This window comes from Mytilus edulis, chromosome 12 (genome assembly GCF_963676685.1).
Source record: "Mytilus edulis chromosome 12, xbMytEdul2.2, whole genome shotgun sequence".
Lineage (NCBI taxonomy): Eukaryota > Metazoa > Mollusca > Bivalvia > Mytilida > Mytilidae > Mytilus > Mytilus edulis.
The window spans coordinates 52,067,940-52,140,028 of record NC_092355.1 but is presented as its reverse complement, the minus strand read 5'-3'; the positions used below and the strand labels follow the sequence as shown (position 1 = coordinate 52,140,028).

At 31.1% G+C, this 72,089-nt stretch overlaps 4 protein-coding genes across 7 annotated transcripts in view; all 4 read right to left on the bottom strand.

Annotated features, from left to right (window-relative positions):
* LOC139498768 (acidic phospholipase A2 PA-1G-like) overlaps positions 1 to 3,516 on the bottom strand; it is a 14,846-nt gene extending 11,330 nt beyond the window's left edge. Inside the window, exon 1 of one of the 2 annotated variants that reach the window (XM_071287307.1) lies at positions 3,401 to 3,516. The gene's annotated coding sequence lies outside the window, so the exon portion shown is untranslated. The remainder of the gene's footprint in view (positions 1 to 3,400) is intronic. The other variant, XM_071287308.1, reaches the window with a different exon arrangement.
* Positions 3,517 to 14,085: 10,569 nt separating this feature from the next.
* LOC139498766 (acidic phospholipase A2 PA-1G-like) lies at positions 14,086 to 30,204 on the bottom strand. Of its 3 annotated transcripts, none has more exons than XM_071287305.1 (6): positions 27,751 to 27,875; positions 19,505 to 19,594; positions 18,724 to 18,819; positions 17,979 to 18,117; positions 17,620 to 17,729; positions 14,086 to 14,211 (listed from the first exon to the last, which is right to left on the bottom strand). In XM_071287305.1, the coding sequence occupies exons 2-6, from the start codon at positions 19,548 to 19,550 to the stop codon at positions 14,195 to 14,197; spliced, it is 408 nt and encodes a 135-aa protein (XP_071143406.1). In that variant the 5' UTR covers positions 19,551 to 19,594; positions 27,751 to 27,875; the 3' UTR covers positions 14,086 to 14,194. The 3 variants fall into 3 exon arrangements, with proteins under 3 accessions (XP_071143406.1, XP_071143405.1, XP_071143404.1); XM_071287304.1 differs by lacking the exons at positions 14,086 to 14,211; positions 27,751 to 27,875 and adding exons at positions 16,548 to 16,861; positions 30,180 to 30,204; XM_071287303.1 differs by lacking the exon at positions 14,086 to 14,211 and adding an exon at positions 16,548 to 16,861.
* Positions 30,205 to 43,880: 13,676 nt separating this feature from the next.
* LOC139498765 (uncharacterized) lies at positions 43,881 to 52,466 on the bottom strand. The gene is made up of 3 exons (XM_071287302.1): positions 52,323 to 52,466; positions 51,453 to 51,836; positions 43,881 to 45,450 (listed from the first exon to the last, which is right to left on the bottom strand). The coding sequence occupies exons 1-3, from the start codon at positions 52,378 to 52,380 to the stop codon at positions 45,359 to 45,361; spliced, it is 534 nt and encodes a 177-aa protein (XP_071143403.1). The 5' UTR covers positions 52,381 to 52,466; the 3' UTR covers positions 43,881 to 45,358.
* A 10,356-nt stretch (positions 52,467 to 62,822) lies between these two features.
* On the bottom strand, positions 62,823 to 65,446 carry LOC139497681 (uncharacterized). Its single transcript, XM_071285915.1, has 5 exons — positions 65,356 to 65,446; positions 64,814 to 65,068; positions 63,890 to 64,420; positions 63,396 to 63,589; positions 62,823 to 62,972 (listed from the first exon to the last, which is right to left on the bottom strand). Exons 1-5 carry the CDS (start codon positions 65,444 to 65,446, stop codon positions 62,823 to 62,825), a joined length of 1,221 nt encoding a protein of 406 aa, XP_071142016.1.
* Positions 65,447 to 72,089: the final 6,643 nt, after the last annotated feature.

Genomic DNA, 72,089 nt, shown 5'->3' with positions numbered 1-72,089 from the left:
TTGCAAATAATAATGAAAGGGATTCTCGTTATCTGAACCTGGTGCATAAATGTAACAATATGTTTAGTAAGTATTAATTTTGGCAAAAATTGACAATATATTTCAAAACTGTCGTGTTATAAAACTACTTATTATTGTATTGTATTAGTAGCCTTTCAATAGAACCAAATAAGATTTGTGCACACAAAATGTGTTTGTTTCTGGATTATATTGAGCAGGACAAATACCACACATATAGACAAAAAGTAAAATTATAAAAAAAAAAAAGAACCTGAACTTCGAGGAAAATTCAAAACGAAAAATCCCTTATCAAATGTCAAAATCAAATGATAAAACACATCAAACGAATGGACAACAATTGTCACATTCCTGACTTGGTACATATACTACAAAATCCAGCATTTTCAACATATTACAAATGCCTGTACCAAGTCAGGAATATGACAGTTGTTGTCAAGTATTTTTGTGATTTATACTTTTTTATCACGTCAGCAGCTTTATAACTTACAGAAATCGTTAAGCAAAATAACCAACCATGTGTGAACATGGATGAACCTGTAGTGCTACTAATGAGAGGCAAATATTCAATATTTAAAATTATCAAACAGTAATGCAATACATGGTACAACCTATAGCAGTATTGTTTATTCACCTATGTCGCAGAGTTTGTAGGAGATAGCAAGAATAAGGTAATACAATATTAGAGTTTTAACGGTTGAAAATGCAATCTTTCATGGTATGCAGAGTACCTATACAAATACAGCTCTATCTTGATTTAAAAATCTTTAAAATATATGACGAAAGTGACAAAAGAAAACCCAATTAACAAATCATAAGCAGAAACATGATTTACCTTAGGGTATATTTATGTATGTATGACGAGGATTGTTAACTGTTGGACATAAGTACGGACGAAGAACAGACTATAGGGATTCGTTGTTTTTTAAATGAAAACTTCTTTAAAGTTTGCTTATAAATTCTGTTCGGTTCCCATATTATTTATTTATTTATCCCTTATTATTTTTTGTTGAATCCGCTTTTTTTCTATAATTAATTGATAATATTAATGTCAACAAGAATTAATTGTAACAGGATGCTGTTACAAAGTCTCCAAAACAAAGCTCCCATAACTCAACATTCCTATGGTCCCATATGCATTTGATTTGTTTAATTGTCCTATACAAGAATATATATGGTTTAGGGGTGGGGATCTAGACCGTTTACAAGTTTACAAACAAGAGGGGGTGGTGTGCCCCCTAGGGACTTCCCTTTTGTTTTATTTCTTTTGTTTTATTGTCTGTCCTCTACAGGAATATATATGGTTTAGGGTTGGGGATCTGTACCGTTTACAAGATAAAATCACATTCTCAAATTGAACGGGGTGGGGGTTACCCCTATGAACTCTCCCTATATTTCATTAGATGTGTTTTATTGTCGATATACAAGATTACATATGGTTTAGAGGTGAGAATATGGACCGTTTTCAAGTTTTCAAATAAGAGGGGGCTGGGTGACCCCCTAGGAACCGCTCTTTTATTTCATTTCATTTGTTTTATTGTCCCCTACAAGAATATATATGGTTTAGGGGTGGGGATCAGGACTGTTTACAAAATGATAGCACATTCTCAAATAAAACGGGGTGGGGGACCCCCAGGGACTTCCCTTTTATATCATTTAATTTGTTTTATCTTCCCATTCTAGCATATATATGGTTTAGGGGTGGGGATTTGCGCCGTTTATAAGACAATAGCAAATTTTCAAATTAAAGGGGTTGGAGATGACCCCCAGGGATTCCCCCTTTATTTCATGTGTTTTGTTTTATTGTCTTATGATAATTTCTGAAGACTGTGTGTGTTTCTCACAGTTTTCAAGTTATATTCATTTGAAAATTTTCAAAAATAAAATCCCATAGGGTTCTATAGTAAACCCCTCCCTCCTTTCTGCCCCCCCCCCCCCAATAAAATAAATACCCCTTAATAGACCCCAATGCACAAACGAAAGATTAATGGCTTCCCTAGACATATTAGTCAAACATTTTATGAAACCCTAAGTAAATCTGACAGCGGTTTTGGAGAAACGCTGCGGACAAGTTCATTTTTTAAAGTGGCGGAAGAAGAAGAAGAAGAAGAAGAAGAAGAAGAAGAAGAAGAAGAAGAAGAAGAAGAAGAAGAAGAAGAAGAAGAAGAAGAAGAAGAAGAAGAAGAAGAAGAAGAAGAAGAAGAAGAAGAAGAAGAAGAAGAAGAAGAAGAAGAAGAAGAAGAAGAAGAAGAAGAAAAATAATAACAACTGAGCTTAAGCTACCCTCTTTGCAAGCATATATAATAATTTTTAACAGAATATACACATGATACAGTATAAACCACACATGAAAAAAATCTATCAAAATAAATGGATTTTAAATTGAAATACCTGAGCGATCAAACGAGAAGAACCTAAATGTTTTATATTACAAAAATGTTAAAATTTGTTATTTGATGTAAAAGTTTGTTACTACTGATTTTAAAATGGAAATCGAGAATCAAAAGTGCAAAATTATTGGAAGTTAGTTGGAATCTATTAAATGTGTAAAACATAATAAGAAATTCAGATAATATGCGAACGATTAGAAATAGAACAATGATACACAAGAAAAATAAACTAACAATGACAGAAATATACACAGTGAATACACTGTATGTTAGGAATTATATAATATAATTTATAAATTGATTAAGGGGGAATATATCAAAGATAAATTTGCTTATTATGAATTATGTCAGTACCATTACAATGCATTATGTGCTTATCATACCATAGTGGATAACATTTTCAGTTGTAGCTATATATAAATATATTCAGTGCTAGTAAATGAAATAAATGCTTTACAATTTTTTTTCCTTCAAAACGTCTGCATTTCCCTTTATCAGGCAGGAACTTCCTAACCGAAACGTTTATAAGCCAGTTTGGCTTATTTAACTAGAAGCTGAATATATATCATCAAACAGGGTATAAAAATATGACTTACACGCATTGCAGAAGGTACCTAGTAATGCTAACGAAAATAAAAAGAAAGTAGATAATTTGTATTTTCAAATATTGAATGATGTTTCTAGAAAAAATACAATTACAATTTAAATTGTAAAGCGTTTAATACAAAAACAGAAAAATTCGAAGATATTTAATTTCGGAAAGCAAGAACCTATCAATGACATGCCATGTACAAAATTCATCAAAATTTAGAAGAATAAAATGCAATGAATAATTGATGTAAGAAAATCATTGACAGGTGTAGGCCGATACATAAAAAAATACAGTTTTTCATCAGATTTCCGTGTTCTGATTTTGTGTTTTAATGATAGTACATAAAACTATTTATAAACACTAATAACAAAATATGTAGTACTTAGATAATTTAACTTACCAAGATTTTGGATTCCGTCAAAATATTTTAAGTACATAAACAAGTTTCCCATAATCTATAGGTTATTTTAAAATATGTCATTTGAGCAGCGGAGTGTTTCAAAATATTCATTCTTATCATTAAAAACTTAAGGTAAAGTAGGTGAAATAACGAAATACGCAATGCTGTCTTTCAGAGCGTAAAGATTTATTAAAGGTAAATCAACCATAATATGTTATATATATATGTTATATTTGTTATTCTCGTGGGATTTTGTCTATGTGTGTTACATTTTAGTGTTATGTCGTTGTTCTCCTCTTATATTTAATGCGTGTCCCTCGGTTTTGGTTTGTTACCCCGATTTTGTTTTTTGTCCATGGATTTATGAGTTTTGAACAGCGATATACTACTGTTGCCTTTATTTATTGCAAGGGCAATAAACTCTGTTCTAGCATATTCTCGCTGTAACATTATTCACTGCAAATTTTATCGGTGCATCGTTTGATTGTTGTAACAATATTACAGATTGTTGTATAATTGTGTGCACTTGAAGTGTGGGAAACTATGACAATACCTGTACCAATTATACATCCCACAGAGTAAAAAAGGATGCACTTCTTAAAAATGAAGTTTTGGTGCATTTTTCAAGAATTGGAGTTTATATTGGAAGGCAGACATGGCTGCGAATTTATACATTACAAACAGTAAAAGGATGCATTTCTTTAGAATATGGTTCTCTGTCGGAAGGCAAACGTGGCTGCGTTATCATACATCCTTAATAATAAATAAGGATGCATTTCTTTAGATTGGGTATTCAGTGGGAAGACAATCGTAGTTGCGTATTAATACATCCTACACAGTCAGAAAAGAAGCATTTTATAATAATGGGTTTTTCTACAAAGGCAGACGTGGCGGCATATTTATACATTAACAACAGTAAAAGATGCATTTAATTAGAATGGGTTGTGTTGTCAGGTATCATACGTGGCTGCGTATTTATACATCCCACATAGTGAACAAGGATGCATTTCTTTAGAATGGTGTTTTCTGTCGAAGGGTTGATGTGGGCATATTTATAAAGATGCTTTGCTTTAGAATGAAATATATTTAGTTGAAAAACAGGCGTGGCTTCGTATTAAACATCACAGTTATTTTTTTTAAACTAGACAATGACCTCACGGGCCTGCAATGACTTCTTTTGCATCCTGTTATGTTATGTATGACTACAAAAATTAAAAGTGTTATTTCGAAATCGCAAAAAAATTCTCAAAGGTATTGCTTTTTTCTTGGGGCATTTTATTAGAAAAGAACTTATCCATGGCTTTAATTTGATAACAATAAATTTATGATTTTATAGACATTTTATCGCATTCAGACTTCATTTTCGTTTTGTTATTTTTCAGTAATGAAAAATGAAAAATTTGTTTTTATACAAAGCATGTAAATTTCACACCGGGATATATGTTTATAACCGTAAATTGTCAAGCTATAGATTCTTTTAAAATTTTGATAGTGCATATGGACGAGAGATGTTTACTGCATCGCATGTCATGTGAGTCTGAAAATGTTAATATGTTAGTGTCACGATTTATAAGTTCTTTATTTGAATAAGAGAAAATTTTCAATAAATGTTGTTATTCTTCTTCTACCTACATATGAAATAAAACCCATTGGAATATTAGAAGCCTCGTTATGAATTTTTGTGAATAATCTGAGATCTATGAGATTTAATTTTTAAATGAATTATGAGAAGATAAGTTTTATAATACGCTTTAAGAAAATAAACAGAAAAGAACGGTGTCACCGAACTTGTTTTCTTGTTACATGTACACCAAACAAGTTTCCCCATCATTTTCGAAATAAGAAAATACCTGTACCAATAGTTATCAAAGGTACCAGGATTATAATGTTTTACGCCAGACGCGCGTTTCGTCTACATAAGACTCATCAGTGACGTTCAGATCAAAATAGTTGTAAAGTCAAACAAGTACAAAGTTGAAGAGCATTGAGGACCCAATATTCCAAAATGTTGTGCCAAATACGGTTAAGGTAATCTATTCCTGGGATAAGAAAATCCTTATTTTTTCGATTAATTCAGTTAAGAAAAAGACATATGTTATATATTCGATTGATATGTTTGAGCTTTTTTCGGAGTTCAGTATTTTTGTAATTGTACTTTATACCCTTCCGGAGCACCTGAGATCACCCCTAGTTTTTGGTGGGGTTCGTGTTGTTTATTCTTTAGTTTTCTATGTTGTGTCATGTGTACTATTGTTTTTCTGTTTGTTTTTTTTTTCATTTTTAGCCATGGCGTTGTCAGTTTGTTTTAGATTTATGAGTTTGACTGTCCCTTTGGTATCTGTCGTCCCTCTTTTATACATTGCTGAAATTATTTTAACTCCGAAGGAATACGACTGGTGGTGTCGACACATTTTCATACTCCATCAAAACTTATATCTTACTTTTGTCAATGGAACCTTTATATAATTTATCCATTTTTTCTATTGATTTTATATTGACGGGACAAAAACATTTACTCGACTTAATTGAGTATTCGAATTGACCGAGTTCTACGCATCGGAGGTAATTATTCATTGATCACACCGGAATTTTAACGGGAATTAGAAATAACTTCGACTCATCCGAGTTTTCAACACTATCGAGTTCGACTGTACTTGTTGATTCACAACATCAATTGAGTAATTTAAAGTAGTAGTTTGAAGTTCTTGTTAAAACAATATAAATACTTGTAAATCTACTATCTGATTTTGTTGGTATCAAAACAAGGATGTGTGTTACACAAGTATTAAACACTTGTATTAATATGATTACAAGGAAATCGAAACACAATTTATTTAAGCATAACGCAAAACCTTTCTCCAGTGTTGATTTTTATTACCTACAATATTGGTCATATGATAACATGTCACAAGCATTTTAGGTAGTGGCTGTTCCAGAAATTTACTACCTGGGAAGGGTCCCGCCAAGTCGTTCTTCATTGATTCCCTACATAATCAACCAATTATTTCCTGCAAAAAAGGAGGACAGGCCCTCTTAATCTCGATTTCTATTAGCGATTCTTATCATATTGTATCTGATAAGTTATTTTCGGTTAGCAGTGTTGTATGTGTGACATGCTACGTAATAAGTATTAAAGGCAAAAGTAAACTAACCTAAGACCGATCTACAAACAGATGGATGTAAGTATTTGTCACTCCAAACGTGTCAACTACCTGCAGGACAACAATGTTGAAGCATACTGCTTTCAACGATAACATAACCAATACCTATGTAAATATATACGCTGTTAATTATAATGCCCGATATTATATAAATAACACATAGCTGAGAGGGTGATAAAGCAGATTGGTACCCCGAGAAAACATTGTCAACCGCGTCGAAGCAAAGCTTGACAATGCTATTTAGAGGGGTAACAATCTGCTTTATCACCCTCTCAGCTATGTATTATTTAATTCATTATACTGGATGTCCTATCATTAATGTCTTTACAGATGAAGTTTATTAAAAGTATTTTCTATGACGTCAAGTACATCACAACGTCACAGGTATCCAAAAAATCAACAGAGGTGAAGATAGATGTTTTTTGTTTTTTTACAGTCAAATACTAGTAATAGAATCTGAGCCAAAACGTAGAACGTAAGCATTGTCTTTAATAAGTCGATGTAATTTCAATTCATTGTCCTTTGAATTATAGATTTTTGATTGGTGTAGACGAGAGGGTGACATAAAAAAAATTGTTACCCGCTCAACCATGTGATAGAGTAAATTAACACCCTCGAATTAGCCAATACTAATATGGCATTTAAATGTGAAGTATAATAATACAAAATATGACACAGTTCAAGAGAGAAAGACTCAGACGTGATGTAGACTACACAAATGAATGACAACGTAATTGATCAACGGTTTTTTTCTCTCTATGCATGCATCACACATGATGCTAATCCGCACCTAATCAGAAATTAACAATAGTGAATATGACAAACATGGTACATTTTCAGATCAGACCCTTATTGGTGTATATTATGATTAAATACAATGAATACATATTAGAAGTGAATTAATTAGACACAGATCATATCCATCAACTTTTTTAACTTGAATTAATGGATAATTCGATGTTTGACTTGAATCACCAAACATGGCAGCACATAAACGATCACTTAAGTTGTTTCTTAGTTCCTGTGCGTCGTTATATACAAAGAATATCTCTGTTAAATTAATGTTTAATTTTTTTATTGTTCATCAAATAGAAATTAGTCATGAATTGGACGTATACAAACACTCGTTTACAATTTGACAATGGTAGTGTCGCATGTATTTGACAAACAGACACAGTACTAGCACTTAATTTCATAAAAAAAATTTGGCGGTCATTTTTTAAATTATAAGTAGGATTCACTACATCAAAATTTAACATGTAGGACGTCAAAGATAGGAACATATTTTACAGTATATACATAGTCACATCTGTTAAGCATTTGAAATTGTTTTCTACAAATAGATTATTCATGGATCACAGTCGATAAAATCATATATTTCCGACACTTTCTCATTGGCAATTGAACGGAAAATTAAAAGAAAAGAAAAAAAGAATTTTTTATACAAAAATTATAAACTTATTATTCTGTAAAACATCATTATGTAGGTATATAATCAGTACGATCGAAATTAACAAGCATAGGTTTTACTTGAAAAAATGTACATAAAAGAAAAATGAAACTCAATCTCAGTGATTACGTTTCAAATATAACTGTCTTTGTATCTGTAATACAAACATCAACAGTGTAAATATTTTGTATGGAGTAAGGAATTATAGTCTGTGTTGTATCAAATATTTAATTCCAAAAATTCCTCCTTAGTCATATTGCATCTTATTACAATGTTGAAATGCAACACATATATCCTCTTCTTCTGAGATAAGAACACCTTATCCAGTATGTTTATTTTCTCACATGTAACTTGATCTGATGAAATATTATGTTAAGAATGTTCGCTCCTCTTTTTTTTGAATGTTTGCCAGTAAAGAAAATTCCCCACAAACCCCTACTTTTCTTTTTATAATTTGATAACAAATATTTTAAAAATCTATATTTGAAAATACTTAATTGATTATTATTTTTGAAAGAAAAAGGGTGCCAATTTTATTTGTAAGAAAGTCCGGAAAAATTATTTCTCGCCAAATTTTCAATGGCTTATATTCCAAAAACAAGCACACGGATCTAAATTGGATTCTCTTTGTTTAGGTCCTTTATTTTTATACTACCCATTTCTAACAGATTTTTTTAAAAGGCTTGTTATTTTGAAACAGAGTAGCCAACATCCTTAATATGTACATGTATTTAAACGATTTATGAAAACTTTTACTGCAATGCTATAAACCTTACCTGATGGAGATACAATAACACTCGTTACATCTCTCCACTACACCACTTCACGTTATACTTGATGAATATTTAAATGAAGGAAGATAAAGTTTTGGCAGGAAATTTAGAATTAGTATACTTGTCCTTGAGATATTTTAGTTGGCTTATGATTTAAAAAAGAGTTGAACAGATATGTATGATACATTGATTTTTGCTGTTTCTGTTTCTGTTTTGCGTTTATTATGCTATTCATCAACAATCACATTTCCAGATTGTTGGACAAATAATATGATGGACAGATGATATTTGACAGTTGGTGTGTACATCTTTACCGACTGTGATACTGAAGTAATTTTAAATATTAATCAAACACTCTTCGCATGTTATTTGCAAAAAAATCGCCACGTTGAATATACTATCCGCGGTGTTTCTGTTTTGAAAATCAGTGCTGTTCTTCACAAATCAACATCTGTTCATTATCGAAAACAAGAAAAATAAAGATTCCATATTTTGTTGTAATTACAAGGCGGATTCGGTCTACCAATTTAGCTCTGATAATATTAGTGTCAATATACGTATTTATACTTGTTTACAAATTTGTCCGTATTATGTTAAATCACACAGGTTCTTGTAAACTTTGCCATCATAATTCAAAACATTTGACCTCACAATTTAAAAGTGATTGTTGCTTGACGTCAAACAGGTGATTCGGAGTGGATCTAAGGTCATTCGGAGGCTAAATATCAATAGTTTAAATACGTTCATTATATGACAACTGGTTTTTAATAAACTGTTATTTGTAGTATTTTGGTTTTTATTTTAAGTTTGATTTCGAGATTTGTTTTAATATCCTTTTATTATATTCAGCCTCTTTTTTTGTTACTCGTTAATGAACAAGAAATCACCAACACATTTATTTGTTTAATTTAGTGGTCTGCATCAAAAGCTGATAACACCTTTAATTTCTAAAGATCGTAGAAGCTTAGAGTATATCAAGCATTCATTCCATAAGACGGTAGACATTTCCGAATATGATTGAAAATTTCATTCTTATAAATACAGTTTTATGCTACAAGAGTGAAAATAAATAGTTATAGTTGATTCTTGTTATCTCGAAGTAAGAAGACGACTTTAGTTATATTTAATTATATCTTCTTTCATTTCAATCGTTCAAATCGCACGATAAAATACAAAAGGATTAAACGTTTTTGAGACACCGATTGATACGATATTCCAGTGCTTGCATTTCCTATCATGATTTTCTTGATAGAGGGTTACTGCTCACAATGAAGCTATTAAACTAAGAGTTCCAAATGGTGAAGTTGAAATCATCCCTTCGTAAATTTTACGGACGCCATCACGAGTTGGTTGACCGTTATGGAATAACCGTTTCACAAATGATATCGGATATGTTCCTTACGTCGTAACTACAATCCCCTTCCCTTTCATGAATGTGACCTACCGAATTAGACTATTTAACGGATTTGTAATCACATAAGCAACACGACGGGTGCCACATGTGGAGCAGGATCTGCTTACCCTTCCGGAGAACCTGAGATCACCCCTAGTTTTTTGTTGGGATTCGTGTTGTTTATTCTTTAGTTTTCTATGTTGTGTCGTGTGTGCTGTTGTTTGTTTGTCTTTTTCATTTTTAGCCATGGCGTTGTCAGTTTGTTTTAGATTTATGAATTTGACTGTCCCTTTGGTATCTTTTGTCCCTCTTTAGTTCTATTTAATTATATCTTCTTTCATTTCAATTGTTTAAATCGCACGATAAAATACAAAAGGATTAAACGTTTTTAAGACGCCGATTGTTAATTAATGTATGCCTATGATTATTTGCTTTTCCATAGTCGAGTGTAAACGTTCTGTATATCCACACACGAACCGTGATCAAATAAAAGTAAAGAAACTATAAGAATATTGAGGCAAGCTTCTCGAATATAAAACGACAAAATGAATAAAAAAAACATGCAAACAAAAAGAAGACGAATGTGCATCCACAATTCTTTATTGGTTGTACATCTGTCTTATTATAATAATATGAACATAATAAGTCTATGATTTAATACAAAACTGAGATAGGGGATTAACATAAGCACTTTTAAATATATTTAAATGACAGATGAAATCTTAATTAGTATAAGTGATTTCGAACCCCACTCGTGCAGGTGCACCCGACTATAATTTAATTGACTAGGATTGGTGTTTTTTCCTGGGACTTCCTCCACAAAAAAAAAATTGACCGCCACGAAAAGCACAATAATGTTGAAAGTAGCGGTAAACATCAACCCTTCAATTGACACAGCCACCCTCCTATATTAGTTGTGATGATAGAAAACCTAATATTATTCATACCCGTATGAGACATATGTACAATTCTTTAAATGCAGATCTGAAATGAAACCCTTTCCTGCATTTAGCTTTGACTATCCCGTTATGAATAGTTTTTACATTTGTTAACAACGAATAAGATAATTTTTCTTTATTTTTATATTAGAAAGATTACATGTAGCTTCTTTTGCCAGGTGACGATGAACTTTCCTTTATAAAACAACAACAAAAAGACCTCTTATATCAGAATTACGCAACCATTTAGACAGCTTATTAGAAAGAGGGGCGAAAGATACCAGAGGGACAGTCAAACTCATAGATCGAAATAAACTGACAACGCCATGGCTCAAATAGAAAAAAAACCAGAAAAATAATTGAACTCAACATAGACAACTAAAGACTAAGCAGCACGAACCCTACCAAAACTATGGGTGATCTCAAGGTTCCCCGGAAAGCTAAGCAGATCCTGCTCCACACGTGGCACCCGTCTTGGTGCTCATGTTATACAAACCCTGTAAACAGTTTAATCGGTGAGTCATATTCGGAAAAAGGGAAGGGAATTGTAGTTCCGACATAAGGAGCATATCCGATATCATCTGTGAAACGATTATTCCTTAACAGACAACCAACTCGTGATGGCGTCCGTAAAATTTACGAAGGGATGATTTCAACTTCACCATTTGAAACTCTTGTAACATAGTTACCAAATTTTGAATTATTTAGTGAGAGAACATCATATATATAGCTAAAAGTAAAGTTAAAGGATATTGCAAACTTCTTATCTGTCTTCCTTAGAATTACCTGTATGAGGGTAGCCTCATAATAATAAAGAAACAAATCGGCAAGAAGATGGGCACAGTTGGTTCCCATTGGAATGGTGACAGTCTGTTGAAAAACACGTACACCAAATGTTACAAATAAGCTGTCAATCAAGAAATCAAGCATCTTGATAATGTCAGTTTCAGATAAATTTTTGTTTGAAACAGAGTGATTCTTTACAAAGTAGGATTTATCCCTCCATAAGACAAGGTACTGGTATCTTCGTTGTTCATTCCTCTTTAGAAAGCAAAGCAATTCCCACTTCTTCAATTTTTCAATATTTGTTTAATTTTGTTTGTAGTTTGCATTACATGCATTTACACGATACAATTATAGCCTTTGTAGGAGGTAAACACAAGAATATATTGACACAAAAAACCGACTGAGGATGAAGTCCAAGGTCGATTTACTTCTTTGGGTAGATATATCCTATATCAACCTAACACAAAGGCTGTATCCTGTATAAACCGATAACCTGTATATAACCAAACATGTTCTACAGCACTGTCATACCAAATTGTATACGTTGTAGACCTGATTAACCCGAACATCGGCCAACATGGAACAAAATCTTAACTCCAGAAGAGGTTTCAGTGATATAGATACAATGGATAAGCGTTGATTCTTGAAAAAGAAACCATGAGGCGGAGGGCGAATGGTTTGTTTTTCATGAATCAACGCTTATCCATTGTATCTATAACTTAAACTATTGTGTTTATGTTTTTTAAAAATTAACGCCTATTCTTAATTAGAAGGTATTGTAAGTGAGTTTAAATAACCATGTTATCGTGTCAAACAATTCATTACAATAAATTGAATACCACAATTAAATGGTTAAAACAAAAATAAAAATATATAATAATACAACACGTCTGTCCTTAAAGATCTTCATACTATCAGGCATCTGAATATTGTCTGTTCTTGACAAAATAAAATATATTCGAACTTATTTCTATTAAAATTGAAAATTGAAAATAGTTATCTTCTATCATATGTATATCAGACTTTCAAGGGGTAGACAGCACTTTTGATAGTAATGTTTCAAAGGGAATACCACCCGACAAAGAACATTCTAATTCTAGGAACATCACGATTTTCTAGCAAAGGAATTTACGAATTAACAGTTGTAAAATTGTGTAGTAAAACAGATGAAATCATATTATACAAATTTATAAAACAAAAGTGGAAAAATCATGAGAAAGTAATCAGTTTTGTTTCAAACATGTGGAATAGCCAACAATAATCCAAAAATAAACGACCAAACTCGCTTTTATTACACAAATTATCCACAATAACATACAAAACAAGAACAAAAACATGAAAAGTAGAGAATAGGAACAACAAAGATAATTCAGGGATTTGAACCTAAAAATACAAGTCCGTACCTTAAACTCATTTATCTTAACCATGAAACCTCGTGGCTACCAATTCATACTATTCGTTTGCCTATAATGTATATATAAAGGTAGAAGCCCTGTGTGTCTGTTGTACCGATGTATTTCATACATTCATTTATATATATATAAAATAGACATTTAAATCGTAACCGATTGGTAGCCCAGAGGTTTCGTCGATATGTTGATGGATGTCAGTAACACGTAGCAGAATTAATGGACGGGTTCGAATCCCGCTGAAAGCATATAGAAATCACAATAAATGAAAGGTAAGTTTTTAAAACAATTCCATTAGTGAACAGAAATCAGTTAATTAGTCAATTCAAACTTAATGAAATTAGGCACACAAAGGAAACAAAAGAATCTAATATATTGAGCCCATTTCAGCGCAGATTTAGGAAGCGTTGATTCTAGAAAAAGAATCCACGGTAAATGAATAGGCTGACGTCACCACAATGGTTTAACTGTTGTTCAATTATCATTCATGTTTTTTTGTGTCCACCTTATATATTTGAAGATTTTTTCTTCTTCAAATTATCTTTCATAAATATGTTTATATTTTGATGTAACTGTCACACAAGTGAGAGGTTTAGCGCTTTAAGACTAGGTTTAATCCACCATTTTCTAAGTCAGGAATATGGCAGTGGCTGTTCATTCGTTTGATGTGTTTTATCATTTGGTTTTTTCATTTGATTAGGAACTTTCCGTTTGAATTTTCCTCGGACTTTAGTATTTTTGTGATTTTACTTTTAAATTTTTACAATATCATGACATTCATTTGATGACGTCACAAAGTATCTCGGTTTTTAAATATTCCAAAAATGACTGAGCAATAGCACTTTTGCTATGCGCCATTTTCTATCTTCCTTCGAAAATACCGTCTAACATGTGACAATCCCTGAAAGAATCAAATTGGTTAACATATACAAATTATTAATATTATGCTTTTCGTCACTATCTAGAAAGAGTAATAACATATATAACGAACTCCGAGGAAAATTTAAATGAAAAATCACTCATCACAATCAAAATCAAAAACTCAAATATTAAACGAATGGATAAAAACTGTCATATTTCTGAGTAGGTACAGATATTTTGTATGTGGATGTAGAAATGGTAGATGAAACCTGTTATATAGCTAGCTACACCTCTTACTTGCATGACAGTTACATTCAATTCCAGCATGTTCACAAACGATGCTCTTTAATTGTCTAACAATTGGCCACTTTGTCTTAAAGGTTATTGTCTGGTAAGACATTTAAAGCATATGATAAGATAAGACAAGATAAATTTTATTACCATATGTGTACTAATAATATACCTCTTGTAGATCAAGGGATTTGAAAGTTCGAAGTCCTCTTTTGATAATGGATTTAGATTCTCAATATTAAGTCTAGCACGGTGTAAAATAGATTGGGTTGTAATGTAATTTTCGACTTGATGTCTACTTTAATAGTTCCAATCTTATTCTTATTTTTGATGAGGTTTTCTTAAAATTTTAGATTGATTTGTTCAAAAGGTTTTTTATTAATAAAGGTGAGCGGGTCAATGTCACAATTCTTTGGTCGGCTCTATGCTTGGCTATAAGGAACACAAGGAATTAACCCATAAAGAATATATCAGATTTTATATACTATCAATTTATTACAGTTATTTTAAAAATAAACAGAGTAGCCAACATCCTTCACATAAACATTATGTTCATCTAAACTAATCTGAGTTTGCACTTTATCAGACAAAGGTATCGCAAGTCATGTCAGGGACTCTAAAAGTATTGTAAATAAGTGTTTACGAAAGCAATATAAAAGTTTCAACTTCACTTGTTTTGTTAATGAAGTTAAATAACCGTTAGACATAACTACGAAACGGACATACGCATGTGCCTTTAATGTTTCAATTTTATGAGACGCGTTGAAATAAATGCGATTGTGTGTGTCAAAGATGACCTATTTTTGAGTAAAGCAATTTTGTAATATTTTTATTTTACTGGAGAATAAAATAATAATAAACAGATATCAATTTTATGAGACGCGTTGAAATAAATGCGATTGTGTGTGTCAAAGATGACCTATTTTTGAGTAAAGCAATTTTGTAATATTTTAGATAAGCGCGGAAAATTAAATTTTACTGGAGAATAAAATAATAATAAACAGATGTGTTTAGCACAGTGGCCTAACAGATATAAAGAAATGACAAAAATAAAAACTAAAAAGTAATAAACTAAAAACTAAAAAGTAATAAAAACATAATAAACTGATACAACATTTAAATATGTTATATTGCATTCAGCGTGTATATAAGGCACATTCTGTATTTATAGATAATTGACAAACATCAATGAAGTTTATGTCGATTACCTTTATAAACTTACTAACAGAAATTTCAAATAGTTCTTTTATAATATGTTTTGCAAAATATGAAAATAATGTCTTTAATGTTTACATACACTACTTAAATAAAAACCATATCTACAAAATGAAAAGAATTCAATTAAAATTCAAGTAGAATACTGACAGAAGTGAAATAAACGTTATTATTACTTTTTTTTTAATATTTGTGTATATATGCTTTATAAAAGGTTATCGCTCTTGATGCGAATTCCCAGAAATGTTTACTAAATGACCTTTGGTATTACAGAAGACCAAACAAATCTGACTATAATATCAGAGTACAAAAAATGAACCGAAACACATGTGGCCATTGATTTGTATTAGGAATTATGCTTTTTCATATCTTTTTAACTTAATATAACATATTTTAAAAGTATGCCTCTTTGTACTATAGGTAAAATTATTAATAGTAAACATTTATGTGTAAACGTTGCACATTTCCTCTATTGATTTTACTTCAGTGATGCGCAAGAAAAAAAAAATCCAAAACCCAATACCAACGTTGAAAAGAAGTAAATAAAGTGACAAACCCAAAGTGAGGCCAATTGCGTTAATCATATTTCATTGCTTCGAAAATACAATCATGATTTCATTGACTGTGATGGATAGTCGTTGGCATGAATGCCCTCGAAGTGTTCCACTTATCATTATAAAATTCAACACTCGCCTAGATGATGACATTAATTATTTGCGTTTGGTCACCATACTTTGTCACGCCATTAGCAAAAAAGCAGGTTCGGATATTAGAGTAGGATTCATTCCCATCTATTTGTTATGCCCCTTCAATATCTTCTCGCTTTTAGATATGCAAACCAAAATCTATTCAAAAGAATAAAATTGTAAACACTATAATTGTATATATTTATGAATATAAATGAATCTGTAGCATTCAGAACAAAGACAACAATCGCAACATTCGAAACTCGAAAAAATGAGAATGATTTAAAAAAGAAAGACATATCTGTACCACAGAGCACCAGAGTTAGTAATCATTGTTTTCCATTGTTCGATTGAGTTGTTCGGTAATTTATGTTTTGATACAGTAATCTTTATTTCCTTTCTTCCATCGTTGATTATAAAGAAGTTTCTTATTTGACAAACAGTTTGCTGCCTCGATATCACACGTACAGAATTTTTGTTTGCAATGCTCACTGTCAGCTGAATAATAATGATATAGATGCATATTAATTCAGGTGTCTAAGATAAAAAAAGAGTAACAGTCAAGTGAGATGATATCTAAAGGGATCAACTTTTTACAGATTAAATTGAGATTTGCCATGACGTGTAAATTTTTGTGCGTTGTACTAATATTAATATATGTCTTTTGCTTTTCATTTCGACATATGACGTGACTTTGTACATATATATCCCGTCATTGTGTTATGGTACATTTTTGAATTTTTGTCTTTCATTTTTGTTAAATTAAATGTGCTTTGTCTATGTGATTTTTGTGTTTCGTTACATTTGAAAATGCATGTACCAAGTCAGGAATATGACAGTTGTTGTCCATTCGTTTGATGTGTTTTATCATTTGATTTTGCCTTTTGATAAGGGACTTTCCGTTTTGAATTGTTCTGGTTGTTTTGTTTACACAACTTTGTCAATAAAATGGAATGTGATGCGACTATAATCAAGTGAGGGTGTTTACTACATAAGGTTCTATTTTTGTCTCAGTATAGGACCCGTTTTTTGTTATGTTTTAAAACCACTAATTTATGAAAAGCATCGTAAACATGGATCTTAACATTATTGTCCGGATAAACTGTGGAGACTTGATACGGAATGTAAAATAATTTGTAAACCAACTTATTTTTCATGATACTTAATTTTGCGTTAAAAATTTCTAGTCCACTTCGCGGCTTTGTTGCCTAATATGCATTAAGATTATATAACAAGATGTAAATATTTGTACTTACTACATTTAAATATTAAGCCAAAGCACTGCTCATAGGAGTAGTATCTAGATGATAATGGACAACCTTTTGATAATATCTCTTTAAGGCACATCTGGTGCTCTAAACAGCATCTACAGATAAAAAGCTGCATTTTAAGGAATCACTTCAATGTTAAAGTCTGATAAAGTTTTGATTTTGCCATTTGATACCTTTGATAACTATTTCGTCGTTATTTGCTTAAATTATCCTGCTATTGCACCATAACGTTATTGGTTATAATTTGTTAAGGGTTTTCTGAGCCCAGAATAAAACGTCGATGAAATTCACGATGGGAAGATGTAGTTCCAATAGTATCGAATATAAAAAGATAAAATAAGTACCTGTCTAATTCGTCAACAGGATAGCTAGTTCCGTTTTGTGCACACCAACATCCATACTTGTTTAAATCATCGGCAAAATAAACATTATCCGACTTAGTTTTGAGTATAAAGTGAATTCGATAAATACTTTTGAGATCATCTACAAAATGAATAGATTATATAATCGTTCAACATAAGCTTACTGTAGAATAAGTGGCAAAATGCATACATAGTTTTTTGTTGTATTCTACATAACACATTGAACAGACTGATTTCCGTTTATATTGAAATTAGTACTTTGAAAAGGCATATATGTTTTATTTAGTATGCAATCCACCATTTTCTACATTTAAAAATGTCTTTACAAAGTCAGGAATATGACAGTTGTTGTCCATTTGTTTGATGTGTTTTATCATTTGATTTTGCCATTTTATTAAGGACTTTCCGTTTTGAATTGTCCTCGGAATTCACTATTTTTGTAATTTTACTTTTCACTACAGTGTAAAATGACGTGAAAGTTAATCATTTAAGGTTACTGTACGAGGTTCAACGATAAACTTCATTCACTCCGCATAATCAGCTATTACAGTACCCGACATTACAAAATGCGGAATAATTGAAAACATCTTGCTCATTGTATAATACGTTTCAAGACTTATCTGATGTTTTTTTTTACTTAAGTAAAATGTAATAACATGTTTGTTTAAATGTACGTAAATTAGAGTAAATATTTCTCTCTTTACTGAATTGCACAAAATGGTATTACCTGGTAAACGCAAATCTTGATTTGTATCCATTGCATTTTCCCCATCAGACGTCCATAACAATGTATTTGGATTTCCTATGGCTGCTACGCATACAACTAAAGGCAGAAAAAAATGTTTTGTAGTTAAATGAAGCACATTTATAGTCGTCTTTAAAGATGATTGATAATCTATTACACATAGAAAGCTATTTTATATCTCAACATTCCAAAATGTAGGACGATACGAACAAGAAAACCAACATCCTGATTAAAGTGTAAAACAACAAACAAAATACATCCCCTTGATTTAAGGTAAGCACATTCAGAATGTGGCACACGTTTGTTTATTTAACCCATGCAATCACCGCATACCTGTGGATACCTTAGCTAAACTTCCATAATATAGAACACGTTTTGACTCTACTTTTGTAGTTTTAAGTTGGTGTGGGTCCATCCAGAAGTTTGGTTACCTTTGCTCGTTTTTTTTTCTAAAGTGCTTTGTAATTTTACTTCATACTTGTGTTGTGTCAAAATGGGTTTATCTGCTCCTAAATTAGATTAAACCCCCATTTCACGAACTCCGTTAAACGAACAAAACGTTTCAATGAAGATAATGAATTCAATACATATCGCTCATGAAGACAAAGATATGTGCATTCTTCTAGTAATCTGCAATATTATGACATCCATCATCATTGAATAAATTAATAACTTGGATAAAAAATAGCACACATAATACATAATACTGTTATATCCTGGACAAATGCTGGAACAGGACAGAAAGCCCATCCATCCAACTTACCTGCCAAAATCCATAAGACCATCAGAAGTACCAGATCTATACCCATTTTCTGGTCTGTCTTTTAAATGTTGGATAAATATTTCAAATCATCTAAAATGCAATATAATTAAGTTTAATATATAAATTATCATGATAGTTTAGTACATGATATTGCCCCGATTTTTGGTTTTATCAATAAGAGTATCTTGCACTATGAAACCTCCTTTGCGAAATGAATAAGAATATGATTGGTAACAAAGCAACCTTGTGATTACCATGTTTTTTTACATATGGGGTTGGTAGACATTGATGGAAACTAGGATTACACTTAGACTTACAATTACATATAACGAAAAATAAGGGGTCTTCCCAAAATGAAAATATAAATCCAATTATGATACATAGTTAAATAAAATAATCACGTAAATAAGTCTTCCGACTTCACACAAAGGCAGAAAATCTTTGTTCACAGATGTGAATCGTCAAACAGTCCTCTTAAATTCGTGTTTTCTTTTCATTTTCCGATGGCATGGTCAACCTTTACTCTGATTAGGGGCTTTCCGTTTTTGAATTTTCCTCGGAGTTCAGTATTTTTGTGATATTATTTTTTCTAATAGTGTATAATATGTCTACTAGTATTTGATTTTCTACATTCCCTGGTCTGCATATTTCTGTGGTTTGTCTCATGTTAGGTCTCAGTAATGGATTTTTGTTCAGATATCTTTTGTTGCCAAGAATTAAAGCTCATGCAGGAAAGGAAATTGTTGACATACTTCTGATCAACACATATTGCTGTCTGTATGCAAAGAAATCCGTACTTAACATAATGTTTGCTGTCTTCGATTAATTTAACAACGCAATTGTGAATAAAGTGACGATGTCTGTGTCCAGCAAAAGACTGTTCTAGGGGTCCGTTATCGGTCAACTACTTTCTGTCGATAAACTTACATCAAACGAAAGTTTTGGCCATCCCTTGTCAATTCTGCATGCCCATCATAAAAAAAGGCCAATAAATAAGACAGTTATCTGTGTTTTTTAAATTAGGTATACGTCTATGTGTTTATTCTTTGATAATCTTTGATAATCGAAACATTTACAGCATATATGTCAGAATTCATATGATAATACGGATACGATTGTAACCATAATACAAAAGAAGAATTGTGTTTCCCTTGGAGAGCTAATTATCCCGACAGGTTCTCTGTCTGAAGAGACAATTTACTACACTTTGTGGTAACGTTGCCGCAGTTTCATCTTTCAAAGGATTGTCGTTTGCTTAGAAACCTAGTGACAACATCTCACCTATTCCAAAAGTGTAACCATTGCTTATAAATTCCTTGTAAGTAAAATATAGTTTTTGGATTGTTAATCTAGGCCTGCCAGGTTAAGAATCAGAAGACGAAGGATAAGTGTGTTATTACATCATGGACTTCTCAGAGGCGAATTCAGGAAGCAGGTCCCATCCCTCAGGAGGGAGACCTGTTGTTGATTATTTAGGGAACTAACGGTGTTGGTTCCCTCTTAGGTAGTCAGTGCCTCCCCCCTTTTTATGAAATTTATGTATCCGCCACTGCATTTCGTGGCGTACCACTTACTTTAAAAACACGGGTTGTATACAGTAATATGGAGGAGTTCATTTTTATACGATAACATTTTTTGTTTCCGCAACTCCTCCCTATCCGACTAAAATAGTGTTCAATTTTGCTTAAATTTAAAAATATAAAAATCTTGCCAAATAATGTAAACGGCTATCAATTATACTTTTTTCCCAGTGAAATAAAAACCGATAATTTCACATGTGAAATAAACGTGGTTATTTCACTCCTCTGACGTTATGCAACAATAGGCATTTTCATGACGTCGGATAAAAACAAAGTGTGAAGGCTTAGATTTTGGGGCCCTTTATAGCTTGTTGTTCGGTGTGAGCCACGGCTCCGTGTTGAAGAATTCAAATATCGAAAAATATTCAACTCCTGACCGAACAACATTTATAGTTATCTCATGCGCTATAAGCAGTATGAATTAATGTGTTGTTTGGTCACTCGTGGATTAATAATAAATTTATTATTATTATTATTATTATTATTATTATTATTATTATTATTATTATTATTATTATTATTTGTATTATTATTATTATTATTATTATTATCATCATCATCATCATCATCATCATCATTATTATTATTATTATTATTATTATTATTATTATTATTATTATTATTATTATTATTATTATTATTATTATTATTATTATTATTATTATTATTATTATTATTATTATTATTTTATTGTTTATTATTATTTAAATTATCTATAAAGCGCATTATCTATTTAAAATTACCCTAAGCGCTTAACATAAAACAATCAATGTAGTTTAAAGGGGTGTTAAATATTAAAACAATAAATGCAATAAGAATGAAATAAAATTTTGAATACATAATAAAAAAAAGGAACAAAGATAAAAAAATAAATAGAGAATTATACAAAAGCTTTCAATATTTGATATAAATTTTCTGTTTTCTCATTGTCTAGGAACATAAAAATTATATCAATAGCGGCAAATTAAACAGATGAAAGATTGGGAACAGACGACATGTACTGAAATAGAGATATTCCGAGTCATGCTGATTCCCGTTTTTTCTTTTCTTTTTCCCAGTCCTATTGTCTGTGTATGTTTTTTCTTTTTCTTGTTATCGGTGCTTTTTTTTTTAGTAAATTTTAGTGAATTATTTAATATATTTTCTAAATAATAAAATAATCATCTTTTGAATAATTTTAATAAATCTTTTGACATGCATTTAATTAAAAAGTTGGTTCACAGACAACCTGATTGATACTTTTATGTGAAAACATATGTATACTTTATTTTTGAAGAATTGAAAAACAATCGTCGTTTTAAAGAAATCATTTCACTTGCAGTAAATCTAAAATTGGGCACACCGACATCCGTGTACTTTTTGTACCTAAGAGACAACCAGATTATCTTCTGAATTTATAAATAGAATAAATTTTGTGAATGCATCATAAGTTTCTTCGTTTGAAAATGATAAATCAAGGTAACGTATGATGCATTCATGATTTCCATGCATGGTAAATTGAAGGGAACATTAAAAGTCTTATTTCAAAAATTTGTTTATATATTCTGAAAGAAATCAGGTACATTTAGAAACCGTGAGTTTAAAAAAGACGCCACCGTGTTGAGGATGAAGTTTCTATAACAGCAAAATTTGACAAGAAGTACCGAAGTACTGGCTACCGGGCTTGTGATACCCATAAATTAAAATAACCAAATCGAAACAAACTTAACTTACCTATGTGGAAATGATTTTAAAAATACTTAGATTAATCTACGACTAATAAATACTTTTATTACCATGTAGAGAACAATAAATCTATTCTCTGTTTGTTTCATATGCATTAACAATACTATAATAAAAATTTCAATATTTACAACATCCTCATTACGATAGATACACTTTGTACTTTTATAATCTGGCGAATACACAGGTACAGGTGTATATGCTAATATATAAATATATATAGAAATTGACACACTACTATACAACCTTATTTAAAATCTTTTGATAGATCAACAAAATAAATAATGCTTGCATACTTTCCTTAAACCATTAAAAAGGTGCAATAAAACTTTTTCATATTTGTATCCCCCTCCCAAAAAACACCACAACCTAAAAAAAACCAAAACAATCCTCCAAAATATGATTGTCTTTTGGTAAACAACCAATGAAATAATGAAATATGTATTATGTATGCAGACTGCGTCAGTGTCCTTATTTGAGAGGAAATTGCAGTTACTATTTTCAAGATTATTGATATGAATATTTCTAAATATCCCTATCACATAGAGTTGTCTATGGTATAGAATATGGTCATCATTAACACAAATAACCAAAAGGGATTAAAATCTAAATCAAATTGATTTGAGACTGCAACACCAGAAAAGTGGATATTTGCCTATCGATGAGATGTTTCTGTGTGTGTTACATTTTAACGTTGTGTTTCCGTTGTGTCGTTTGTTTTCTTTTATATTTAGGTGTGAAATCACATTACTATAAGACGTGTCACGGTACTTTTCTATCCCAAATTCGTGTAATTGGTTTTGATGTTATATTGTTATTCTCATCGGATTTTGTCTAATGCTAAGTCCGTTTCTGTGTGTGTTACATTTTAATGTTGAGTTGTTGCACCTAAGAGACAGCCAGACTACCTTCTAAATTTATAAATAGAATAATATTTTGAATGCATTATCTGTTTCTTCGTTTGAAAAGGACAAATAAAGGTAACTTATGATGCATTCAAAATTTACATTCATTGTAAATGGTAGGGAACATTAAAAGTCTTATTTGAAAAATTCGTTTATATATTCTGAAAGTAATCAGGTGCATTTAGAACCCGTGAGTTGAAAAAAGACTCAACCATTCTCCTCTTATATTTAATAAGTTACCCTTGGTTTTGGTTTGTGACCGAATTTGTTTTTTTCAATCGATTTATGAGTTTTGAACATCGGTATACTACTGTTGCCTTTATCTATTACGCAACATATTTGTTAATTAAATAGCGCTAAGAGCCCACCATTTATATAAAAAAAAATTGCAAATAATAATTCAAGGGATTTTCTATATCTGAACCTGGTGCATAAAGGTAACAGTATGTTTGATTAGTGATGTGATGTCATTATTAACTATTTCAAATCAAAGCAAGGTTAAGTATTAATTTTTGCAAAAATTGACAATATATTTCAAAACTATCGTGTTATAAAACTACTTATTATTGTATTATATTAGTAGCCTTTCAATTGAACCAAATAAGATTTGTGCGCACAAAGTGTGTTTGTTTCTTGATTATATTGAGCAGGACAAGTACCACACATATGAACAAAAAGTAAACTCTGAGGAAAATTCAGAACGGAAAATCCCTTATCAAATGTCAAAATCAAATGATAAAACACATCAAACAAATGGACAACAATTGTCATATTCCTGACTTGGTACAGATACTACAAATTCCAGCATTTGCAACATATAAAAACAGTTGTTGTCAAGTATTTTTGTGATTTAACTTTTTTATCACGTCAGCAGCTTTATAACTTACAGAAATCGATAAGCAAAAGCCAGAAACTTTTAATATCAACTGTAACTAATGAAAAAAAATAAAAAGATTATATACATAGGAATCTGATTTTTATATGACAGTTTATAATTGAGGACATAAATGAAGGCTTTTTATTATTTTTGTGCTCACTAGGTACGCACAAGATAGAGATAAAGCAATACAAACCCCTAACCTCAACATAAAAAACACAAAAATAATAAAAATAACGAAAAAAAAATAACAACCATGTGTGAGCATGGATGAACTTGTAGTGCTACTAATGAGAGGCAAATATCCAATATTTATAATTATCAAACAGTGATGCCATACAAGGTACAACCTATAGCAGTATTGTTTATTTACCTATGTCGTAGAGTTTGTAGGAGATAGCAAGAATAAGGTATTACAATATTAGAGTTTTAACAGTTGAAAATGCAATCTTTCATGTTATACAGAGTATCTAAACAAATACAGCTCTATCTTGGTATAAAATCTTTAAAATATATGACGAAAGTGACAAAAGAAAACCCAATTAACAAACCATAAGCAGAAACATGATTTACCTTAGGGTACATTTATGTATGTATGACGAGGATTGTTAACTGTTGGACACAAGTACGGAAGAAGAACAGACTATAGAGATCTAGATTCGTTGCTTTTTAAATGAAAACTTATTTAAAGTTTGCTTATAAATTCTGTTTGGTTCCCATATTATTTATTTATTTATTTATCCCTTACTATTTTCTGTTGAATCTGCTGTTTTCTTTCTATAACAGTATAATAAATTGACCGAAAAAATAATACTTTTTTAAATTAATATTGATGTCAATTTTAAATCATTTAAAAACAAATTATGACTGACCTGTCTATGTCCGAATCCTATTGTGTGATTATAATTTTCAACGAGCGATTAAATATTTCCGTTTTGAACCATAGGCGGGAAATTACACTCAATGTCAAGCAGTAATTCAATGTAGATAAACGGACACTATATCCTTTAACTAATTCATTGTTATTTATTACAAATATTTCAGTTTATATTTGAACAAATTACTATTTTCAATGATCAGTATAAAACTCTTTTCATTAAGGGTGTACTTAGGTGAGGTTTTTGAATTTCTGTCAAATGTTCGGACTCCTTGGTGTTTTTCCATACAATACAATGTAAAATATTTTGCCCCATGACACCCATTTATTTTTTCATATACTCATCATAGATACCAGGACTAAATTTAGTATATACGCCAGACGCGCGTTTCGTATCCAAAAGACACATGAAAGGTCATTCACCTAAATTTTAGATGATTCTTAATTTTCTTTCTTTTGTTTTGAGACCCAATAATACCAATACAAATATAAGATGAAAGTCCGAGTCAGTCTTTTCCCGCACTATTTTAATTCTCAAATATCTCGAAAAGGAGGTCCATGATCTATCAATATTTTTAGCTTATGTTTATCCTTAATTGATGCTCTACCAGCTTATAGTATCAATTTTAACTTCTTAATTTATTAATTTTCACCTTACCTCAACTTAGAAGTTCCTTAAACTGCATATATTAAGTATATAAATAAACTCATTATAGATATCAGGATTGAAATATTAGATTTGCGCCAGACGCGCGTTTCGTCTACACAAGACTCATCAGTGACCCTCGAATAAAAAAAATGTTAAAAAGGCCAAATAAAACAAAGAGTTGATTATGAACACATCTATATCAACTCAAAGGCTATATTTGTATACTATAGTGTAGTTCGTATTATAGCTACATGTTTATACAGATTAACAGAATATAGAAATTACAAATATAAAAAAGGATGTAGAGAACCAATGTGTTCTTTAGAAAACAAGATGCTATTTGGGAAAATCAGATTTTTTTTTCTGCAATTGAGAATATTAATTTGTTTTAAAAAAAGGACGAATTTAACACAAAATTCACGTTTGTATACTTCTCATCCACTTTATACATATAACTTTAAATATTTGAATTTATTCGAAAAAATAGTAACCAATATGCATCGGTTTTGAAAACTAGTTGGTGATACTGTAAAATTTCCTCAAAGAAAAATGACGACAGTATTTCACTATGCATTCCAAACAAACAAGAAAGATCGGTATAAAGTCAGAAAAGGCATAGTTTATATTGGAAAGGCAAATTATGATTCTGCAACTCACATTTAGTATATGATATGAAATTAGGAAAAGGGGTATGATTGTTATCATAGGAATTTAATTTTAGTGGATATTGAGCATAACTCTTCATCAAAATAAAATAAAGAAATAAATATTTAGTTATGTTTAATTTATCAAAAACAAATTTAAAAAATACATGATTCTTTTTCTTACCGAAAATGAATGTATTCAAACATTTTTCTACCATGATATTCAATGCATCAGTGACTGAGCAGGAATTTTGATGCAAGGAATTGGTTGGGGGATGGGGTTGTTATATCAAAGAACATTTCTCGTTGTGAAATATTCAATATCAACTTCACAAATAATACATGATGGTCTTAAGAATAGATTTTCGGCACTGACGTTGTTTATCATCTCAAATACGTGTTTAAAAAGTGGTCCAAAATCTTTCGTCAGATGAAACTGAAATTTGAGGCCAAAATGAGTCCTTACCGGACCTACTCCTTTATAGTACTGCAGGGTTTATGAATTTTTATTAAAGCATTCTCTCTGTCAATGGCAATCGTACTGTATATCGCAATGCATTCAATCAACGACGGAGGTATAACAAGTTGTATTTTGATGACTCTGATTAATAAAGATGCATAGTTATTAGTTTTAACTTTTTTCTCTATAGTAAACTAGTACTGCACGATAGATATTAATTATTCTTACATTTGTACTCAATAGTAAACTAGTTATGTAAGAAAGATAGCTAATTATCATAACCTTTTTCTCTTCTATATCAGAAAGATGGCTAATTATTATAACATGATTATCGCCATAGTAAACTAGTAATGCAATATAGATAGCTAATTATTCATACCCTTTTACTCCATAGTAAAGTAGTAATGTAAGATAGATAGCTAATTATCTCATTTTTTCTCTCTTTTATATAAGATTGATGGCTTATTATTCTTAGATGTTTTTGTGCCAATAGTAAACTAATAATGCAAGGTAGATAGCTAATTATTCTTACCTTTCTTACTCTTTAGTAAACTAGTAATGCACTTTTTGTCGCTTTCCAAATCATTTTGTTTATCAACCGTTCATGTTAAACACCAGTAATGTACATGAATGATTAAGAAAACTTAATGAAATCGTGCAGCAAATTGTATTTTTGTATTTTAATTTTTTAAAGCTCACGATCATATTTACCTCCATTCTAAAAATAAACCTTGCAATATTATATTCCTTTCAAGATAATTATGACCACTTAAAGGGTCAATACTATTTATATTCACACAGTAAGGTTCAATATAAAGGATAGCATTAGTCGTGATTTAAACGTATACTACTTCATGTATTTCAAATTGATATTGAATGTAATCATGATAATATCAAGGTTAAAAGATCAGTAATTTTGATGAATGAACCAATAATTAAAGGTCATTGTTCAAATTGTTTTTTGTTTGTATTGTTTCTAAACTCACGAATTTAGTCACATGTCATTCTAAATATTAACCCTGCAATATCAGATTTCTTTAAAGAAAAAGAACATGACGGCTTTGATATTTAAAGTAAGTGTCTGCGTCTTTTCTGTTTGCATTAAACAGTTTACTTACTATATTGGATATCTTATGTGAATCATTAATCGTGATTTAAACATATATTCGGTCATGTATTTGTTAACACTATTAGTTATATAAATAGTGTTCCAGTGACCTAATACGACATATTTGTGGTCAGTAAATTCCTTATGGGGATTCGAGGGATCATAATGTGGAATGAATGTATCTTATGCACTATCTTAAAATGAAGTATTTAGACCACTGGTCTATCAAAATGATCAAGTTTTTAATAATAAAAACATACTTCAATTGGACAATACAAAAAGGCCAACACTAACAACTTGTTAACTTTTTAAATGTTTAATCATCAATTATCAATTTTGTCGGCTGTAAAAATAAATCAGATTTGTTTTTACAAAGGGTCGCAACACCACTACTAACTGTGTATTGACATCAACCGCGACTACGAAATCCATAAACAGTCTCCTAGCGATTGATTTTCATCAATCATATTCCTAGACATATATAATATGTCAGAAAGTCATAAAGGGATAATATGTCGACTACGAAATACCTACACTGTAAAATAATAGTACGTTTATCCGTAGATTCTAATATATGTCAATAAAATAGGAAACAAAGACAAGGAAAATCTTTTATATTTGTATTTGGTTCTGCTCAACATATTTATGAGAATATAATGTCATCAAGGGATATACGACCGACTGCGAAATAAGTTCAAGGTAAACTTATATATAACTGTACCACGTCAGGAGTATGCCAGTTATTATGCATTCGCTTGGTGTATATGAACTTTCGGTTTGATTACAGAATGTTGGTTTTGAAATTTCCTCGGAGTTCGGTTTTTTTTTGTATTATACTTTTTATACTTTTTATAGATTTTGTGGTATTTTGAATATTTCCTCTGAAGGTCCCTATCCGAATCTCAACAAATTAAACATATTTGTCAATGTACAGAAAAAGACAGAAACATCTTCTTGATTTGTTTTCACGATATAAGTTATTTCAGGTGATTCGGACAGATAAACAGATACTGCTCCACTAGTGGTACCCGTCATTTTGCTTATGTAATTGCAAACCTGATGATAAGTCGAACTTCGCAAACGTGTGCGAGAATTGGTGTGGGTTGTTGGTAAAATTTTAGAATCGAGAATTTCAACTTAACCAGTTGGAATTGGTGGTTTGATAGCTTCCTTATAAGCAGAAACCCCTATCTAGAAAATCGTTATAGGAAATGTATGGAGAGCTGTGATGTAGTGGATATCGCATCGGACTACTAATACAAAGGTTGCTAGTTTGAGACCCGCTCCGGGAAGAAAATTTCAGTAACTTAATTTTCGGCTCTTTCTTGATGTCATTTGCAAGTATTTGAAACGATGATAGTCCATCGGAAGGGAACGATAAATGACTGACCCGTGTTATGAAAGAGCCATATTTCTTGCATGCAAAAGACACTCATGCAGATTTCCAAAAAGGTCATACTGATGCCGCTATACAAGGCAGTACTCGCATCTGCAAAGTGGAAAGGGATTAATATAAGTTGCAATAGCTTGTTTCTCTATCCACTATAAATACATATTTTAAAACTAAATGTAAATATCGTATGAACTTGGACATATGTTATCTGTATGAAGGCGCTACTGACAGGTTGCGTCGTAGAAATTGAAAAGACACAACTGTAAAACTGAACTATTTCATTTGTCTTAAACAGTTATTCTCAATTCATCTTTTAAATCAATAGCATGTCAGTAATGATATAAGAATTGACTGTATCTGCTGTATTCTTTGTCTTAATTTCAAATACGAATAAAATAATATTTTTTCCCGTAAAAACATAGAGTAGATTAATAATTAATAATATAAATTTACGACTGACCTGTGTCTGTTCGAATCCTATTGTTTGACAAATAAATTTCAATACGGAAGCAATACATCCGTTATTTACAATTGGTGGAAGGTGACGTTCAATTTCGGATATAAATTCAATGGAGATAAAATTATATTACTTTCTATAACATATTCAATTGTTTTTGTAACAAATATTTTAAGTATTGACGAGAAATTAATTTTGATAAAGAATTATTTTTGATAATCAACAATATAACTTGATTTAATTACAGTATGCAATTGAAAATAGAAATGCTGAATGTGTCAAAGAGACAACAACCCGACCATAGAACAGACAACAGCAGAAGGTCACTAACAGGTCTTCAATGCAGCGAGAAATTCCCGCACCTGGAGGCGTCCTTCAACTGGCCCCTAAACAAATATATATACTAGTTCAGTGATAATGAACGCCATACTAAACTCCAAATTGTACACAAGGCTCCTGACGGGCGCAAAAATGTCTTATGGTTAAACATGTTTATGAGATTATATAGGGTATACACATGTGTTTTCTTATGCTGTGGTCACTCAAGTATAGCTTTTTTCGGCTCGGCTCATATTTTTATTTTATTTTGCAATATATGTAGACTGGTGTATCTTGTATAACACAAATAATATTTTATAAACAAAGTTATACTGTTGGTGAATATGAAATCATTATTGTATGTATGTAGAAGGGTGTACTTCGGTGAGGTTTTAGAATTTGTGTTAAATATTCGGACTCCTTGGTGTTTTTCCATTCAATACAATGTAAAATATTTTGCACCATAACACCTATTTATTTTTTCATATAGGACTAAATAGCTCATAAAAGGCCATTTACCAAAATTTAAGAAGATTCTTGATTTTCTTTTTTTTTGTTTTGAAACCCAAATAATACCAATGTAAATATAAAGTAAAAGTCCGAGTCAGCCTTTTCCCGCTAAATTTTTAATCTCAAATATCTCGAAAAGGAGGTCTATGACTTATCAATATTTTTAGCTTATTTTTATCCTTAATGGATGCTCTACCAGCTTTAACTATCAATTTTCTTAACTTATTCATTTTTAACTAACCTCACCTAAGTACATCCTTAAAATTATTTTGAATTATCAACTTAAATTATCTTAATGTTACGATTTAATCAATACATTGCTGTGTGTAACAGAACGTTGGGCATATTTTGGTGTAAATGTGGTCTTTTTCGTTTGTTTATTTTCTTGAACGTTTTTGTAAGGTCTCGAATGTTAATATTTTTTTGGTATCGGGCTACAGTGCAAGGCATTATATATAAAAATTAACATATAATGTTATAAAGTTTAAAAAGGATGGCCAATAAAAAGTGAACATGTAGAAATTCCCGTTTTAAATTATGATGAAATACTTTAAGATTTGATTTTGTAGTCATTCATTACACTCTAATTCACATAGCCGTTGTAATACTCGAGTCCTGTGTTTGAAGAATATCATACGCTTTAATTAGGTATATTTGTTAGATTAATTGCTGTACTCTTAGTTCAATTGTTGATAATTTACGGGCTTTGTATATCTAAAATAATAGGTAGGTAGGGAAATAGGAAACACACTTTTTTTTATTTGGCCTTAAGGAAGAAAAAACCACACATGTTAGAACTTGTACTGATATCAATTAAACGCCATGCTACTATGTCTTCAAAAGAGAACCCTATTTATTATTTTATTTTAATGGAACATATTTTTTTCTTTGTAATGGGTTCCTTTTACATTAAATTTGCTTATTACTGTTGCAATAGTTTACAAATATTTTCAGTCCAAACTCAATTCATTGAAATATATCCACCCTTTTTTCTTCAGATTTGTTTTGTTTTGGGGGGAGGGGTTGTGGGATGGAGGTTTAGTTAAATACGGTGCAGAAATATTTTGCCCCAAGACCAATGGTCAACACTGTCTCTTTTTAATCTTCCGTGTGGATGTAGCTTCACCCAGAACCGGTTCTGGTTTCACTTGCATATAGCTTATAGAGGGTTGCTGCTCACGATGAAGCTATTAAACCAAGAGTTCCAAATGGTGAAGTTGAAATCATCCCTTCGTAAATTTTACGGACGCCGTCACGAGTTGGTTGACCGTTATGGAATAACCGTTTCACAAATGATATTGGATATGTTCCTTACGTCGTAACTACAATCCCCTTCCCTTTCATGAATATAACCTACCGAATTAAACTATTTACCGGATTGTTATTTCATAAGCAACACGACGGGTGACACATGTGGATCATGATCTGCTTACCCTTCTGGAGCACCTGAGATCACCCCTAGTTTTTGGTGGGGTTCGTGCTGTTTATTCTTTAGTTTTCTATGTTGTGTCATGTGTACTATTGTTTGTTTGTAATTTTCTTTTTTAGCCGTGGCGTTGTCAGTTTATTTTCGATTAATGAGTTTGACTGTCCCTCTGGTATCTTTCGTCCCTCTTTTATATATAGGTATAATGCATATGTATAGCCAGAATCTTCACTGTGACACACATTTCCCTTTTTTTAGGCAAAATAAATGAACGTTTATAATTGTCAATTAAGATGCTAATGATGCGTACTACCTTTGAATTATAAAACTACCAAATTATTCGGGTTTTTTAGTTGTTTTTTTGTTTGTTTTGAAACTTTCAGGCGGCCATTTTACGACGAATATATAACTTGAAATTAGCAAACCGTTTATCAAATTCAGAACGGTTTATTATCAAAATAACTAAATGTACTTTGTTTTCTTTCGTTACACCATACCTTTAACCTATTACAGGACAAAACATTATCCCTATGAATTGGTTACATTTTCTTTAAATCACATTTTTCTATCAAGTGCTGGAAACACTTGTATCTTAATAAAAATTTATATAACACAAACAAAAAATTGAACCAAATGAAAATTCAAATCAGAAAGAAAAATTAAAATCCATTCACTTAAAACAAATGGAAAACAAAGGGACAGCCACATTCATAGATAGAATATAAACTAACAACGCCAAGGCTAAAAACGAAAAAGACAAAGAGACAAATATTAGTACACAAGACACAACATAGAAAAATAAGGACTAAACAACACGAACCCAAACAAACCCTGGGAAATCTATCTTATTTCAATCGGACAACACACAACACATCAATGAACATTAAACATCTAGCAAGGCAACATATCTATCTTATTTCAGTCGGACAACACATCCTTGAACATTCAACATCTAGCAAGACAATAAATCTATCTCATTTCGTTCGGGCAACACATCCTTGAACATTGAACATCTATCAAGACAATATATCTATCTTATTTCAATCGGACAACACATCCTTGGGCATTCAACATCTAGCAAGACAATATATCTATCTCATTTCAATCGGACAACACATCCTTAAGCATTCAACATCTAGCAAGACAATATATCTATCTTATTTCAGCCGGACAACACATCCTTGAGCATTCAACATCTAGCAAGTCAATATATCTATCTTATTTCAATCGGACAACACATCCTTGAACATTCAACATCTAGCAAGACAATACATCTATCTTATTTCAATCGGACAACACATCCTTAAGCATTCAACATCTAGCAAGACAATATATCTATCTTATTTCAGTCGGACAACACATCCTTGATCATTCAACATCTAGCAAGACAATATATCTATCTTATTGCAGTCGGACAACACATCCTTGAACACTCAACATCTAGCAAGACAATAAATCTATCTTATTTCAGTCGGACAACACATCCTTGAGCATTCAACATCTAGCAAGACAATATATATATCTTATTTCAATCGGACAAGACATAAATGAACATTCAACATCTAGCAAGACAATATATATATCTTAGTTCAGTCGGACAACACATCCTTGAACATTCAACATCTAGCAAGACAATATATCTATCTCATTCCAGTTGGACAACACATCCTTGAACATTCAACATCTAACAAGACAATATATCTATCTCGTTTCAATCGGACAACACATCATTGAGCATTCATCATCTAGCAAGACAATATATCTATCTTATTTCAGTCGGACAACACATCCTATGCATTCAACATCTAGCAAGTCAATATATCTATCTTATTTCAATCGGACAACACATCCTTGAACATTCAACATCTAGTAAGACAATATATCTATCTCATTTCAGTCGGACAACACATCCTTGAGCATTCAATATCTAGCAAGACAATATATCTATCTTATTTCAGTCGGACAACACATCCTTAAGCATTCAACATCTAGCAAGAAAATATATCTATCTGATTTCAGTCGGACAACACATCCTTGAGCATTCAACATCTAGCAAGACAATATATATATCTTATTTCAGTCGGACAACACATCATTGAGCATTCAACATCTAGCAAGACAATAAAACTATCTCATTTCAGTCGGACAATCCTATACAGCGCTTTAATTTTGTTGATTTTTCTAATCAGTTTGTGTAATTGAAGCAAAAAAAATCACACCTACTGGTTTAACATCTCTCTTTTCAAAAATATCCATGAATGTGACATACTCCATACTTTGCATTTCAAAAATAGTATTAATGCTCGATTATATTAATCTTTTAATTTCCCTTCAGCGTGTAGCACACATATTATTAATTTCAGGATAAAACATCATAATAATGAATAAATGTGAGAAGACAGCTTCTTTTAACCATATACAGTATACAGCTGTAGCTGTTTATCCTCAACTATTGTATTAGAGGTCGGTCATTTAAAAACGTACCAACCGTATCATATTCGTTGACCTATACGCATCTGCAGATATACCAACAGATATTATGTGATCCCGAGCTTAAAACTATTATACGTTTTCCCTCTGTCCCTTTTGTATCTTTCGTCCCTCTGCAATAATTAATTCAGCTTAACAATTGAATACTAGCATTAGTAATAAATCAGTTGTCCATCTGCATTATTGAAAGTATATACAATTAAAGTTACACATAATGTTTATTGGTAAATCTGCAGATGCGTATACGTCAACGTATATGATACGGTGTAAACGTCTTTGAATGACCGACTTCTATTTGTAACTATACTGTAATTGTTCTTACTCCGCAAACTTGTAGTTGTTTGTTAAAAAATAAAGTATCTATTTTATGATATCTCTTCAATAAAATAGAATACACAGTTATTGTGTTTTCCTGTTCAATTATACCACTTCTTTTTTCTTGTGGACATTTTGAATATACTGACTTCAGGTTAAACGATCAACATATCATAGTACATTTATTTTTGGTGATTTGATATCAAAATAGTTATCAAAGGTATCAGGATTATAATTTAATACGCCATACGCGCGTTTCGTCTACATAAGACTCATCAGTGACGCTCATATCAAAACAGTTGAAAAACCAAACAAGTATAAAGTTGATGAGCATTGAGAACCCAAACGAATGTATGTCTTTTACCGTTATACTAGTTCTGCATTACAAGGGTAATGCATTGAAAATCTAAACGCCATAAGAAATTGAAAAGGAAAGGGTTTTCTGAAGTGATTTCTTGGACCTTACAATTGTATTTTTATTACCAGTGATTTGGTTTCTTGAAAACAAATCACACATAGTGAAAAACTGTTACCCAGTCTTTTTTTTATTTTGTTCTGTTTAGATCATGATTTTTGTTAGTTAACTAATGTCCAGTTGCAATAAAAAAATGGCAGTTACCAACCTTAAGCTAAGAATTTCCAGCTTTTATCTTATAGTTTATAATTCCTAATTTTGATAATTTCGAGATTCATGTTAGAAGTTCTAAGATTAAAGTTCATAATTATAAGATTTAAAAAAAAGATGGCCATTATACGCTTTCATAGGTATGATTGTCAATGAAACAAACAATGTTTCTGAACGCAGAAATTATGAACCTAAAATATTTATTTTAAATTCATAGCAAAAAGAATAAAATTATACATTTAAATAAATAATGTAAATGGAGGGTATGTACAAAAAAAATCCTACCTGTGCTTACGTGCATTGATATATATATATATATATATATATATATATATATATATATATATATATAACACATCATCTATATAAACATTTATGTCTTATAAAGAAATCAATCAGAGTATATTACTGTATCAAATATGTCATAGTGAACTACTTATTGATCTGTTTTGTATATAACAGTGCTGATATTGAAGTGTCAAATTTCTCTGTAAAAGCAAGAAACACCTGGAATGTCATTAAAGAGGATCTAAATGGGGTCATTCATTACTGTATATATTTATATACCATATTTTTCTCTTTTCTCTATTTGTTTTGCCTTTTACACATTATTCATTTTTTGTTAGAATTTAATAGTTATCTTTACTTTATTTAATTTGTCTGGATCACAATATTCTCTATTCGTTATAATTCATCATTCATTCACTTATTTTTTTATTGCCTTTGACGCATTATTTTGTTTGCGTCAGTCTTGAAACGTAAAAAATAATTAAAGAAACGAAATTGATTTTAGTTAATGTACCTTGAACACACATATTAATTTTGGTCACCTCTGGTAACTTAACTCAGAATGTGACCTCTGTTTTCTCTGGTCACCTTACACAGATGTTCACTTAGGTGCCCTCTGTTCTCTGGACACATATGTTCATATTGTTGACACTGATAATAACTTTGGTGAGCTTTCGTCAACTTACAGAGTTGTAAACTGTGGATACCTCTGGTCAGCTTAAAGAAATCTTGACTATGGTTACCTAAGGTCTAATTACAGAGGTATTTACTATGGTAACATTTAGTAAACCTACAGGGATATTGACTATGGTAACCTTCAGTCAACTTACAGGGATATTGACTGTGGTACCCTCTAGCCAACTTAAAAAGATATTGAATATGGTAACCTCTAGTCAACTTACAAGGATATTCACTATGGTAGCCTCTTGTCAACTTACAAATATATTGACTATGGTAAACTGTAGTCAACTTACAAAGATATTGACTATGGTAACCTCTTGTCAACCTACAAATATATTGACTATGGTAATCTCTAGTCAACTTAACAAGATATTAACTATAGTAATATCTAGTTAACTTACAAAGATATTGGCTATGGTAACCTCTAGTCAACGTACAGGAATATTGACTATAGTAACATCTTATCAACTTACCGGAATATTGACTATGGTAACCTCTTGTCAACTTACAAAGATATTGACTTTGGTAACCTCTTGTCAACTAACAAATATATTGACAATGGTAATCTCTTGTCAACTTACACAGATAGTATCTATTGTAATATCTAGTTAACTTACAAAGATATTGACTATGGTAACTTCTAGTCAATTTAATCAGAAATTGTCTATGGTAATATCTAATCAACTTACCGGGATATTGACTATGGTAACTTCTTGTCAACTTACAATGATATTGACTATGGTAACCTCTAGTCAACTTACATGAATTGACTATGGTAACGTCTAGTCAACCTACCGGGATATTGACTATGGTAACCTCTTGTCAACTTACCGGGATATTGACCTTGGTAACCTCTAGTCAACTTACAGGGATATTGACTATGGTAACCTCTAGTCAACTTACAAATATATTGACTATGGTAACATCTAATTAACTTACAATGATATTGACTATGGTAACCTCTAGTCAACGTACCGGAATATTGACTATGGTTATAATTACCTCTAGTAAACTTACACAGATATTGACTATGGTAACCTTTAGTCAACTTACAAAGATATTGACTTTCGTTACTTCTAGTCAATTTACAAAGATATTGACTATAGTAACCTCTAGTCAACTTACAAAGATATTGATTATGGTAACTAACCTCTAGTCAATTTACAAAGATATTGACTATAGTAACCTCTAGTCAACTTACAAAGATATTGACTATGGTAAACTCTATTCAGCTTACAAAGATATTGACAATGGTAACCTCTAATCAACTTACAGGGATATTGACTATGGTAACCTCTAGCCAACTTACAAAGATATCGACTATGGTAACCTCTAGTAAACTTAAAAACATATTGACTATGGTAACCTCTATTCAACTTACAAAGGTATTGACTATAGTAAACTCACAAATAAATTGACTATGGTAAATAAAGGGAACAGTAGTATATATACCGCTGTTCGAAATTCATAAATCGATAGAGAAAAAACAAATCCGTGTTACAAACTAAAACTGAGGGAAACGCATCAAATATAAGAGAACTACGACACAACAGAAACACAACATTAAAGTGTAACACCCACAGAAACGAACTATAATATAAAAATTGCCATTTCCCTGACTTGGTACAGGACATTTAAAATAAAAATGGTGGGTTGAACTTGGCTTTGTTGCATGCCAAACCTCCCGCTTTAATGGCAATGTTAATAATAGTCAACTAACAGGGATATAGACTATGGTAACCTCTGTTGTCTTGATCATACATTCATAATTTTGTTATCTCTGGTCACCTTACACTTTCTCTCAAATCTATATATTGACAACGATGGTCGGTTGGAAAACAAAACCTACGACAAAGGAGATGATTTAAGCTTTTCGATTGTGATCTTGCCGTTTATACGTAGCAACAGTCCAGCAGCGCCTGCATACGAAGTAAATATCTCCCAATTGTTACGATATTCCCGGGTCTGATTTTCCTATGATGATTTCCTTGATAGAGGGTTGCTGCTCACAAGGAAGCTTTTAAGTCAAGATTTACAAATGGAGGAGTTGAATTATCGATTCCTTTGTAAATCTTACGAGTTGGTTGACCGTTATTGATTAACCGATGATAGCAAATATGTTCCCTTATGTTGTAGCTACAATCCAGTGCCCTTTTCATTAATGTGACCTTCCAAATTAGACTTTTTACCGGGATTGTAATAACATGAACACCACAATAGGTGCCACATGTTGAGTAGGATCTGCTTACCCCTCCGGATCACATATATTATCTTTGGTTCCCTAATGTTTTCTTATTTAAATTGATGTTGATTTTCATGACCTCTAGTTTCTAACAAAGAAGTAGACTTTAGTTACAATTTGTCACCCGGCACATATATTAACGTTAGTTACATCTGGTTACCTGAAACATATATCAACTGTGGCTATCTCTGCCCACCTTACACAGATAACTTTGTTATCTCTTCTCGTCGTCACCATATATTTGTTACATCTGATCAACTTTCACTTATTTTCACTTCCGTTCATTCTGGAAACTGAAACCATATGTCTCGGATTGAATGTTTAGATATTCATGCGAAATCATACATTTATATTTGCATGATTTGGTATCAGTTACTTTAGTATGGTGTTTGAGCTATACAAACAGATTAATTTTTCTTATCAATTTAAGAAAACAACAACACGTATATTTAGACATGAATTTCTAAATCGACAAATAAAATATTTTAATTGGTAATTCATTTCAATTTTAGTTGACGTCCATCGACAAACATTTCATGCATGTTCATAACGAATGACATGAGCGATTAAGTCTTTTGATATGGTAATTCCTTTCTTAATATTGATTAATTTGTGTAACGTCCAGTGGTAATTATCAAGCATATTCAATTCGCCAAAAAAAAAATATCGAATCAATAATTTGGTTGATAAGTCAATTCAATTCCTCTCATGGGTCGACCAATTGATGGGTTTAAATTTAACTTAAACTTAACATTGAGGTATGCAATTTGCTTTCGGTTTACATTTGCTTATAAATTAAAGGCTCATTTTATGTTCATTTATTTTTAAGATTCTTTCACATGCGACCTGTACAACTATTCAGCAAACACATACATACAATCAAGCTGCTGTCATATTTTAATATGTATAGCCGTTCCCCAAAGTTAAATTTGTTTTGTACCAGTGACCAATATTTGAACTTTTATGGTATGTGTATTACTGAGTGTTGGAGGCCGAACTGTGACCCATAGTTGTTGACTTCGACGGTGGAGTGTTGTCTTAACGGCATTCATACCACAGATCTTATTTTCATATTTAACAGATTTGTAAGTGATATTTAGTAATACAATATTGTAATTTGCCCTCTGCACATGTAATATTAATCAGTTGTGTTTAATATACACCATAAAACAAAATGTTTTTTTATGAATACATCATAAACTTGTATTCGCATAGTATTGAAATGCAATACGCATTTCAATTAACTAAAAACTAGCTAGTAGTCTTTGATATTTAAATTAGCTTTTTTGAATTAGATAAAATGAAGGAATAAACAATCTGGGACCAAGAGACTGTATTTTTCATGATAGTCTCAGATGCTACAAATTGATATTAAATACATTATTTAAGACAAACATAAATAAATAAACTGTTAACTGTTTACTGGTTATTTTTATTGAAAAGTATGATATGCTGTTTTGTTAAGGTTAATATTTATATAGTATACTAAGATCCGAATAATAGGACATAGAAATAATGATCCGATGTTTAATCATGCAATGTCATCAATTGATTTCCCAACACAGAACTTTGGATTTAAGGCATTTGAATATTTAAAAAAAAAATTCACAGTGTATTTTCAATGTAGAAGTCCGAACCGAAAGCCTTCCTTTGCAAGAAAAAAACTATACAAACAACTAAATGGACGCCCCACTTTAGCAAGCGTTTTACTGTCGGTCGGAAGAAGACCAAGTGACCATATTCCTACTCCTCAGTCACCGTGTGTGTGTTTGTGTGTGTGTGTGTGGGGGTTAATGATCTGGAGTCTGTCGGTATTTCAGAAAGACCATAAGATTAATAAATTAATTTTACGCTTTTCCCTATAATATTATGCAATATTTTAAAACATTTTGTTTATAAACTGTCCAATTTAAAACCGGTAATATTGATGAATGAATCAAAATAAGAAGAAAATATGCAGATGTTTTGTTTATGTATTGTTTTATAATTCTTATATCATTTGCATATCTATAAAAACTTGAATTGGATTGGTAAAAATAATGATATTACGATTATAGTAGCCTTTTATTCTTGATATGAACCCTGCAATATCGGATTTCTTTTAAAACAGGTGATGTCTATGAAAGATTTAAAAATTGCTCAAGATCTGAGTCACCTGTCACTCTAAAAAAGAAATCTAATATAAGATGTTTGTATAAAAGACGTCTTTGTTTTTTAAAATGTCTATTTTATTTCTGTTCACACCGTGAAGTTCAATGTATAGGGTTGATCATGACTTAAAGATATATTCATTCATGTATCTTCAGTTAATACATTTGTATTGAATGCACTGATATTAATCACCAAAGTTAATGTCATAAGCCACAGAAGGGACTGATACCGTTTAAGACATCTGTACAATGCAAACACATTGCAATTGTCGTATTTTGAATATTTCTCCTTTTGATCCTCATATGGATATGTATATCAACAAACTAGAATTAAACATATTTGTCAGTTGACCAAATTAGAAAAAAAGGAGCGGACATGATGTAAATTTGTTTTCAATGTAATGCTGCCCTATATATAACCAAGAGGGTCAGAGTGACTGCATAGAAAACTTTGAGTTGGTAATGTAATGTAAACCTTGTATTCAGTAACTGTTGTAATTGTAAAATAAAATAAAAAAAAGTTATCAAAGATACCAGGATTATAATTAATTCAATACGCGCGTTTCGTCTACATAAGACTCATCAGTGACGCTCTGATCAAAATAGTTATAAAACCAAACAAGTACAAAGTTGAAGAGCATTGAGGACCCAAATTCATAAAGTTGTGCCAAAATCTGAGACATAAAAAAACAACAACAGATCAACACACGACTGTGGACATGAAAGCTTGGGTCGCACAGACAGTAGATTTACACGAAACTGTTGACTGATTTATTACAAAAGTCGACAGGTCTACTCTAGTTAGTTGACATAACCGATACAACATAACAAAGATTACAATATTCATGACGTCAGAATCATTCGTTATAAACATATATGTCAAAGATCTAGGACATGACTGTGCACGTCACCCGAGAATTATTACAATTCACAAAAGAAAACTTTGGTCAGAAACACACTATAATTTTGAAGAAAAAGCTTATTCAAAATGATCTCTAGCTTTTAATTAATATAAACTTATCTATCTTTTAATTGATTACTATGCATTTATATTTTGGTAGAATTTTGATACAATATGATATTTCATTCTATTACATAATGAGTTATTCCATTTACTTTCTTTTTCATGTTCACTTATAACATTATATAAGAACAATGCGGTCATTTCTTAATAAGAAAATCATAGTTTTAATATACAAAAGTACAATATATAAGCTTTCCCTAGTTTCAAACAATCAATGAAATAGAGTTATCTCTCTTTTATCATCACATATGCGCTTTTGTTTACGGATATTGATAAGGACATACATATACCGTTTCGTAATGAAGAGGATATTGATGATAAATATGAAAAACACAGTAGTTTGTACATGATCAGAGCCACTAATGATGATTGAGGTATAGAATATTTAGTGTAAAAACTAAAAAACATAAAGGTATCTAACTTGTTCAAAACAATCTGATCGTTTCAGATCAAACACCATTTTGATTCAAAAGTTATACTTCGTAAATAATTCTAAGCAAATGAGAAATTAAACTGAAAGTAAAACGAACTTCGACAACATGGTCTAATAAATAACGACGGACCTGGCACACTACATATGGATAATACAGCCAAGCATATTTCCGTCTATATTAGTTCTGAAACAATTAAGTCATTCTAGATATTGCTTCTTCAGTGTGCATGTTCATCTCTAATGTACATAATATTAAGTTACATATGTGTGGATATTATTTTTCTCGGTATTGTAAGCCAATAACACTAATAAGTGAACAGGTCAAACTATCTTTTTTTGCAATCATAGTTAAAACTTTTACCATCAAGTTTGGCGTATTTGTTTTGAACAATAGAGTGAGCTAAATTAAACATATCAGACGTCTATTAAATCTTTGCTGAAATGGAATAAAGCTTTTTCATGATCATCTATTGAAAATCGGTTATTATTCATTCGTTTCTAACACGCAATAACACGAGTCTTCTCATTAAGCGCGGTATTGATCTGTCTACAACAATTCATTTGAAGGTCACCTCTGTCTCTCTCCCATAATTCAGAAAAATATTTGAAGGTCACCAGTTAACTAATTGATTGAAGGATAAATTATTTGATGATAAAGGTTTTTCCCGTCAAGTGTTTGGACACTAATTGCTATGAATTGTCATCCAATTGTAAGATAGATTTGCTTTTTCTTCGGATATCTCGATTTATGATGTGACCAATGAAAACCAAGAATTATACACATTGTAAATATACAATAGAATAACGAAACAACCCAACTGACAGTTGTTATTGAACTTATCCAACTAAAACATATATACTATTTAAGATTTCGAAAGTACCAATAGAATTTAACACACATACACCCTTTCCATTTGACATGACCGTGCTGTTTACCCGTAAAATACAAATTTCAACCTCAAAACCGTAGGCAACGGCATTTCCGTTGCTATTGGAATTTTCCTCTCTCTTTTTTTTTTTGTGATAATTTGTTGGCTCCTTCGTTTGGAACAAATGTTATCCAATATAGTTTGGCAATATTGTTTTTATACACAATCAAAGCCTTAAATATTTAATTTTGGACCAATAAAACTGTAAATATAGTTACTTTACTATAACCAACGTCTGATGAACTCTAATAAAGACAATCATCTCACATTTACTTTATTTTTTATTATCAAAGAAGGAAACACGATCTCTTGTGACAACATAGGGTGTAATTGGTTTTCTTTATTTGTCACGGCGGAGGCAGTGTGGCTTCATACACATTCATCTATTAACCATTTATATTTAAAGTAGGATATAATTGATTGCTGATGTAACAATTGTCTACCAGATTTGAAATGACGAAGATATAAACAATTAAAGTTACCATATGACGTTCATCAATAAGACATCATATAAGCTATGAAAAAAGGCCACGGCATGAGAAATGAGAACAATTGAAGCAAGAAAATGAAAGGCCTTATTCAAATCAATATAATTACGATAAACATTATGACATGTTGGAGTTAAATCAAAACGTAGAATAACAATGACTTCAAGGAATATTCAAACCTGAACAAATATCAAAATCAATAGTTCAACCACTTCAAACGACTGGAAAATAACTTTCAAATTCATGTATTATTTTCATCTTTATTTCATATCTTAGTTTTGTCCACAACTAACCTTTTAATTACGTTGATATTTTAGACATTCTCGAAAGAAGTGTCAGAAATTACAATTACCCGACAAGAACATACAGGACTTTGAGTGTATCTAATAGTTGATCATAAATATTCTTTTCTACGGTGTTATTAAATTCTAATTAAAACTCAAACAAGGAAATAACAAATGGCTGAAATAGTGTTGTTACCCGTAGTGTACACATAGTCATGCCGTAACAACAATCCCGTTCCCTTAAGACGATTCTGACCCACAGAATTAGACTTATTACCGGTTTGTACAAACATGAGCAACACGACGGGTGTCACACGAGGAGAAGGATCTATTAACCCTACCGGAGCATATGAGATCACCCCAAGTTTTTGGTGGGGTTCGTTTTGCTTAATCTTAATTTTTTCTTTGATGTATTTTGTATACTATTGTTTGTCCAACGTTTTCGTTATTGGCATTGCATTGTCAGTTGGTTTTCGATTGATGAGTTTGACTGTCCCTCTGGTATCTATTGCCTCTAGTTTACTTATTATAAATGTATATAGAATATTCTACAGTTAAAGATAAATTAAAAAAATAAAAATCACTTTATTTTCAGACATCTGATTTCCTTATTTAACTATAAATGTACAAAATTTAATAAAGAAAACAATAGTCGACAAAAACATTTTCAATAGAAAATGTACAATGTAAATCGTTAAAATATAAAACAAATATCACAGTCGTTTTGATAAATAACTATATATAAATAGATTGAGAAAAAAATAATTAAATGCTTGAACAGATGCAATGGCACACTTCTATTCCGCTGTAATAATTATTACTGTGCCAGATATGCTAAATGAATGAAAGATATCTAATGTTTACAAAGCAACTTACAAAATGATTACACAAACGGTAGTCACATAGCAACTGACTGTCCAAATGTAACAAATTTAACATTTTGCATTATCTTTGAAACTGTCGGGTTTTTTTTATCATGCTAATACCAATTACTTTTCGCCAGCAAAAAAGCAGTGAGGTACAGTAATACTGATTCCGAATGTCTGATAGAGGAGGAGTTGTCATTGCCTTCTGCAAAAGAAAAATAAAAGATTTAGAATGATTTTTAATTAATCCATTCAGGATGAGTTCCTTGCAATGTTTAACACATATACCCACGCAAATGTTGATACACTAAAAGAACCGTGAAATCGAAAATTGAAAAGCACACATACTATCCATTTCTGCGGAAGCGTATAAGGGCAATTTCTTTTTAAATTTTTTTGTTTATATTTTCGATTTTAATTTTGGAAGTATTAACTAATCTTGGAATTTCCAATTTTAATCTTTGAATTAAACCTTAATTTTTGTATTATCCACTTTAATCTTGGCAGTTTTACCGTGATCTTGGAATTATCAACTTTAATCTTGGCAGTTTTACTGTAATCTTGGAATTATCAACTTTAACCTTGGAATTATCAACTTTAATCGTGGCAGTTTTATTGTAATCTTGGAATAATCAACTTTAATCTTGGATTTATCAACTTTAATCTTGGCAGTTTTACTGTAATCTTGGAATTATCAACTTTAATCTTGGCAGTTTAACTGTAAACTCGGAATTATCAACTTTAATCTTGGAATTATCAACTTTGATTTAGGAATTATCAATTTAAATCTTGGCAGTTTTACTGTAATCTTGGAATTATCAACTTAAATCTTGGAATTATCAACTTTAATCCTGGAATTATCAGCTTTAATCTTGGAATTATATACTTTAATCTTGAAATTATCAGCTTTAATCTTGGAATTATCAACTTTAATCTTGGAAATCATTGATTTTCTAACATGACGTCCTTCAAATGCTTTGAGTACACACCCGTGGTAAAATATGAATATATTGTTTGGGCTGTTCCGATCGTACACCCACGTCATATGCTTTTTTATGAATGAGCTACCCGACGTCCTAGAACGTTGACGTCAGAATAAATAAGCATTTTACGGGAAAATACTTGCTTGTGAAACCGAAAATCATCACAACAAGGAAATGTAAACAAACAATGTTAAAATGTGATATATAAGCCATTTTTGTAAACATATAACACAGTAAAGTAAAATTAGCATTTAAATTCATCCAAACCTATCTAAATATGTTACTTTAAATACACGGGTGTCATTCGGTTCATCAAGAGAAATGATCGTGAAAGAATATCTAACGGCGGTCAAGTATGGAGAGACGATCGTGAAAGTTCTGGTAACGGCTCGTGAAAGACATTAATCGAGAAGACATATGAAAGGTCAGTAAATATTCTTGTTTAATTAATTACACAGACACATTTACGACAAAATATAACTGTCTGTCAAAATGGTTCAACATATGATCAGTATGTCAGAATATCCAGTTTCAAAAGTACATAGTTATTACAAAGCGACAAAAGGCAGATTGCTTCTCGACATTTCAATGACATAAACAATGTAAACAAACATGATTTTTTCACAAATTCGACTAGATAAACTACTTTTATCAGAATATGGGCATTGTATTTGAATTAGTTAAACGGTTCTTATATTTATTTTGTATAAATATAGTCTGAAACTTGGTAAATAAAGAACTATTTACACAAAATTGATTTTTTGGATCGTGAAAGATCACGTACCGCATTTTTGAAGATCGTGAAAAGGATCGTGAAAGATCTGATGCTACGAAGACGTTCAAATTATTCTTCAATTATATGACAATTGATATTTGTTATTGGTATTGAGAAAGGCTAGATAGGTCAACATCCTCAATAGGTATAAGCATTTCAAACTATTAATATTTTCAGAAAATAAAAAGAAAAAGAAATAACAACTACGGCAATAAGAAAAGACAATGGGTGACAAAACGCCAAAAAAATATAATCCAGTGAAGTTGAGCCAATGGACGTTTAACAAATATACTATCATAAGTAAAGCAAACAAGACATTACAGCATTTGCGCTTTGGTATTCTATAGTATTTACTATATAGTTAAATCAATCCTTATCTGAGATGTTTATAAAGAACTTAAAAAGTTCTGTTGCACAAAATGTTGGTTATCGTTCAATCCCAAATTACACATGAAATGTGCTGTTTTTGCTATGATTTTTTGTTCGATGGATAACATTTTGGTTTAAACGTTGCATATCCATATTATTGGCTAACTAAAGTCGGTCTGCCTGATGAAGTGCACTAGACCGATTCACAAAGCTGAATCTTTCTCACTTATTTAGACACGTTATTAGTTGTTGTTTTTTTCAAACTTTCGAGGTAAAGTGTTGAATAGAAAACAAGATAATAGCTTTATTGTTCATCCTTATCAAAATAGTTACAGGCTTCAACCACTTGCAGATTTATTAAATGGTAAAATAAATACTGACTTTTGATTACTAGTATTAAGTCTGGTCACGCATTTTCTTTCACGATCGAACTAATACGTTGCCTGATATTTCACGATCAAGTTTGATGGAAATTCAACAAATTCAAGGTTTTCATAAACAAATTAACGCTACATACTTTAATTTTACTGTACTATCAGATACACCAAAGATTTAATTTCAAATATATCATGATATTCTGAAATATGACCATTAGAGGTACAAAAAGCGTGTTATTTGTAATTAATTTCATAGACACGCATTGCGCCTTTTGTGTTTTTTTTTTTAAATGTACTTCATATTTTCTTTATCTTCTTTCACAGTTATGTTGATGAAGTTAAACCATTTTGACAGACATATTTTTTGGTTCGGATTTGTTCCGCGTTTTGAAAATTAAGCGATTCATTCAAAGATTCTGAACTAGAATGTACATTAAATGTCTTTCACGATCCGTTACCAGAACTTTCACGATCGTCTCTCAATACTTGACAGCCGTTAGATATTCTTTCACGATCATTTTTCTCGATAAACCGAATGACACCCGTGAAATAGTTTAAGCATGTCACTTATTCTGTTTGATCCGTTAATTTACGTCAATTTAGTAGTGCGTTAATTTATGGGCACGGCAAATAATGCCTTCACCTAGAGCGCTTCGATCCAAAAAAAAAATGCCGTATTTGTCCTATCAGAATCGAAATAATTCATGGGGCCTTGCATATATCGTGATCTTACCACGGGTTGTCCCTTTATGCCGATATTTTACCCCTTGCTATGGCTCAGGATAAAATATTTTTCACGAAGGGCAAACCCGTGGTAAAATCACGATATATTCAAGCCCCATGAATTATTTCTTAATTTTACTTCTAGCTCATACTTTATTGTATTTCTCGATATATACTCAATGTACTCTTAAAATGCGTCTACATATTTTGTAAAATGTTAAAGAAAAGTAGACTTGTATCTTAAGTCTTGTATAGCTTCCGGTAAAATAATATTCATGAATGGTGTAACTTCTTGGTAATGGGTATACGTATATATACCAAAACAAAATATTGGTTATTATGTTACTACGAGATTCTATATATATGGCAATACTTTTTTAATTGTTAATAACATTCTTTATTCAATATTGATATGCAGAATGCTTTTATATAATGTACTATTGATTTGGGTACAGCAAGTATTATGTCATAAGATATAGTATATCCTCAGTTCTCTTCAACTGCTTACTTCATTTGACCTTTAAACGTTTTGATTCGAGTGTTACTGATTTGTTATACTCATATGCGGTAAAGCTTAGCGAAAGGTATTGCGACGTAATCAGTCAAACAAACTTTATTAGATTAACTCTTTAAGGAACGACCGTTTTCATTGGTCAATTCAAACCTTCGACCTCACACCTGCGAAAATAGAACACACGTACTATAACGTTGAATGGACTGATCAATGTTCACGTAGCTGGTCAAGGTCGTTTAAAGCTTCCATCGTCGTATTTGCGTAAATGATTGTGTTCTTGATTAAGCAATCACAATTCTAGCTTTTATAAATGTGCATGTGAAATTCATTGGTTTTATAATTTTCTACAATTGATAGTAAAATTTTAAACTTTAAAATCTTAACAGTTTTCACATCGAAATATTTAATTCAACTTTGTCCTCTGGATCAAGGGACGACATCAAAAGTTCAATAAAAAACTAAAAAAAAACTCAATCCACATATTTTTTGTATTGACTCCACCCCCCCCCTCCCCACACAAGTTGCTCATCCTGCCTTTTCTTCACTCAATAGACTCGATGAATTAGCGCTGTACTTGAAAAATGAAACCGTACTTTTCTACAAACACTTTTCATATTCATTGACAAGTTTTAGGTATTCGACACAGGATAGTGATTTCTTTTCAGATTCCGTTTACTTGAGAAACAAAATTCCGAAATTGTAAGTAAATTCATAATATGTAACCAACCATGCTTTGTTAAAAAAAATGCAGATGGCAAACCATGGCAGAGGGGAATTAAATGTAGTTTATAAACTCCAACGATATACTTCATGAGGTTTTGCTATTCTCGGTTGAAAAACGAACGTAAATTAAAATTGAGAATGGAAATGGGGAATGTGCCAAAGAGACAACAACCCGACCATAGAAAAAAAACAACAGCAGAAGGTCACCAACAGGTCTTCAATGAGAAATGAGAAATTCCCGCACCCGGAGGCGTCCTTCAGCTGGCTGAATGTAAATTGTATATAATAATTGCAAATATGTACATGTAAATAGAAACAATCAGTTTTTAAAAAAAAAGTGTTTATTCATAAAATGTTTTGATAAAAAGGTGAGTTTCTTCTTGTACATGCATTTAGTCATCCTTTATTTCTTGATATTTTGTTAATCAGTTTATCATACATGTTTCGTTTTGCATTTCATTTTAAATACGAATACATACTACATGCACTTTAGCGAATAGTTCAACAATGGTATGCAGCTCTATTCTTACAGTATAAAATTAAAAAATAAATGTTCATCCATTTAAAATCGAAAACAGTACATTTATATTTAAAAAAGAAGATGTGGTATGAATGCCCTTCTGACCCCTTCTGTCCGGTGGGCGTCCGTTTTTTACGGATGTATTCTTTAAAAAGTGGACCAATCTTAACTGCGGGATAATACCTTATATACTATAAATACATATAGGATTAAATTTTTAAAAAATAGGCAGGACAGGAATTTTGAGTAAAAAAAAGGGCAGGATGAGACACTTGCAAAAAAAAAGTCAGGATGACAATTTAGGTAAAAATAAGTCAGGATAAAGTAAAAAAAAAGGCGGGACCGAATAGAGTGAAAAATAAAAAGGCAGGACAGAGATTACAACTAAAAAAAAAATGCAGGACAACCTTTTTCATCCTAGCCCCCCCCCCCCCTTCCATAAAAATCAAATGGTAGCTCCCTAAAGTATATGTGACAGGTAAACAACATATAACACTAGACGGTTTTCTATTGACCTCATATAATTTTTCGTAGAAATTTTAAAATAAAAAAATTTTAAGAGTAAGACAGCGTTTTGATTACCCTTACTTTTAAAGGTGTGCGAAAAATACCACAGGAACATTCAAACTAATTTAACAAAAATAAATAAACAACGCTATGACTAAAAAGAAAAAAAAAAACCCAAAATACACACCATAGTAACATGAAACACAACATAGAAATCTAAAGACTGAGTAACACTAAGTCAGGAAGATGGCCATTGTTATATTATAGTTCGTTTCTGTATGTGTTACATTTTAACGTTGGGTCGTTTGTTTTCTGTTATTTTTGAGTGTAAATTCACATTGCGATAAGACGTGTCACGGTACTTGTCTATCCCAAATTCATGTATTTGGTTTTGATGTTATATTTGTTATTCTCGTGGGATTTTGTCTGTTGCTTGGTCCGTTTCTGTGTGTGTAACATTGTAGTGTTGTGTCGTTTAACTCCTCTTATATTTAATGCGTTTCCCTCAGTTTTAGTTTGTTACCCCGATTTTGTTTTTTGTCCATGGATTTATGAGTTTGAACATCGGTATACTACTGTTGCCTTTATTTAACCATACTATAAACTTGGAATTATTTCAGATGCTTCGGAAGGGTTAGCAGATCCTGTTCCACATGTGACACCAGGTGGTGTTGCTCATGTTATTATTAAATTTTTTAAATGGTTAACATCCATACCTCTCCAAACGACTTCCAACGTATCGCTATAGACACCTTTCAAGGTTTCAATTTCACATCTGTAAATTCCATTGTCAGAATCCTGAATGGTATTTGAATGTAAATTCAAAACTAATCTGGCTGTTTTTAAATCTGATCCATTATTAGAAGATCTTGATGGAATGTCTGTGCCAGAAAACCATTTTGTAACATTCTCCTCGCCTCTTTTATGAACATCTACAATATCAGAATAACTTCCATTTTTGTCTTTTGAAAACTTAATTCGATAGACAATATGATGTTCATAATCGGCAAGTTGGCAACTTATTGAATTAAATATATTTGAAAACTGGATTATAACTGTTTTGTTTTCCGATCCTGGTTTGGCATGAACATCTGCTGCAGCTGAAAGAAAAGCAACATAATTAAACAATAAATTGAATAATAGACAAGAATGTAATGCAGTAATTTTGATTCATAGTCAATTTATGTATCAAAAACTAAATATTGTTTTTCGTTGATGTGTAACGAAAAGAACACGAACAATAAAAAACGACCCCATGTAAAAAAAGAAGACGTAGTATAATTGTCGATGAGATAACAACATTTGAAGGAGAGGAAAGCAATTACAGGGAACCGCTCGGCTTTCAACATTGTGTAAAAAAACTCAATACAGTTTAGTCTGCTTTAAAGGCAGCGACATGGAAAATATATAGAACAATTCAATTGTGAAAACTATCGGCCTAATCTATAATAAAATACATTAACGAAAATCATATATGACAGACACGAATAAATACTTTAACTGAACTACGGGATCCTTACTTATGACACATATACTTAACTTTAACCGATGACGTTGTTTATTGTATAGTTAAAAATCAGACTTACTTGTAAAGAATGTGTCTACTGTAAGAATCAACACAAAAGAATTGATATAAAAATTCATGAATGGTAATGCGGAAACAATCTTATGTTTCAGACAGTTGTATCCACTATAAGATTAAACGGGTGGAAAACATTTAAAGCTAATCTGGAAATTCCATTGCACGGGGATTTTAATATTAAATCATGACTGATCTATTAATAAATTTATTAAAATTTTCAAAAGTTAAGAATAGACTTTAAAATTCCCACAAATGAAAATATCTTTAAAGTGATAAAAATAGTAATATATCGACAAAATATGAATTGTAAAAGGTTTAAATGTTGCGTGTTAAGCGTTTGATTTGAGTTTTATATTTTGATGTGAATACCTGATTTATTTTTATTTTTGAATATCAACAAACCATAACCATGATAACGGTTACTTTCAAAAATTTAATTTTCGTTAAACCACGGAGCAATCAATCTCTGAAATATCAAATTAAAGCCTGGATTGAAATGCATTTAGGAACATTGTAGAAGAAATTATTTTTGGTAATTTTTGGATTTAGAATATTAAGATATTTGTGGATCTATTTTTAAATAGGAAAAGTATTTTATCTAAAAATACATTTGATACTAGATAAGCAGGAACTTTTAAACAAACAGTACTATAATAATAATATTGCTTTATGATGATGTCTGGCTTTAGTTTTCAATACAATTACACAATAAAAGTGTATGTTTTACGGAGCTTAGTCCCTATCATGTCAGATTAAGGGCGAATTTGGTCTATAATGTAATTTTGTAAATATGAATATTTTTCTAAATAAACATCAAGCAACAGTAATCTGATACTTCTATTAATGAATTACAAATGAGGGACGAAAGATACCAAAGGGACAGTCCAACTCATAAATCTAAAACAAACTGACAACGCCATGGCTAAAAATGAAAAAGACAAACAGACAAACAATAGTACACATGACACAACATAGAAAACTAAAGAATAAACAACACGAACCCCACCAAAAATTAAGGGTGATCTCAGGTGCGCTGGAAGGGTAAGCAGATCCTGCTCCACATGTGGCACCCGTCGTGTTGCTTATGTGATTACAAATCTGGTAAATAGTCTAATTCGGTAGGTCACATTCATGAAAGAGCAGGGGATTGTGACGTAGTATATATGATCATAACGTAAATACATTGCAGAGTCCAATACAATAATAAATGAAACACATATACTGATATGGCAACATTAGACATCAAAGGTACCAAGCTTATAATTTTATACGCTAGACACGCGTTTCGTCTACATAAGAGTCATCAGTGACAAAGTACAAAGTTGAAGAGCATTGCAGATCCAAAATTCCAAAACGTTGTGCCAAACCGGCTAAGGTAATCTATCCCTCGGATAAGAAAATCCTTAGTATTATGAATAATGTATACTTTTGCAAGCAGTAAATTTATAAAATGACAAAATAATTGATATTCATGTCAACACGGAAGTGCTGACTACTGGGCTGGTGATACCCTCGAGGACGAAACGTCTACCAGCAGTGGCATCGACTCAGTGGTGTAAATAGCTATCAAAAGTACCAGGCTTATCATTTTATACGTCAGACGCGCGTTTCGTCTACATACATGTAAGACCATTTTTGATATATTTGGAGGGGTCATTCAACGAAAGGCTTATAGAAATAATATGTCGAAAAAGGAAAGACAAAATACAAACTTAGTGTAGCAAGCACAGAAAGCCTAACATTGAATCTAAAATCCTACGCAAAAAGTATAAATAGGATATACATCCCAAACAGCCACACTTACATTTATAAATGTAGTGATAAAAGTATACCATGAATAAACATTCAACTGAAATTGTTACTGTTTCAATCCCATTAAAATTCTTGTTTTTTTTTGTGTTTTTTTTTGTAATTTAAAATAAAAAATATTATTGAATGTCTGTGTTTTTTCATATTTATTACAAACATAATGACGATACTACTTTACCAATTTTGGTGAGTAAATTTTAAAAGACCAGCCATTAGTCTGTTAATGAAATACATTTCTTGTATGACAGTCATATAAAATTCCATTATATTGACTACAATTTGTAAACAAAACAAATAAAAAATACCGTTGTAGCATTCGTACCATTAATATCATTTTAACCCGTGAGTCGATGACTCTACTTTATAACGTAAATTGTAAGTCTCTCATAGTATACACTTAACAGTACATTACCGCAAAGTTTTATATGCTTCTCAACTCATCCAAAATGATTAGTAGGGCTTTAACTCCTTGTACTATATTGGGTGGTTACTATCATAAATTCACATTCTGAAACTGCAAAAATGGTGTCATTGAAAAACAGCTGTTCATCTAAGGTAGGGCAGTGTTATACCAGTGTTCACGTTCTGTTTAAGTTTCAATACTTCATATAACATGTATAATATAATTTTAATATACCAAATAAATTCGAAATTTTAAAGATTTGTTTTCCTTATTAACGGCCTTGTTAAACGTGAAATAACCTTTCAAATTTTTTTTCCGTGTCCAATGAAAATCTTTGATCCAAACGATTTGCATTTTAATTGTTACATAACATTTTGTATCTTTCAAAAATAAGCAAATCTAAACAGATGTATTATGAAATTGATTTGGAGTTGTAAGATATAGCAAGTTAGCTGATACAAAATCGCTAAACAGTATTTTATTGTAATTTCCTAAATCTATGCCAATTCACGCTGCTATTCCTTGTTTCCTTGATTTTTCTTCCCTGTAATATATTTTTTTATATAATTTTCAAACGTTTATATTTTTGTGATTTATTTGTTCCCCCTCTCTTATGGCATTTGCCGGTAGTACATCAATAAGGAAGAAACAAGAAGCCATTCACAGAAACATCAACATTAGCAAAATAAACCTACAATAATTTTCTCCAAAACATCATTAAATGTCAGTCATCTGCCGACTAATGTATATTAATACACCAAAGGGTTCATGCAAAACAAATTAAACAATAATTGTGGTTTTAATTTTTCATAATGTTTTGTTAGCTAGATAATTTTTATTTTTAAATTTATCCATGCAAAAACATACCACGACATGAGGCCTTGTTTTTAACTTTTACTAAAAACCTGAGGGTAAGCTGTATTTTTTCTTATAAACATTGCTAATGAAATTAGTATTCAATGCTTTCTTAAAACTAGTATGGATAATGACAGATGTTTCTTAACGTCACACTTCGTATGATAAAATAATATACAGTGGGACCTGGCTAAACCGAATCCTGCATAAATCGAAAACCTTTATAAACCAAATATGTTCTTAAGCACTGTCATATCAAATTGTATGCATTGTGAAACTGATTAAACCGAACAAAATCTTAAGTCCCGAATAGATTCTGTTCAAACAAATTGCACTATACTAATTAATTATTAATCTTTTTGGTTGCATACACAATACTGTATATTCTATTTTTATCTTTCCAATAAGTATTTAGTAGAGAAGGATATAATGTTTCTCATTAGGTGTCGTAAGTATGACTATCAGAATGATTAATGACGACTTAAGGTTTATGTTATGGTGTGTTTGTAGTTCTAAGTCATAAAAACTAATACCCTATCTCCATCTTAATTGCTTATTTTACCCTTAGCAATTAGTTGAGATGTCACGTTTTTATGTGTAGCCTTTCTTTGAACTTGCTCGTATATGTTTGAATTCAAGACCTTTTGCACTCTCATAATCATAACCTAGTCAAGCAAACTGCATTAACAAATGAGCCTTGTATTTTTGTCCATCTGATGAGTTAAGACTTTTTCAATTGATTTTTATAGTTCGTTCTTATGTTGTAGAGTAAAACCACTGTCCCGGGTTAGGAGTAAGTTAGGAATCCCGCTTACATTTTTAACCCCTTCACATTTTGTATGTATGTGTCTGTCCCAAGTCATCAGCCTGTAATTCTGTGGTTGTCGTTTGTTTATGTGTTACATATTTGTTTTTCATTTATCTTTTGTACGTAAATAAGGCCGTTGGTTTTCTCGTTTGAATTGTTTTACATTGTCATTTTGGGGTCTTTTATAGCTGACTATGCAGTATGGGCTTTGCTCATTGTTGAAGGCCGTACGGTGACCTATAGTTGTTAATTTCTGTGTCATTTTGGTGTCTGGTGGACAGTTGTCTGATTGACAATCATACCACATCTTCTTTTTTATACTTATTACGTGTACATATTTAAATATGTCAGCGAAAGCAATCATTTTTGAACAAATACAAATATATTAAAAGGAAAATCAACTGTTCTGTTCATATCAAAATATTGCCAAATGGAACTGTACATTAACTAGAGGCTCTAAAGAGCCTGTGTCGCTCACCTTGGTCTATGTGAATATTAAACAAAGGAAGCAGATGGATTCATGACAAAATTGTGTTTTGGTGATGGTGATGTGTGTGTACATCTTACTTTACTGAACATTCTTGCTGCTTACAATTATCTTTATCTATAATGAACTTGGCCGAGTAGTTTCAGTGGAAAATGTTAGTAAAAATTTACAAATTTTATGAAAATTGTAAAAAATTGACTATAAAGGACAATAACTCCTTAGGGGGTCAATTGACCATTTCAGTCATGTTGACTTATTTGTAAATCTTACTTTGCTGTACATTATTGCTGTTTACAGTTTATCTCTATCTATAATAATATTCAAGATTATAACCAAAAACAGTAAAATTTCCTTAAATTACCAATTTAGGGGCAGCAACCCAACAACGGGTTGTCCGATTCATCTGAACATTTCAGGGCAGATAGATCTTGACCTGATAAACAATATTACCCATGTCAGATTTGCTCTAAATGCTTCGGTTTTTGAGTTATAAGCCAAAAACTGCATTTTACCCCTATGTTCTATTTTTAGCCATGGCGGCCATCTTGGTTGGATGGCCGGGTCACCGGACACATTTTTTAAACTAGATACCCCAAAGATGATTGTGGCCAAGTTTGGATTAATTTGGCCAAGTAGTTTCAGAGGAGAAGATTTTTGTAAAAGATTACTAAGATTTACGAAAAATGGTTAAAAATTTACTATAAAGGGCAATAACTCCTAAAGGGGTCAACTGACCATTTCGGTCAAGTTGACTTATTTGTAAATCTTACTTTGCTGAACATTATTGCTGTTAAAGTTTACCTCTATCTATAATAATATTCAAGATAATAACCAAAAACAGTAAAATTTCCTTTAAATTACAATTTTAGGGGCAGCAACCCAACAACGGGTTGTACGATTCATCTGAAAATTTCAGGGCAGATAGATCTTGATCTGACAAACAATTGTCTGTCAGATTTGCTCTAAATGCTTTGGTTTTTGAGTTATAAGCCAAAAACTGCATTTTACCCCTATGTTCTATTTTTAGCCATGGCGGCAATCTTGGTTTGATGGCCGGGTCCCCGGACACATTTTTTAAACAAGATACCCCAAAGATGATCGTGGCCAAGTTTGGGCCAGGTGGGCTAAAAATAAAATATCTTGCTTTGTGTAACTTTAAGTGATACTTGGATAAAGAGACCAGTTAAGTTATTTAAACAGGCAATTTAGTCATATAAATTCGTATCTGAAACTTGATACACCCGCCTAACACAAGATGACATTATTATACACTATATAAGAATATTTGCAATTTTTATACAATTTTCCTCTTGCATCTGGTACCAGATAATTTTTCCCTTTATCTAAGTATTCACCTTCACTTACCATTTAGTATGAAATTCAAAACAGTGTGGCTGTGGCCATTGATTGACACATTAAATTCATCCATTGACTGGGACAATTTACGCGAACGTTTGTCTGTAACGACCACTGTTCATGACGTACCTACGATAGACATTTAAACTGTGGGGTCACCAAAGGTTTCCTAACGCCTTTAATTATAAAGTAATTCGAAAAAATAATCAGGAATAACCTTTATGTTTTGATTTATATAATTGGTATAAATCAAAACATCGTGTTATTTCTGATTAATCTTTTCGAATTACTTTATTGAGGTGTTGAGAATCTTTGGTGACCCCATAGTTTAAGTGTCTTTAAAAAGTACATAGTGATCAGTGGTAGTTACATACAAACGTTCACCTAAATTGTCACAGTCAATGGATGAATTTAATGTGTCAATCAATGGCCACAGCCACACTGTTTTGAATTTCATTCTATGATCAATATCATATTTTTGCATGCACCTTAGGATGTAGTCCTCTACAACTGTGTAAAAGTACATGTATGTCCTTCTGCTCGATTACAGGAAGTTGCGATTGCCATGGCACCTGGACGGACAAACTAACGGAGTAACTATTAGATACCATCAAAGAACTTTTTTTGCGGGCATAGTAAAGTAAAAGACCTTTAACTTATAACTACCTATGTATCATTTTTATGAAGTGAAACGTCCCATGATCAAAGTACTACGCTAGAATAAATGTTACAGTTAAGTGAAATGCGAAAAAATATCAGTTTCATATCAGTTTTAAATTTTAAAAAAACTTAAAAAAGAAAATAGAGGTATACGGCTTACTCTGTTATACGTATGAGTTCTCAGGAACACAATAAATAGTTCTTTTCCAGGAAATCATTTATTGTATTTTGACGCATATAGTTTCTCATGTCAATTAGAAGTTGGGAAAGCCTAATTGGAGTTAATTGATTTTTGTGTTTAAAAACCACATTTATGCTCCGTGTTTTCGTGGCGGCCAGTTTTATTGTTTGAGGAATCCAGAGTGTCTAAACCACCGACCTTCGATAGGAAAATCAACAATCTTATTCAATTAAAATTGGATTCGAGTGCACCTGCACAAGCGGAGTTCGATCTAATAACAGAAATGCTGAATTGCTAGAGATTACAGTAGTAACTACAAAGAACACTCGGCTAACGAGGCCCCTGTCAAATTGGAAGTGAGGTATTGAAAATTAGAGGGAAAAACACCAAGTTTGATGGCAAAAATTGAATGTTGGAAGTAGGCAATTTACAAATGAGATCTGTCGACAGGAATTATTTCAAAAGTTGCAAATTAGTATATGTTCGTCTTTTGAGCTTCAAAATGTTTATAAGTTAAAGTACTCATGGGTCTAATTTTGAACTCGCTAGTGAAAAGTTGATTTAGTCTCTCTGTGTACTACGTTTTCGTCTACTAGTAAAACCTTGCCACCAGTAATTAGCTAAGCGTAATGAACACACACAATCAATTAAATCACTGCATCAGCATGCAACTTGTTTCAAATTATATACCTAACAATTAGATACCATTCATTATATAATACATTTTTTAACAGAAATGTATATAACTTAACCTTGCAGTTGATATCTCAAATTTAGTAAGAAAAAGGTTTGGTATGCTTGCTTTGTTTGTATTAATGTTTTGTCTAGCATTGCAATTAAGATTGACTTCTGCGAATAATATAAGTAGACGGAGTTTAATTTACTAACATTATGACTACAGCTGTCAGTTTTCCGTGAATATTATTTAGATAAACTGGGAAGTATATGTTGGTAATTTAACACTAAGTGATGCTTATATAACATATGATAATATGATTGATTATTAGCCTTTTTTGTTAAGATATGTGTTTAAATATCAAGCATTGTCAAGTAGATCTCAGTATTTTAACTTTGTCAAATCTCCTTAGTTCTACAGGGTTATGGAAAATAATAAATGTTAACTTTATTATTCCGACTTGAAAGATTTTGAGCAATTTTTGTATTACCTGTAAAATACTGAAGCATTCTACAATAACATATTTGAAATGATTTGGAAGATTACACTACTCCGTATACTGTAGCATATATAAAAGTACTGAGTGACCAATTAAAATGTTGTTGATTGGTGTTGATACAAATAAAGGCAACAGTAGAATACCGATGTTCAAACTCATAAATCCATGGACAAAAAAACAAAATCGGGGTAACAAACTAAAACTGAGGGAAACGCATTAAATATAAAAGGAGAACAACGACACAACACTACAATGTAACACACACAGAAACAGACCAAGCAACAGACAAAATCCCACGAGAATAACAAATATAACATCAAAACCAAATACATGAATTTGGAATAGACAAGTACCGTGACACGTATTATCGCAATGTGAATTTACACTCAAAAATAAGAGAAAACAAACGACGCAACGTTAAAATTTAACACATACAGAAACCAACTATAATATAACAATGGCCATATTCCTGACTTGGTACAGGACACTTTTAAAGAAAAAATGGCGGGTTGAACCTGGTTTTGTGGCATGCCAAACCTCCCCTTTTATAGCCATGTGAAATATAACATAAAGATGACAACTCAACACTACAGGACTACAATATAAATAAATTGGAGAATACAATTGACAAAGAAACACACGAACAACAGCCAACAAAAGGCAACAAGTTGTAATTTTAATACGCCCGAAGTGCATTTTATACACACAAGATTTACTAATGATGCCCAGATACAAACGTTTGAAAGCCGAAACAAGCACAAAGTCGAACAGCATCGAGGACTAAAAGATTAAAAAAGTTGTGCCAAAAACGGCCAGGGTTTTCTGTTAGTTACCAGAACATCCTTATCATTTAGAATAATTTATACTTTTGCAAACAGTAAATTTATAAAATTAATAAACAAAAGCTGTAAATGATAGAACTGAAATATTAACTAATTATAGGAAACAACTGAAATACATTACATAACCAGACATTTGCAACGCAATATGTAGACACATCCGAATATGTTTATACCACAACGCCAAGTGACGTCATATTTGAAATTGTAAAAAATGCAAAAAAGTGATGACGTCATTTGAATTTGTAAAACAGATCATCAAAAAATGAAAAATTACGTCATTTGAATGAAAAAGATACAAAAAGTGAATTTAAAGGAAAAAAGAATATCAATATTAAGGTTAACGTTAAAATAAAAAAAAAAGTGTTATTATAGTTGTTTTGTAAAACCTTGGTATATGCATTGTAGCATCTGTATTCAAAGAAGCTCATCAATAAAACTTCAATGTCAATTATAAATCGCATCATTACAAATTTGAAATAATACATAAATATCAGTAATGAATCAATAATCACTTTCCCCTTATCAGTATGCAGTAAGTTCATTCAGACTAACGGAACATTATAATTTTAAGCAACTTTTTCTTTTCATTTTTTTTTAAACTTGAAAAAATTCAAACGAACACAATTATAGTTATATGATATGGTTCTTCCAGTAGCTAACATGGTCCCCCCTGTTGTTGTTTGTGACCTTGACTTGTCTATTAATTCTTGTTCGATCTACGAAATATGCAAGTCGGTTAATACTTTTGCCGCAATTCAAACTCAAATTAAGATTGATATCTCAAAGATTGTTTATTTCAACATTAAAATTTCATCAATACTTTACCTGTCAAAGAAATAATAAATTTGTGTTCAATCGAAATGTGTTGACATACATGAAATTTTATTTCCATTAAGTCGCGACTTTTAAACAAATCAAATAGGATGTAATACAACTGCATATAATTAGCATCTTGGATTGTTGAATGACAGACAAAATTTAGTCTAGATCTTTAATGAATTTCTTTTTTTAGAACACTCAAACATTTTTTGTCAAAGTCGAACATTTGAAAATCCAAGAACGAGAACAGTTGAATGGTATATGAACAAAAATGACACTGACAATGAAGGTCAATTTCGCCTCATGGTGTTGAAACCTTAGTTGTTTTTTTATGATATAAAAATTAACAAACAGACAGTTTTTGAAAGGTTTGACATAAATCATGTCAGTAACGACGTACTGACTACGTTAAAAAGGTAGCAAAAGTTCAACACCAATTACATCCTATTGCAAAATATTAGCTTCAATGTCAGTAGGAAATGTATAGACATATCTTGAGAGAAGCATAACAGTTATCGGATGTCACTTCACAGTAGGTATTCAGTTAATTTTGTTGTAACCGATATATTTGTTTATCAGGGCAATGACATCCTGATAAATCAAAGCCCAGCATGAATCACAATTTCTTAATAACGTTTATATCCAAACGGTGAAAAAAAACCGATCATTTAATTTTGTGTTGTAGATGAAGGACTGTTAAAAAAGGTGTAAAATAAGACATGTAAGACTACTCTCGTGTTAACAGCTGATTAATGTGAAAATGTTAAAAGAAAATGATAAGGGGACAATGGAAATTTCAATAAAAAACACCATGACAAGAAAAAACCCGGATAAAACCAAAAAAGAAATAATTTATACAAGGATTAAGCTGCACGAACCCTCTGGAAATAAACAAGAAAGAAGGAAACTAAAATGAGGAAAAGAAAGAAGGAACTGTCATAATTAATAATATATAACAGTTTTACATCCTAAAGATTTGTTATACTATTAGTTTATTGAATAAATGCACATTTATACCCCAATGGGGTTGAAGGCATATATAAATGAACACAATACATCATACAAAAATAGCAACAAAAGAACAAACATTATATACATATAAGTATCTATCATGCAGTTGTTGAGTCCACTCTCCTCAGTGACCATGACTTTTTAACAAATGGAGCCGTATACTGCATAATTGACGGACACGAAAGACATAAATACAATTTATCCACATCATCCATATTATCTATATCAGAATAGGTATTTCTAACTTTCTGCAAAAATTGAAGTCTCAAATCTTTATTTTTAATACATGTAAATAAAAAATGTTCTTCATCATCTATTTTATTTAGACAACAATGTTGACATAAACGTTCTTCCCTTTTTATATTTTTGTATCTACCCCTTTCAATTTCCAAAATATGGTCACTTACCCTTAATTTAGTAAATTTTTTCCTTATTTCAAAGTTATTCTCTTTAAGTAAATAAGGCTCAGTTTCATATTTTTTTTTGATTTTACTATAGATAAATAATTTATTATTTTCTGTTAAAGAATTTAATTTTTTAAAGAACAGCTTTTTATAGTTTTCTTGCATAATATCTTTCATGTGTTTATTCATTTTATATTTTTCTTTTGTGAAGTCAATATTTTTTATATCAGATATATTTAAATTATTTTCCTGAGTTATATTTTTTACAAAAGTATACCAAGAATAGGTTCCTGTTTCATCCAACAGTTTAGTTGTGCAGTATGCATCATATAACAACGGATTAATTTCTGTGTTAGATACTCTTGCCATATATTTTAGTGTTTGAACCTTTACATATACATCTATTGGGTATTGTCCTAACTCTGCCCTTGATGCAATGTTAACTGCTTTTTTACTTAAACCTAGAATTAATTTGCAAAATTTTAAATTCACCTTTTCAATAAAGCTATTATCAATTGATGTAAGTATATCAAAATCTTTATCATTATTTACTGCTCTACTCTGAGACCTCAGTACTTTTTCATAGTAGTCCATATACCAAATTTCTGAGTTATACATTAAAATTGGTTTTATTAAAGATTCAAATAGTTTGTTATGTATATTTATAGGTATATTTTCTATATTATTCATATATCTAAACAAACTGAATAGAACTTTTGTGCCTTTTTTTTATAGTTCCATATGTGATGTATGGAATTTACCAGAAGCCTCTATAATATTGCCTAGATATTTATATTTTAATACTTTTTCTAATTTATAACCATCCAAAGTAAACTCTGCTTTAGTGTATGGTATGTTCTTTTGTTGAAATACTATCACTTTAGTTTTATTTATGTTAATTGACAACTGCCATTTTTTACAATAGTTGCTTAATTTCTCTAATGACTTCTGTAAACCCTCTGCACTTTCAGACAATAAAAGTAAATCATCAGCAAACATAGGACAACTTAATGACATGTTATTGAGATTTACTGGTTTACAGTCACTATCAAAAATTTCAGGAAGGTCATTTATATAAATATTAAAAAGATTAGGACTGAGGCTGTCACCCTGTTTCAAGCCTCTATCTATAAATACTGAATCAGATATGTTTTCTTTATATTTTACTGAAGCTTCAGTGCATTCATACATATTTTTTAACACTTTATATAATTTAGGTCTAATATTATCAGTCTTGATCAATTTATATAGAAGGTCTAGTCTCCAAACTGAGTCAAATGCCTTCTTCAAATCTACAAAACATCCAAATATTTTTTGGTTTTTATTATTTATATATTTATTAATAACTGTTTTTAAAATAAACAAACTATCTGAAGTTCTATTATTCTTTCGGAACCCAAACTGTGATGGATTCATGTTATCTTCAAAAATTATGATCAACCTGTTATTTATGACAGAATTGAATATCTTACTTAAACAATTCATTAGGGAAATACCCCTATAATTAGCTGGATCGAGTAAGTCTCCCTGTTTAAAAATAGGTATTATATATGATTTATTCCACTCATCTGGATAAATTGAACTATCTAATATTAGATTAAAGCATTTTGCTAATGAAGTTAGCATTACCTGGCTACTGTGTTTTATTATTTCATAACAAATTAAGTCTGGGCCAGTACTTTTACCATTCTTTAGTGATTTTATAACATGTTTTATTTCAGATATTTTAATAGGGTCATCTGTTTGTTTTTCATTTAATTTTTGTTCTCTGTTTTCTACCTCTTTAGATATTAAATTTTTGAAATTTTCATCTATTTTATCTGGTTCTCCTTGTGTTTTAAAGTGTTTAGCTAGCACATTAAGATCAAAAAGTGGTGAATCATTTGAGTTTGTTTCTCTTTTATTAATTCCTTTTAAGATATTCCAAAATTCCTTACTCTCTGTAGGAGACAGATTTTTAAATTTATTTAATATGTTTTGTTTATACTGCTTTCTTTTAAATTTATATGCTTTTTTCAAAAGTTTACTATAATGAAAAAAAATTAATTTCAAGTTTTGGTCAAAGGGAGATAATTTTAGTTTTTTGCCCATCTTTTGTACAGTTTTTCTTAATTCCAGATATTCATTATCTGTCCATGGTGCTTTATTTTTTTTCTTTACCTTTTTAAAACAATTTTTTATCATACACTTTTCTGATAGATTAGTATAAATATTACATATTGCATACTTGCAAGATTTATTCCTTCTGATGTTTTCTCAAATTTGTTTGTCTGAAACCTGCCTATTTCTTCATATATATCTGATTTAGTCAGTTCCATTTCCAATAATTTTTTAGAAAGTTTAGTCCATTTATAATTAAACTTTTGTTTTATATATTGGCTTTGAAGTTTACTGATCTGAAAATTACATGTTATATAAGTTACCAACTGGCAGTGATCTGAGAATGGTGATGGATCTTGCACTTTAAAATATTTCACTGAAGAGAGCAGACTCATAGTTGTAGGTCAGAAATGATCCCAGATGTAGCTCTGTAAGTTCAAATTATTGTTACAAATTAGATCGACTTTATAAAATTAAGTATGAACTCGCAAATCTTTTTAAACATAACATTTTGCATTAAGCACATTTTCCTATGAGTAATCGGAGAGATAAGATCATTTAAATGTCGTAATTAACTTCCTGACAATTTGAGTGAAGTGTAATTGAAAAAAAATAATCTTATTATAAATAATCATTATAAATACGAAGATGAAAATGTTTACGACAGATGCAGGTTTCGTCTTCAAAAGTAACATCAGTGACGAGCGAACCATAAAATACTTAAAAAGTGCCAAATATAGTTCGTAGGTGAAGAACATAAATGACCTTATACTCTGAATTTATTTCTATTCATTGGATACCAATTTTTATGGATTGTATGGGTCCAGGTGATCCACACAATTAAATGTTCAATGACTCATAAATAGTCTATAGGTTTGTTTGCAGACTACAGAAAAACCACTAAATTAAATATCCAGGAATATGTAAGTTTTCTTTAATCAACGAATGTGGTGTCCACGAAAATAAATAAATTCACAGTACTCAGCAAGCTTTTGCCAAATAGAGATAATTATTATTTTGAGCATATAAGGAGGTAATGAGATATTTGGATTCATTTATTATCGTGGATACCTATTTTCTTGGATAAAGGAAAACTTTGATTTCATTTTTTTGTCAAAGTCTACATAAATTCTTAAAGAAAATGTGTTATTCGTTGGAAATCAAAATTTGTGGTTCAAGGGTAACAACAAAATCCACGAAAATTAGCATTCAACTAATCGACAGTACTAACAGCATTACATTTTTCAACATGTATATGCGTTTCATCAATACAGTGTATTGGTAAGATTGTACATTAATATTCTTGTATTGCATATTTTTTTTGCATTTGCTTATGTTATTGTTTTGAAAAGTTATGTTCATTGTCGTACTTCAATATTTACTGGACTTGTAATAACATAAGCAACACGACGGGTGCCACGTGTGGAGCAGGATCTGCTTACCCTTCCGGATCGCCTGAGATCAACTCCAGTTTTGGGTAGGGTTCGTGTTACTAAGTCTTAAGTTTTCTATGTTGTGTCTCCTGTAGATTCCATTTTTTGTCTGTTTGTCTTTTATTTTTAGCAATGGTGTTGTCAGTTTATTTTTTATCTAAGAGTTTGACTCTTCCTCTGGTATCTTTCGTCCCTCTGTGTTAGTCACGTCAGTGAATTGTTCATTAGACCCTTATACTTAAGCTTATACATGTATATATAAGGATTTGGTTCGAACTTTATGCTGTACAGATACGAGTTGTATTACAAATGAGATTTTCCATCGCTCCTTTGAATTAGCTTTTTTGTATAGGTCAGCAGTTTTACATTAAATTTATATCTTTTAATATTGTCTTTATTGGTTCTAACCTTGATTTTGTTTTACATGATTCAATAAACGAAAATAATATGTATTATTCAATAGTTATGAACTATTATAGTGCGATATCCTGTGAATATCTATATTTAGACATTGCTTCTCCTAGGTGACTGGTACCGTATTTACCCTTAATCATCGGATTTTTACTGATGAATAGTCAAGTATCAAAAACAGGTTCACCTTATTATTTGAAAAGTACCAAGAACTAGTTTTACGTACATGCTATCGTTTTGTTCGTGGTTTCCAGCTCCTGGTTATCTGATGTAATAAAATTAAGAATGTAAATGGGGAATGTGCCAAAGAGACAACAACCCGACCATAGAACAGACAACAGCAGAAGGTCACCAACAGGTCTTCAATGTAGCGAGAAATTCCCGCACCTGGAGGCGTCCTTCAGCTGGCCCCTAAACAAATATATACTAGTTCAGTGATAATGAACGCCATACTAATTTCCAAATTGTACACAAGAAACTAAAATTAAAATAATCAAGACTAACAAAGGCCAGAGGCTCCTGACTTGGGACAGGCGCAAAAATGCGGCGGGGTTAAACATGTTTGTGAGATCTCAACCCTCCCCCTATACCTCTAGCCAAAACTCTTTCCAACTGATTTTTGCAGATTTTCTAATGTTGTACTATTTCACCAATGTCCAGGAATCGGAGAGAGTTTAATGCCTATATTTAACATACTTTCAATTATCTAATGATGAATTTCGTTGTTTGCTGTCTGGATAAAAAGATATTAATGGTGTGAATGTCTGGATTTATTTTCCAATATACAATCGCGTTGAAAGTAATTAAGTTTTAACGCCGAACAGTGATCTACGGTTGTTAAATTCAATTACATTTTGTCTCTGATGGAGAATTGTGTATTTGGCAATGGTCATGCAGTGACCTTCAGTTGTTAACTTCTATCTTATTTTGCCTCTGTCGGAGAGTTGTCTCATTAACAATCATACCACCTCTGATTTTGTTTACAGAAGTATGTCAGAAATAGAATTTTGGCAGTATCAGTTATATACTTTTACCCTTTGTCTAAAACAAAATAAAACTAACATTATTTTCACAAGAATTCTACAGAATAAACATATAAATTTGAAGATAAAGAAAAATTTCCTTATTTAGATTTGTCTTTTGTTTTATTTCTTGAATGTAAACTTCATAACTCTTGTGATTGATATTAATCAATTATGACTAATTGTGATATTTTGTTTTATATGAAAATGGTCTATATAATACAGAAATCAAACAAATGATGTTTTTCTTTATTAATTAATCTTACTAACATATATTGACTGCTCTTTCATTGTGCTCTATCAATAAACAATTAAATAGCGGGTAATCGATTTTCTTTTGAAAATTCCAATAAAAAAATAATATAAATATTTTAGATTATAAACACAATAAAATAAAATAATACAGATGTTTTAATGCCAGCCAGATGTGAGACATTTAAAATAAAAGTTAAAAAAGAATCATTATTTCTTTGTTTATAGAGCTTCATGCATGATGCTAAAAAAGAAGCCCATACATTGAACATGTTGAATGTACACAAAGAAAATTTGTATTTTCGAACTATAGTAAGTTCCTTAGGTAATTCATTCATGAATACTGTAAATTCAGAAATTGGTGGATGCATTAATAATTGCAATTCGTAAAGAATAAACAAAATGCAAGATAAATTATTGAGATTTGATGAAAATATCCTTGCACAAATATTTGTTTAGATATCAGTAAATGAGATCTCTGTATTGCGATACTCACCTCTTTATTTTTAAAATGCAAAAAGTTATAGAAGGTATATTAGATTCTTTAGTATAGATAAATTTCTTACAATATTACTTGTGGATAATTTCGTTTAAAGTCAATTAAAATGGGGTCAACAGTGATTGTGAATATGTAATTTGTTCATCTCCAAGTTTTTGAATTGTTAAGATTGAATGTAGATTCAATTATATGATTAAATGTATTCAATAGTTGTAGACCAAATAATCGATATTGAAACAATTGTCAATTGACCAACTTAGAAATAAAAGTGACGTCAAAACATCATAAATCAATCAAATCAATCATGCTCGAGGTTAAATATTTGAAAATTCAAAACCTAATTCATAGTAAAAAAACATTTGACACAGATTAGTGCACTGAAACTTTTCCGTACATGCAAAATCCGGTTGGCAATTGTTAATTTAACCTTTCAAAAATATACTCTGACATTGTAAACAACGAATTTCAGGTTTTCAGACAAAGGGCAGATAATGTCAATATGCTCAACAATATCCCATAGGATCTCCTTTTACCGACAGCTTAAACTGTCCCTTTCACTATGTAGTTTCATAAAAAAAATATGTATCTTCCAAATTCAATGTTGTTTGAAAGGTAAAACTATAGGACTCAGCAGTATATTTTCATCATGTTTATGCCACGAACTTCTTATACTTAAAACATATGCAATACCTCTTTTTACTTTTGAAAAACAAATATGTACCACAGAAACGAACGACAACTACTTAATGACTTGGAACAGGCACTACAGCATTTGGCGGGGTTAAACATATTAACAGGCGCCTTAACCTACGTGTATATAATGGTAACATTCCGAAGTTATGTTTTTACAAAATATCTATGAATATTATTCATATCCCTAAAAGAAGTGTACATTACGAAACAATCGTATTTATAGAATGTAATCTCTAAGTTCGTTGCTATCAATATCTTGACTTATTATACCGTCAATATTTAAAGACCGTATATTAATCTTACGAAGAACTATAATTATATTGATACGTATCATATAACCTTATTATGAAAATTGCATATTGAATACAAAATAAATTATAATGTTTTATTCATTTATCTATCTAAAATATGTTAAAGTTCTTTCTGTCGTAATTAACTTTTGTCCTTTTCGGTCAATTACAAATAATTTAATTTTGAATGTAACGCGTCTTCTGATTGGTTGACGTTATTTTGTTATCAGCCCATAGAAATAATTTAGTCATGTGACCGTGACGTCATCAACGTTTTTTCGTGGTTTTCTACGGTTTAAAATGGAATTTAGAATTAAATTATAAGAAATGACTGTAGTATTTTTCTGTCTATTTGAAATAACATAGAAAATTTGGTGCACACTTTTAAATAAATTGTTATTCAGTGTGCACCAAATTTTTTATGTTATTTCTTCATAGACATAAAAAATATGACAGTCATTTCTTAAATAAAAAAGCTTGTTTCATCATATTTATCAATCAACGTTAAACAACTCCGATAAAAAAAAAATCAATTTTAAAATATTTATGACATATTATCAATATTTGATATGACTCTATAAAAACAAGAACCATTAAAACATGATGGTTTTTACAGGATCTTAAACAAATGTCAACAAGTAATATAAAAACCATTCTGGTATATTCTTGTCACTGTCTTGTTAAGAATATCGACGCTTCGTGTATGATTCTTCAATAACATTAAATATTGTAATAGTCTGAAGGAAAAGTATTATGTTTTAACAAAGGTTGGATGCGAAGTTATTTCATTATTTCATAATTGTATTTGAAAAAGCCATCCTAATTGTTTCGTAGCTCGTTTATGATATCTTCGTTCTCATTTGAGGTTATACGTCACTGTTTAAGGATAGTGATAAATTTTGTAACAATGATCGCTAGCAAACATGTTAACACCGGAACATTCTATATGTGAAAGAGAGGCTAGAGATACCAGAGGAACATACAAATTCATAAGTCGAACGTTTACTGACAATGGTACATGTATGGCCAAAAACGAAAAAAAAAAACCAACCTAACAGACAAACAATAGCACACAAAACACAACATAAAAAAGCAAGGACTTAGCAACACAAACCCAAGTTAGAAGCATGTGTTTAAGGGGTTATGTTTTTTTAGATGTCTGTTATATTTGGTTTTGTAGTTGTTCTTAGTTGTTTCATCTTTTGCAATGCAGATGACTTTTATAGCGTACTCTAGGGTATTGTGTTTAATGACAGCCGTATGATGCCCTATATGTGCTGAAATCAATGCCTTTTAAACTCAATTGGAAATGTGTAACATAGACAAATAATCGCATCTGCTTTTTAAACAGTATTGAATCTATTCGATTCGAATGCACGCGTGTGTCTTTACATAATATGTATGTTAAGGAAGCGCATGTATGGCACACTCAATGAAAGCTCCAAAAACTTGCAAAAAACTTTTCGGTATTGCGTTAACCTTCATACTTCTACCAGTTCAATTACATCTGATAAAAGAAATCAGTTTGACTTATCCATGTATCAAATAACTTCATTATGTACATGTATACTCCTGCACGACAAACTGTCTTCCGATTTTTTGTCTAACCTGTTAATTTACCAACTTGTAAAATTCAATTGAGTGGGAATTTGCATGTAGGGTGTTGTATATGAAATATTCTTAGAAAACGTTTGTCATTCCAATGAAATCGGTATTGTTTCTAATTAGTTGTTTTTGCATTGTTTGTATCTTCTCAATCAAACAAATTTTCAAGTTTTTCAAGTAAACAACTACTGTTGAAAAACATTATTTATTTGTTATTTGATTTGAACTACAAATGTAGCGTTTTATAACGGCTACAATAACTTAGATCAGTGATGTGTTTCTTTTCTCTATTCTTTATTTTAGTTTGTTGTAATATTTGTGCCAATCTGATGAATCACGACATTTTATTATTATAATAAAATTGAGAAAGGAAATGGGGAATGTGTCAAAGCGACAACAACCCGACCATAGAGCAGACTATAGCCGAAGGCCACCAATGGGTCTTCAATGTAGCGAGAAACTCCAGCATCCGGAGACGTCCTGCAGTGGCCCCTTAAAAATATGTATACTATTTTAGTGATAATGGACGTCATACTAAACTACAAATTATATACACAAGAAACTAAAATTAAAAATCATACAAGACAAACAAAGGCCAGAGGCTCCTGACTTGGGACAGGCGCAAAATTGCGGCGGGGTTAAATATGTTTTTGAGA

Excerpts from the sequence above, each read along its gene's own strand:
- LOC139498765 (XM_071287302.1), bottom strand. The coding sequence starts at position 52,380 with ATGAATTTTTATATCAATTCTTTTGTGTTGATTCTTACAGTAGACACA. Across the intron at positions 51,837-52,322 it reads AGTAGACACATTCTTTACAA|CTGCAGCAGATGTTCATGCC; the intron begins GTAAGTCTGATT and ends CTTTTCTTTCAG. Across the intron at positions 45,451-51,452 it reads GTTGGAAGTCGTTTGGAGAG|AAGGCAATGACAACTCCTCC; the intron begins GTATGGATGTTA and ends TTTCTTTTGCAG.
- LOC139498766 (XM_071287304.1), bottom strand. The coding sequence starts at position 19,550 with ATGGGTATAGATCTGGTACTTCTGATGGTCTTATGGATTTTGGCAG. Across the intron at positions 18,820-19,504 it reads GGTCTTATGGATTTTGGCAG|TTGTATGCGTAGCAGCCATA; the intron begins GTAAGTTGGATG and ends TTCTGCCTTTAG. Across the intron at positions 18,118-18,723 it reads TCAAGATTTGCGTTTACCAG|ATGATCTCAAAAGTATTTAT; the intron begins GTAATACCATTT and ends TTCATTTTGTAG.
- LOC139497681 (XM_071285915.1), bottom strand. The coding sequence starts at position 65,446 with ATGGAACTGACTAAATCAGATATATATGAAGAAATAGGCAGGTTTCAG. Across the intron at positions 65,069-65,355 it reads AGAAGGAATAAATCTTGCAA|AGAGTAAGGAATTTTGGAAT; the intron begins GTATGCAATATG and ends TGTCTCCTACAG. Across the intron at positions 62,973-63,395 it reads CCTATTCTTGGTATACTTTT|AAAGTTAGAAATACCTATTC; the intron begins GTAAAAAATATA and ends CAATTTTTGCAG.